Source organism: Panthera uncia, chromosome D1 (genome assembly GCF_023721935.1).
Source record: "Panthera uncia isolate 11264 chromosome D1, Puncia_PCG_1.0, whole genome shotgun sequence".
Taxonomy (NCBI): Eukaryota; Metazoa; Chordata; class Mammalia; order Carnivora; family Felidae; genus Panthera; species Panthera uncia.
In genome coordinates, this window is record NC_064808.1 from 26,606,086 (window position 1) to 26,678,174 (window position 72,089).

The following is a 72,089-nucleotide window of genomic DNA, read 5'->3' on the forward strand; positions in this document are numbered from 1 at the left end:
TTGTCACCAACACTTAGTGTTTGTGTTATAGATTTTGGTCATTTTAAATAGGCGTGTAGTGGTAACTCTTAGTTGCTTTTATTTGCAATTCTCGAATGACACACAATGCTGACATCCTTACTTGCCATCCACACATTTTCTTTGGTGAGGTGGCTGTTCAGTTCTTTTGTCCATTTTAAAAATCAGAGTTGTTAGTTTTCTTATTGTTGATTTCTAAGAGTTCTTTGTATAATTTGGACAACAGTCCTTTATCAGATGAGTATTTTGCAAATATTTTCTCCCAGTAACTAGCTTCTCTTCTTGTTCCCTTGATTAAAGTAATTTTAAGGAGGGGCGTCTGGGTAGTTCAGTCAGTTAAGCTTCTGACTTCAGGTCAGGTCATGATCTCGCGGTTCGTGAGTTCAAGTCCCACATCTGGCTCTGTGCTGCCAGCTCAGAGCCTGGAACCTGCTTCAGATTCTGTGTCTCCTTCTCTTTCTGCTCCTCCCCCACTCGAGCTCTGTCTCTCAAAAATAAACATTAAACAAAAAAATTTTTTAAATAAACAATAAGAAAATTTAAAAAATTATAATTTTAAGGAGTATAAGTATTGACATTTGTGTATAACTCAATTGGATCCAAAAAAATTTTGAGGTAGTCTAAATGTTTAGCATGAAGTAATGTTTAATAATAACCAGTGTTTATTTATGGGTATGATGCTTAGTATTACTTTTTAAAAATCTTTATTTTTAAATAATCTCTACACCCCCATGAGGCTTGTCCTCACGACCCTGAGGTCAAGAGTCAGATACTCTGCTGAGCCAGCCAGGTGCCTGGATACTCAGTATTACTTAATATGTTTCTCTTAAGCTGGAAGCAACGTTATTCCCATAATTTAATATAACATTACTACATTTTCTTATCATTTTTAGGTTATGTATAGATATAGGCCACAGAAATAAATTCAGTTTTAAGGAGTAATATATTTGCCTCAAACAACATATTAAATACTAAAACTGTGTTAAGGGGCACCTGGGTGGCTCAGTCGGTTGAGAGACTGACTTCAGCTCTGGTCATGACCTCACGGTGAGTTCAAGCCCCACGTTGGGCTCTGTGCTGACAGCTCAAAGCCTGGAGCCTGCTTCAGATTCTGTGTCTCCCTCTCTCTCTCTCTGCCCCTCCCCTGCTACTGTTCTGTCTCTCAAAAATAAATTAAAACGCTAAAAAAATTTTTTAAAAACAACTGCATCAAAGAAAATAGCACGTTCAGGGCACCTGGGTGGCTCAGTCGGTTAAGTGTCCAACCCTTGGTTTTGGCTGGGGTCATGATCTCATGGCTTTGTGGGTTTGAGCCCCATATTGGGCTCTGGGCTGGTGGCAACAAAGCCAGCTTGGGATTCTCTCTCTCTCCCTCTCTCTCTGCCCCTCCCTCACTTGCACTGTCCCTGTCTCTCTCAAAATAAATAAACTTAAAAAATAAAAAAGGAAAATAGCACTTTCACAAGTGTAACAAAATTGTTTAAATAGGCTAGCCCCACTTAAATAGAAGATATTCACAGCAACACCATGCTGTAAACACTGTTTTGAAATGCACTGTTCACATTAAATTCACAATATTTTTAGCATTACATAAGAAGAATGTTTAATTGAAACAAGTAACAGTTATTTAGTATAAAGTTTATTCACATGTATAAAAGTGTCTGGATTTAAGGAAATCCATTAAAACAAAAATATAATTAAGGCTGTAAGAAAAATGTGCATTCAAAACAATGGTTGAAAGTGGAATGTATCAGTATATGTCATATATGTTCCTAAATGTCACGTAGATAGGATCTACAAAAGACTAGTTTTTTTTCTTTTAATTGAATATCTTAATTTTAATTTTTTTTCAATATATGAAATTTATTGTCAAATTGGTTTCCATACAACACCCAGTGCTCATCCCAAAAGGTGCCCTCCTCAATACCCATCACCCACCCTCCCCTCCCTCCCATCCCCCATCAACCCTCAGTTTGTTCTCAGTTTTTAACAGTCTCTTATGCTTTGGCTCTCTCCCACTCTAACCTCTTTTTTTTTTTCATTCCCCTCCCCCATGGGTTTCTGTTAAGTTTCTCAGGATCCACATAAGAGTGAAACCATATGGTATCTGTCTTTCTCTGTATGGCTTATTTCACTTAGCATCACACTCTCCAGTTCCATCCACGTTGCTACAAAGGGCCATATTTCATTCTTTCTCCTTGCCACGTAGTACTCCATTGTGTATATAAACCATAATTTCTTTATCCATTCATCAGTTGATGGACATTTAGGCTCTTTCCATAATTTGGCTATTGTTGAGAGTGCTGCTATAAACATTGGGGTACAAGTGCCCCTATGCATCAGTACTCCTGTATCCCTTGGGTAAATTCCTAGCAGTGCTATTGCTGGCTCATAGGGTAGGTCTATTTTTAATTTTTTGAGGAACCTCCACACTGTTTTCCAGAGTACCTGCACCAATTTGCATTCCCACAAACAGTGCAAGAGGGTTCCCGTTTCTCCACATCCTCTCCAGCATCTATAGTCTCCTGATTTGTTCATTTTGGCCACTCTGGCGTGAGGTGATATCTGAGTGTGGTTTTGATTTGTATTTCCCTGATGAGGAGCGACGTTGAGCATCTTTTCATGCGCCTGTTGGCCATCCGGATGTCTTCTTTAGAGAAGTGTCTATTCATGTTTTCTGCCCATTTCTTCACTGGGTTATTTGTTTTTTGGGTGTGGAGTTTGGTGAGCTCTTTATAGATTTTGGATACTAGCCCTTTGTCCGATATGTCATCTGCAAATGTCTTTTCCCATTCCATTGGGTCCGTTTTAGTTTTGTTGGTTGTTTCCTTTGCTGTGCAGAAGCTTTTTATCTTCATGAGGTCCCAGTAGTTCATTTTTGCTTTTAATTCCCTTGCCTTTAAGGGATGTGTCAAGTAAGAAATTGCTGCGGCTGAGGTCAGAGAGGAAAAGACTCTAGTTTTTAAAAATTACAGACATTATAGACACTCCTCTAATAGTATAAATGCTATACACAATATTTCAAAGCAAAATAATAACTGATAAAAATAGAATTCACATTAAATTAGAACAAAAACAGTTCTAGAACAAAAAATTAAGCTTTTGAGCAGCACTACAAACCTTTTCTTATCAAAAAATTCTCTTGTACCTATATAGGAAAAGCACACACACACATAAATTATCTGAGAGGTAGAAAAATTGATTTGAATTTTACAGGCCAATGGGAAACCAAAGATACAGAAGACACTGTTGTTCTAGTTTTTATAGTTTCAAGAGTTTTTACCCCACTCTGTATTCATTCAGAGGGTACAATATTGTTTTTCAAAGTTTATTTATTTATTCTGAGGGAGAGAGAGAGAGAGAGAGAGAGAGAACAAGTACGAGAGGAGCAGAGGGAGACAGAGAGAGAGAATCCCAAGCACACTCCACAGGGTTAGCGCAGAGCCTGATGCTGGGCTCAGTCCCACAAACCGAGCTGAATCATGACCTGAGCTGAAATCAAGAGTCAGACACTTACTTGACTAGGCCACCCAGGTGCTCCTATTATTATTTTTAATGTTTATTTATATATTTCGAGAGAAAGTGAGAGAGAGACAGAGAGAGAGAGAGAGGCGTCTGTGTGCACATCTGCACAAGCAGGGGAGGGGTATAGAGAGAGGGAGAGAGAGAATCCCAAGCAGGCTCCATGATCAACACAGAGCCCATTGCAGGGCTTGATCCCATGACCATGAGACCACAGTCTGAGCTGAAATCAAGAGTTGGATGCCACCCACATGCCCCATCAGAGGGTACATTATTAAATGAAAAACTTTGACACAATTTGTGCTCTTTGATTTTTTTCATTTTGAAAAAACAATATTCTGTGTAGAATTAAATATCCTATTGAAGGTATAACCTTTTAATGCCTATTTGTCTTTTTTCTTGTCCAGTTCCCTTTTTACACCCATATTCCATCATTTCCTGATTGTAATGGAGGAGTTGTAATGATCTAGTTAAAAACAAACTGTATTTCAAAGTGTTGTTTTTTTTTTAAATTTATTTAAGTAATCTCTGCACCCCACATGGGGCTTGAACTCACTACCCCAAGATCAAGAGTCCCATGCTCTTCCACCTGAGTCAGCCAGGCGCCCCTAAATACAAACCTTATTTCAAAATAGATTTAATGGTTAACACTAATAAGTTTCTTGGGGAAGAAGCACAAATAAAACAGATCAAACAAAAAAAATCCACTACCCAAAGTACTACAAGAATTCAGACTGCTGAATGAGAGAAATATATGCCAATAATTTTATATTAAGATATTTTTCTATTATAAGCAGTTACCAGTTATGGAATTAATATACAATGTTATATTAGTGTCAGGTACAACATATGTTCAACAATTCTATACATTATTCAGTGCTAACCAAGGTAAAGGTAGTCCCCATCTGTCACCAATGTTTAAAATATTATTGACTATATTTCCTGTGCTGTACTTTTCATCCCTGTGACTTATTTATTTTATAACCAGAAGTTTATACCTTTTAATCCCTTTTATCTATTTCATCCCATCTCCCCACCCACCTTCCCTCTGGCAGCCATCAATCTGTTCTCTGCATTTAAGGGTCTGTTTGTTTGTTCATTTTGTTTGTTTGTTTCTTAGATTCTACCTATATGTGAAATCATCTGGTATTTGTCTTTCTCTGTGTGACTTATTTAGCAGAATACCCTCTAGGCCCATCCATGTTGTCATAAGTAGCAAGATCTCATTCTTTTTTTTATGGCTGAGTGATACCCCATTATATGTATGCCACATCTTCTTTATCCATCTGTTGATGGACACTTGTGTTGCTTCCATGTCTTGGTGATTGTAAACAATTCTGCAATAAAACATAGTGTTATCTTTCTGAATTAGTGTTTTCATTTCCTTTGGGTAAATACACAGTAGTAGAATTACTGGATCATAAGGTTTTTTATCTTTACTTTTTCGAGGAACCTCTGTACTCTTTTCTACAGTGTCTGTACTAATTTACATTCCCCACGAAAAGTCCATGAGGTTCCTTTTTTTCCACATCCTTGCCAACACTTATTTCTTGTCTTTTTTGATACTAGCCATTCTGACAAGTATAAGGTGATATCTCATTGTGGTTTTGATTTGCATTTCCCTGATGGCTAGAGATTTTGAGCATCTTTTCATGTGTCTGTTTTCCATCTGTATGTCTTCTTTGGAAAAATGTCTGTTCAGTTCTTCTTCCCACTTTTAAATTGGATTGTTTGTTCAGTGTTGAGTTGTATAAGCTCTTTATATATTTTTGATATTAATTCCTTGTTGGATGTATCATTTGCAAATATCTCCCATTCAGTGGGTTGTCTTTTTGTTTCGTTGATGGTTTCCTTTGCTGTGCAGAAGCATTTTATTTTGGTGTAGTCTCATACCACATTTTCCTTTGTATAAAGCATTATGAGCTCAACATTGGATGTTTTACAAATACCAGGGATTTCACAACCTTAGTGATGAATTCTAGATTAATTCAGTTAGAGCAACTGTTTTACCCTAAATGATGGCATATAACAAATCTAGGCTACTGCTGGGAGAGAGGGGTTGTCATAGTTTCTGAAGTTAGATTTGCAATTAGACTCTCGTGTGTCAGTGGTAGTAAACAAGTTCAAGGAATATTTCAAATTATGATTCAATAAGAGATACATCTTATCCTATATTTTTCTTTTCTTTTAAAAGTTTATTTATTTAAATAATCTGTATACCCAATGTGGGGCTTGAATTTATGACCCTGAGATTAAGAGAGGCATGCTCCTCTGACTGGGCCAGCCAGGTGCCTGTCTTATATTTCTATTCATCCTAAGAAATACATGTGTGTGAGAATATGTACACATATGTGTAATATATGTACTTATATATGTTTATGTATGAATATGTATGACATATATGACAAATGCTCATAAATTTCTCATACAGACTTAGTATTAAGTAATAAGATCCTTGTTTTTCATAATTTGAGACAATGCAATTCTAGACACATACATATACATATACCTATATACACTTACGTATATATGACAAATGGTCATCAATTTTTCATACAGAACTAGAATTAAGTAATAAGGTCCCTGTTCTTTGTAATTTGAGACAGCATAATTCTATAGGTATGAGATGGGCCTGGAAAAGTGTGCTTGCCCTTTCTAAACCTAGCTCTCACCAACATGTTAGATTTAGGGCAAGTTATCCTTCTACACCTCAGTCTGACTGCTACAAAATGAGCAAAGTAGAATTTGCCTCTGACATCTTATTTTATTTTTTTTTAAGTTCTTATTTTATTTATTTATTTATGTTTATTTTTGTGACAGAGACAGAGACAGAGTGTGAGTGGAGGAGGGGCAGAGAGAGAGGGAGACACAAAATCCTAAACAGGCTCCAGGCTCTAAACTGTCAGCACAGAGCCCGATGTGGGGCTCGAACTCACAAACCATGAGATCATGACCTGAGCTGAATTTGGATACTTAACTGACTGAGCCACCCAGGTGCCCCTGCCTCTGACATTTTAAAGAAAATTAAAATAAGGGCAAAGTGCAAAGTTACATCAGAAAAGTACCTATGGGAAGTCAAGGTATGATTAATAGTAATTTTCTTTTCTTTTCTTTTTTTTTTTAATTTTTTTTTCAACGTTTTTTATTTATTTTTGGGACAGAGAGAGACAGAGCATGAACGGGGGAGGGGCAGAGAGAGAGGGAGACACAGAATCGGAAACAGGCTCCAGGCTCCGAGCCATCAGCCCAGAGCCTGACGTGGGGCTCGAACTCACGGACCGCGAGATCGTGACCTGGCTGAAGTCGGACGCTTAACCGACTGCGCCACCCAGGCGCCCCTCTTTTTTTTAAAAATAATCTCTACACCAAATGTGGGGCTCAAACTCATGACCTCCAGATCAAGACTTGCATGTTCTACTGACTAAGCCAGCCAGGTGCCCCATAATGGTAAAATTTTTATAGGTAATGTAGGACGCTCTAAAGAGACTACTTTTGGGGTACCTGGCTGGCTCAGTCAGTGGAGCATGTGACTCTTGATCTCAAGGTGGTGAGTTCAAGCCTCACGTTGGGCATGGAACCTATGTAAAATAAAGATTAAAAAAAATTTTTAAGACTTCTTTTCCTGGGGTGCCTGGCTGGCTCAGTTTGTGGAGCATACAACTCTTGATCTTGGGGCTGTGAGTTTGAACCCCACAGTGGGTGTAGAGATTACTTAAAAATAAAATCTTTAAAAAAATAAAAATACTCTTAAAAATTGAGAATAAACTGAGGGCTGATGGGGAGTGGGAGGGAGGGAGGGTGGGTGATGGGCATTGAGAAGGGCACCTGTTGGGATGAACACTGGGTGTTGTATGGAAACCAACTGACAATAAATTTCATATTAAAAAAATAAAAATAAAAAAGTAAAAAGACTACTTTTTAAAATTATACCTAAATTTTGCTAGATGATTTCTTTGTGCCAAGCAACTAAAGAGACCCCATAATCTAGAAGGATAAAGTGGTTGCTGTCTGAAATGATTAAGGTCTTGCTTATATCCGCCTTAAGATCATGTTGTCTTAAAAGAGAGACATATACACTCACACACACATATTGTAATGATAATTTATACTTTGTAAACATTTAATTGGAAGGAATTACCAAATACATGTGGGTTTTAGTTTCACTTCTGTAAAAATTATAAAACAAAATACAATTTTACACATGGTCTTAAATAATTGGAAAATGCAATGCCTAGCAAAACAAAAAGAACAGAATTTTCTATTTTATTTGCCAGGAGTATGTTATTTCTTAAGTTCCTGCAAAGAGAAAACAAATTCACATTTACATCCACACCCACTTACATAAATGTGTGCAAACACACTCACTCCAGAGGTTTATAGCTTATATTCTACTACATTCTTAAGGAAGACTAGTCATATCTACAATTAGAAGAAGAGACAAAAAGTATAGGTTAAAACGATTACTTATGGTGTTTTGGGTCTGGACATTAAGAGGTACAAGGGGTTGTTGATAACTTTAGTCGGTATTATTATTATTATTTTTTAAAAGATTATTTTATTTTTTTAAATGTTTATTTTTGAGAGAGAGCAAAGCAGGGGAGGGGCAGAGAGAGAGGGGGACAGAGGATCCAAAGCAGGCTCCATGCTGATAGCAGTGAGCTCGATGTGGATCTCAAACCCACGAACTGTGAGATCACGACCTGAGCCGAAGTCAGACACTCAAACAACTGAGCCACCCAGGCGCCCCTTAGTCAGCATTATTTTAATAGCAGAAAAGTAAATTAAATTTTCTATGTTCTCAAACTATTATTTATAAACTTCAACACATTTTCAAGATAAATAATTATATATAGTGATACATAGATAATTTAGCAATGAAAATGGACATGTCAGTAGAATGGGCAACTTTATCAAGTTCTAGTCACTCCTAGATTTGAAGCCTATGTATTTATTTGACAGTATTACAGCCCTTGCAAATCCTTGCCATTGCAACCCTATACCCTCTGAAGAACTAACTCTCTAGCAACTGATTTTTCTTTAAATTACTCCCTACTCCCCATAGCAAAACATGACTGACAGCAATTGTTAACAACTAAAACCTACAAATTATGGTTCAATACTATGCAATTATTTAAAATGTAAAACCCAGTGATTAAGGCCACCAATTTATACTGAAGTATCAAATTTTGTAAAGTATTTCCAACCAAAAAGAAATCCTAATAAAGGGTGAGTCCAATATGCTGACTTTGGTAATCTACTGATCAGAAATCATTTTTTTTATATTCAATGCAAGAAATCTATAACCTTTATCTGTACAAAGGATATTTACTAGTTCTAGCTATGGCATCCATAACAGAGTTTTTGAACCATTAAAATAAACAAAAAAGTGCTCTCTTCTTTACTGCAAAGACATGGAATCAAAGTTTCTTATCAAGCTGATAATGATCAAGTTCAGGTCCAAGATGCCAACAGAACTTCTGTGGTGTGGTACACATGCTTATTCTTTCTTTGCTCCTTAGAGTTTGTCATAAAGGGCTGATATGACATGTCTCTTTGGTTCAGGGAAAACAAAGCATTCAAATAACAGGAATCTCCTTTTCCACCATGATGGGCTTAGTGAGATGGGAGCGACATAGACTTTTTAAATACTCGAAACCCTTTTGCTGGCCCGGGGTATGGTGGCGGTGGGGAAACATTGTGTTTTCTGGTCAGTGCCACTGCCTGTTCATAAGAAGGTAATCCTGTGTCCTCTACGGAAGGTGGTGATGGAGTCAAGGCAGCCTCCTCAGGTCTTCTGAAAATGATGGAGGGAGTGTGCCGGCCCCTTCTTACATAGGTGGCTGAAGAACTAAACGGAGAGACTGCGGTTAGATCTAGAAAGGCAGCATTTTAGGTTAAAATGGCAATATTATAAAACCCAACTGACTATGTTGATAAAAGTTGATCAAAAGCTTATCAAAAGTTGAACTTTTCATAAAAGTTGTTGTTATTACTATAACAACAGTTTTATTTTACACATAAACTCTGATGAAAGAGCAAGCGTTTTGGAGTCAGACACAGGTATGAAAATGGATCCTATCATTTCATAGCTACGTGACCAAAGGCAAGTAATCTAACTCAGTTTCCCCCTCAATAAAATGTGGATAATAATAGCTACCTCAACAGAGTTGTATTGTGTGGATTCAGAAAGATGTCATATTTAAAGTATCTAAGCAGTGTCTGGAACACTATAATAAGGGCTCAAAACATACTAATTCCCTTTTTCTCCCACTCCTGACAGAGAACTTTCTCAAAATATGTTGTGAAACCAAATCCTTTCTTGTTGAAAGGCAGCATTACTCCAAGCCAAGGGAAGTGATGTCACAGAGATAATCACAACAGGTGATGCCTGTCTCTCTCCTATTGCCCCTGCAGTCCTGCTGCCTGGTCCATTCCTCCTAAACAGCACTTCTGTCATGTCCCTCTTCCCTGCAAAAGTGTAACCTGAAGCCTACTTTCCACTGAGTCAAGTTCAACTCCATGCCTCCTTTTTAGAGCCTCCCTTATCCTGGCCTCACCTTATTTTTTACAGCTTTTTGCTCTTGCGAAAGTACTATGTGCAATGAATTCTCTGTCCTGCCTCTGTGCTTTCACTGGCATTGTTTGCTTTCTCAGATTATTGTCTTTTCCGCACTCCATTGACCTAAGACCAACAATTTTAAAAAATATGGCCTAGTTCAAGCCCCACCATTTTCACAAAACTTTGTCAGCTACACCAGCCAATGAAAATTAATATGCAACACAGGTCTGGTGTTATGAACCTTTGTTTTCCCTTCTCATTATTGAATTACCAATTATAATTTAAACATTAGTAAATTTATTGGTTTAGACTGTGAAGTGGGCTGTACATGAAGCACTTAATGTGTAAATCAAGTTCATAGAGCTATGGCTGATAAGATAGTTAGAATTCATAGGTTAATCCCCAACTTCTAGACAGTATTTACAATATTCTTCCTAACAAGAGTTAAGCAGATGCAAAATACTGGAAACTTTTCCAAACCAAGGCAGTCAATTTGCACCTTGGAACACCTTTTCCTTGGAGGTAATAATGAGATATGAAACTAGAGGGAAGGAGACAGGATGACTAGCCTTTCAGTTAGCTGGGGGTGACTGAGAGCATCCATCACAAGCTTACTTAGAGGGCTCCACACAATTCCTCCTCTGCCAGAAATCTGGAACATAGTCATGGTAGGCTAGTCACTTGCCACCTTCATTAGCTTATGACCAAAAGTTCTATTTGTTTGCTGACAGAGAATAGGAGAGACAAGTGTTTTATTTGAACAAATAAAATTTTCCATGTCTACTTTCAAATTTTAAGATATAGAGACAGAGGCACATGGGTGGCTCAGTTGGTTACATGTAAGGCTCTTGATTTCGACTCAGGTCATGATCTCACAGTTCATGGGTTTGAGCCCTACATTGGGCTCTGAAATGACAGCATGGAGCCTGCTTGGGATTCTCTCTTTCCCTCTGTCTCTGCCCCACTCCTGCTTGTGCATGAGTGTACGCGCTCATGCCCTCTCTCTCTCTTTCTCACAAAACAAACAAACTTTAAAGATATAAGAGACAATATAAAAATTATTAAATAATCTACACAGTGATTTCTTATATACATCTTAAATGATTCATATCAGAAAGTATGCACCAATAACATTTCAAATAAACTGACATCATCTTATGCCCATTTTTCTCCATAAAATACAGGAACTAAGAAATGAAAAGATCTTATTTCCCATTTCTTGGCATGTTTGGACAGAGGAATGAGACAACTTTTCTGACAATAATCTTATTTTTTACTTTTTTCTTTCTCAAATATTTCCTCACTCTTCCCCCACTTCCAGACTTGTGAAATACAGAAAGAGAACAAATAACTCTGCTAGAAGAATTTCTTGGGATAATAGATGAAAAGTACTTTAGTAAGTGTTTAAAAGTTAATCCCCAAATAAGAGAATATCTCATAAACCTAGTTTTTAATGTCCCCTAAAATTCAAAAGGTTGCTCTGGGGATCAAAGTGAGAAAACAGATGTAAAACTGATGTGTGAACTGTATAGCATTATACTACACTAACATTAATAACTAATCCTACTTTTATTTTTTTTATGATTTTTTAAAGTTTATTTATTTATTCTTAGTAATCTCTATACCCGACGTGGAGCCTGAACTCACAACCCCAAGATCAAGACTCCACACACTCTATGGACTGAGCTAGCCAGGCACCTCACTAATATTGCTTTCAAAATACGAGATGGGCACCTGGGTGACTCGGCTGAGCATCGGACTTTGGCTCAGGTCATGATCTTGCAGTTGTTTTTTTTTTTTCTTTCCAGGAAGCAACTTTATTTGTCTTGATCTTGCAGTTCTTGAGTTTGAGCCCTGTGTCGGGCTCTGTGCTGTCAGCATGGAACCCACTTCAGAGCCTCTGTCTCCCTCTCTGCCTCCCCCTCTCCCCTTGTGCTCTTTTTCTCTCTCTCAAAAATGGATAAACATTCAAAAATACAAAATAAAGAGCTATTACGGGTGCCTGGAGGGCTCAGTCAGTAGAGCATAGGACCTCTTGATCTCTAAGTCAAGATTTCAAGCCCCCATGGTGGGTATAGAGATTACTTCAATAAATAAATAAACTTTAAAAAATAAAATAAGAGATATTCAGGGTTTTTAAATTTTACAACAACATACACAGAAAACATACGCAATAATGGCACTACTTTGCTACCTTTGTATTCTGCTTCTAACCTAAAGCAGGGAAGAAGCTACAAGATTTCAGAGGGAAAAAAAAAAGCATAAGGTAAGAAAGAAGATGTAGTGGTGCAGAAAGTAGAAAGATGAAGAAAAACAAAAGAGAAGAAAACGCCATGCATGAGGACACTGAATAATGGCTAGGCTATCACAGACTTTGAGTGCAATTATTAAACGTGAGGGTATACACAAACTTTTTGGGAAAGACATTATGAATGGGGTGGAAAAGAAAGATAAAAGGCAAGAAGAGTCTCCATAGTCAATTTTGCCTGTATCTTCATTAGCCTGTGAGTTTACAGGACTCCCTCCCCTACTTGTGGAGAAAGCCACCCTGAATAAAATATTAGTCAAAAGTCCTAGAAAATGGAAAGACCTTGCTCATTTTCTATATTAAATAAGGTAAATTAATAAAAGTCAGCTTAAAAGATAGTGGCTTAAGAAGAATTAAGTAAGTTCTTCCTTACTTTCTCTCGTTTCTCAAAATTTTCCAGGATTTACAGAGCTCTCTGACAAACTCCTTTGTCCATGCGCACAGGTCATGTTAATGCCTCAGGGAGTTGTTCAGGAATTCCAGCTTGGGGATGGAATTACAATATATGTTGCCCCTGTCCTCCACCCTCTTTCTGCACCTTTGTTGTGGGCATCCTTGAAGGCTCTGTCCTTCTCCATCTGTCTTTTCATCACACTTAGAATATTTGCCTACTCTCGTGGCTTCAGTTTTTTTTTAAGTAATATTTATGTCCAACGTGGGGCTCAAAGTCATGATCCTGAGATCAACAGTCACATGCTTTACCAACCTGAGTCAGCCAGGCACCCCATGGCTTTAGTTTTTATTCTCCAGTAGATGAATCCTAATTCCACATTTGTTGTCCTAAACTCTTAACTTACAATGAAGAAAAAATTTTTATTGTGGCAAAATATATATAACATAAAATTTGCCATTTTTAACCATTTTTAAGTGTTGCAACTTAGTGGCATTAATTATATTCACAATGTTATTCAACCATCACCACCATTTGCATAACTCTTTCATCACCTGGTCATGGTCATGAGCTTTTCATAGATTTTGAAAGTGTGAATAGGGATATGTAAGCATCAATTTCAAATAGCCTGTTTAGCACTTAGTACTTTTTTTTTAAATGAGGTTATTGTTACACTTACTCATCTACACTTACTGAGAAGGTAATAGAGATAATATAGAGGAGAATAACTTTTCATTTTTATGAGGATGCTGAGATTCTATTATCTAGACAATTATGGCTTTTATGAAGCCTTATGAAGCTTTATTAATGTGCTATTATCTTCAAGTGGTAACCATTTTATTTCATTCATTTGTATTTAAAATATCAATAAAATGTTTGAATTTAAAACTAGTTACACTGATTTCATTGGGTAGCCACATGGCTAGATCTGCTCATACTGGGACTCGGAGTAAATGATGGGACTTCTTGCTTCTGGAAACAATGTGAGGACACTGGTATCTGCCTCCTGCTTGAGAAGGAAATATTAAACACTCAAGTTGACACTTGTGAATTCTCTTATATTCTTTTGAAGGACCTTGGAAATAGCGTCAATAGATTGTTTATGTAAGTGTTAAATTAGGTAACCAAACCACTGTCACAGACTAGAGGAGACCAGAGGGACATGTCAACTAAATGCAGTGTGGTATCTTGACTGTGTCCTAGAGCAGAAAGAGGACATGAATGGCAAAATTGGTGAAATCTGAATAAGGTCTAAAGTTTAGTTAACAGTAACATACCGGTGTTGGTTTGTTTGTTTTACAAATGTTCTCTGGGAGTGTGAGATGTGAGATGTTAACAATGAGAGAAACTGGATGAAGGATGGGAAAACTCTGCATTATCTTGGCAACTTTCCTGTATATCTAAAGTTATTCCAAAATAAAAAATTTACTTAAAAAAAATAGGCAGCCACTTTTATCCATTTAAAAATAACGACATAGAGGAGTGCCTGGGTGGCTCACTTGGTTAAGCATCTGATTCTTGGTTTCAGCTCAGGTCATGATCTTGTGGTTCGTGGGATCAAGCCCTGCATCGGGCTTTGCTCTGGCAGTGCAGAGTCTGCTTGGGATTCTCTCTCCCCGCCTTTCTCGGTCCCTACCATGCTTACACTCTCTCTTTCTCAAAATAAATAAACATTACAAAAATGTTTTTAATAAAATAACAATATAGAATGTATAATAGTGAATTAAATATTTTTACATGGTACTTACCCTGGATATTGTTGCCTGTTACACTTGGTGATACAAAGATAGTAACCAAGTAATCCAAAAATAACCAAAAATACTCCAGCAGCAATTAATCCAGTCAGAAGGCCCATGACATCAATTTTTTCTCTGTTGCCATCTTAAGAGAAGTCATTTAGTTAATATTTATTTAATATTTTAAAATCATTAAAAATATATACTAACTGGAAAGCACTACCTATGATTTCAATAAATTTAACACTGGATCTAAACATTCTATTAAGCATCTAATAATATTGATTTTTCTAAAAAGTCTTTGTGTTAGCGACATGACCTGAAAAATTTGTAAATGGCACTTCCTAAAAGTCCTAGTTATAGTTTCATTTATTTTATTTAATTTTTTTTTAAGTTTATTTCTTTATTTCCAGAGACAGAGAGAGAATCCCAAGCAGGCTCCACACTCAGCGTGGAGCCCAACATGGGGCTCAATCCCTTGACCCTAGGATCACAACCTGAGCCGAAATCAAGAGTTGGATGCTCAACCAACTGAGCCACCCAGGTGCCCCTCATTTACTTTAAATAGATCATATTAAATGAATAGTATTTAAGACTAAACATATTCTAGGGTGCCTGGCTGGCCAAGTTGGAAGAACAGGTGGCTCCTGATCTCAGGGTCATGAGTTCAAGCCCCATGTTGCGTGTAGAGATTACTAAATAAGTAAATAAACTTAAAAAAATACAAAACAAAACATTCTTTGTCTAACTAGGCACATTTCAGTATTAAATACACAGATAAATGTACTAAGAAACACTAGCATAGCAATGTAATAAAGTCTCCTCAGAGCTGGGGCTCTACCTGAGGGGAATGAAAGAGTTGGCAAAGAAGACTTGACTAAAAAGCAGCTACAAATGATAAATATAGAGAAAATAAAGGATCTCCCCTCTGTAGAAGTTACTGAATTCTAACACTCTTAATTCACCTAGTAGCAGAAGTATTCCACTCACTTGCAATGGTAAAAGAGAGAAAAACATTAAAATAGCTTACTACTTGGAACTAATGGAGTCCTACTTTTATTCTGTGCAAGTCTCGACTTAGCTGAGTTGTTTAAAACACCTTTAAGCCTATTATCTCATTTCCCTAGTATCTCACCAAACTTGATTTTCAGTGTGTAAAGATGAACATGGCTTCCTCTGTCTTAGATAGCCCAGTGTATAATTGAGAAATCTTCCCTGGGTTTACAAGGTATGTATGTTGAGCAACAACCAAACTCAAACAATGAAACTAAAATGTATTATAATAGAGAGAAGGTGGGAAAAACATTAAATTTGGTCAATTCTTGCCTTACTTGATTTTGTGGTTGGTCCTTTGATGGAATATTCTTGCCAAAATGCCACCTAAGAGAAAAGCAAACATGCCAAGTTTATTTCATTGTTTTATTATCATTTCATTTGGTCCCAATGACCCACACAGGGGTGGTAAATTCTTGGCATGTGCCACAGGTAAGATACCAGTTTATTCAAGCTAGAGGGTGTGACTCATTCTAACTAAAGCACTACCACCCACCACTGTTTCTCCCAACTTTGAAATTGGTCAGGGGATTACTGGCCGTGCCAGCTCCCCACTGCTGTACCCTGCCGTTCTCCCTTCACCTGCTCAGTCCCCACTCAGGCATCAGGTGAAACTATCAGTGAGTCGGTGACAGCACCAAAGGTGGGAGCTGAAACCGTGGACCCATTACCAAGTTTGAAAAGGAGTCTGAACTTTTCTGTGCTAGGTGGGCCCTAAGTTTGCTAGATTTTATTGAAAGGTATTGATTGAGAAAGACATCCTTGAGATTCTGTAAGTTCAGTGTTTCCTGAGAGAATGAAGCAGATTTTAAGGAACCATGATAAAATCATTCAATGGGTTTGTGACAAACAGAATAAAATTTCAACAGGCACAACTACAAAGTACAGACTTTGTTTTCCTTCTCCAAAAGATGTGGCAGATATCAGTGGGGAATGAGAGGCTGGGAGCAATTTTAGAAGAAAAAGGAACTAAGTTCCATTAATACCTGCATTTGAAGGATACCTGGAGCTCTTATTGACCAAAGAGTAAAACAGGACTCTTGAGGAAGGGAAAAAGGAGCTGTTATTTAATTTACAAAAGTAAAGAATTTGGATCACTTAACATTCTTTAAGAATGTGCCAGGTTATACAGGGATAGTGCTGTCCATTTTTTTTTTTGTACTGTTCCAAGATTAATAGATAGGATTTAATTCTATTTTAAAGGAGAACGTCTAGGGGGCATGTGGGTGGCTCAGTCAGTTGAGTGTCTGACTCTTGATTTTGGCTCAGTTCATGATCTCACGGTTTATGAGATCGAACCCTGAGTCGGGATCTGCAATGACAGTGTAGAGCCTGCTTGGGATTCTCCCTCTTTGTCCCTCCCCACCCCCTTCAAAATAAATTTTAAAAAGGGAGAACTTCTGAAAGTTTTTTCCCTTGAATTACACAGATATACCAAACAATAAACTCCTGAATGCAGAGACTATATATTTTGTATCTTCAGTCTTTGGCAGAGCAGTTGACATAATAGATTGTTAATACATAACAGTAATCAGAAAAGATAAGGTCACTGATAGGAAAATTTCTGAGTCTAGAATGATTGAAGCTAACTAAGAGTCCGAGAACTAACTCAAATAATATCTTAAAATTTAATTCACTCTGCCTTATAATTGTTTTTGAATATAATAAACATTAAACACACAAAATCACAGCATAATTGACAACTTGCTAATTACTACAAGCCCATTTAATCAAATATAAAAACCAAGTTTAAATAGCTTAATTATCATTTTAAAGAAGTAAAGAGGGATAACAGGTATACAATCTTGATTTTATTTTAACCATAAAATCTCTGATGACTGAGAGTGACACTTTAAGTATCATTTAATAATAATAATTTCCAGTCAATTAACATTATCAACCAAATTACCGTTTTGTCTTCATCCACAAAAATTTCTCTGGCTTCCTCATAATTACAAAGTTCTTCTATGCACTCTCTTTCTAGGTCACCGGGCGTGAAGAGCTCCAAATCAAATCTATTGTATAGGAGGTGTCTACGTATGAAAAGGTTTGCTTCTTCTTTTGATGTGAAGACTAATAAAGAAATAGAAAGATTTCAAAGGTTGATAAAAATAGGGCAGAAGATTTCTGTTTTAACTGTGGAAAAGTGAATAATTCTCTTGATGTAAGATTATACCAAATTTTCTTGTATGGTTTTAAGTCCTGACAAAAAGAAATCTCATCAGTAAAAATAATTTCTGTTAAATATGAAATACATATACTAGCATAAGTATAATTTTGATTTATGCCCAAATTATTAGCATAAATGAAAATTATTTAAATATCACTTTTCCCTCCAGATAATAACATTTCCAAGAAATGACAGGTCAGACTATTCTACTTCTAAAGGGTTGGCTCTCTATTATCTTGACTGAGAAAAATTAGTTTGGTGTCATGGACAGAGTATTGGACTAAGAGAAGACAGAGATTCTCGGTTTTGATTTGGCTTAGCTATTGGCTGTGTATCCTGGGATAGTCACTTACATCTCTGGTTTGCTATTTCTTCATTTGTAAAATTGGAAAATGAACTAAATTATTACTAAGATCTTTTTATGTTTTAAAATTATAAATTCATACATTTATATTAATTTTTTAATTAAAATTTTTTAAAATGTTTATTTATTTTTGAGAGAGAGAGAGAGAGAGAGAGAGTGTGTGTGTGAGCAGGGAAGGGGAAGAGACAGAGAGGGAGACACAGAGTCCAAAGCAGGCTCCAGGCTCTGAGCTGTTGGCACAGAGCCTGATTTGGGGTTTAAACCCATGAACTGTGAGATTATAATCTGAGCCAAAGTTGGATGTTCAAGTGATTGAGCCGCCCAGGCGCCCCTAATTAAAAAAAAAAATTTAATGTTTATTTACTTTTGAGAGAGATGGAGCACGAGCAGGGGAGGGGAAGAGAGAGAGAGGGAGACACAGAATCTGAAGCAAGCTTCAGGCTCTGAGCTGTCAGCACAGAGCCCAACGTAGGACTCAAACTCACAAAGTGTGAGATCATGACTTGAGCCAAAGTCGGATGCCCAACCAACTGAGCTATCCAGGCATCCCAATATATTAAAAATTTTAGAGCAAGTTTATACTAAAAACTTATAAAATTTTAAACTTCTAAGTTAATAAAATTATAGGTTAATTATAAGATTAATTAAAAGACATTCAGCCCCAGGATGCCTGGGTGGCTCAGGTTATGATCTCACGGTTTGTGAGTTCAAGCCTCATGTTGGGCTGGCTGCTGTCAGCTCAAGCCTGGAGACTGTTTTGGGTTCTGTGTCTCCCTCTCTCTCCTCTCTCTGCCCCTCCCTCGCTTGTGCTCTGTCTCTCTCTGTTTCTCTCTTAAAATAAATAAACGTTAAAAAAAAAAAAGACATTCAGCCCCTCCTAAAGAATTAGTTCCTTCTACCTACCCTCCAAATATGTGTCTCCAATACTTTATAAGACTCCCTCTATCTTTTCTGGGAAGGTAAATGGTAAACACGATAGAGTTTAGCATAGGTTGACACAAAACCAAAATGTCCCACCATGGCAGTATTTTAAAAACCCACAAACTTTAAACTCATTCTGGTATCACACAAAGAATGATTAAAAAATCTTGCTCCTGGGGCACCTGGGTGGCTCAGTCGGTTAAGCGACTGACTCTTGATTTCCACTCAGGCCATGATCTCACGATTCCTGAGATCAAGTCCACATGGGGCTCTGCACTGACAGTGAGGAGCCTATTTGGGACTCTGCCCCTTCCCTTCTGTGTTCATGCATACTATAAATAATAAACATTAAAAAAAAAAAAAAAGAAATCTTGTTCCAGGTCACATTACCAAGACTGGAATTCAGAAACTGAAAACTACAACAAATGCTTAAAAGAATTTGGTATTTCTCACTGCTAACCATTACTATAAAGGAAGAATATATTAAAGTGGGCAACTGAAATACTGAGTACTAATGAGAGAGCATGGCTTGAAAGATTAATATTGATTTGTGAATGATCTCAGGTTAGCCATTTATTCTTAGCCCCTTGAGAACAGTCACACCTTGTCCAAGATATTTTTTTTCCACTAATCAATCACCTTTCCAAATAGGTCTGAATATTATAGAGCTATTTTGTTCAATACAATAGCCATTAGGCACACATATGGCTATTGAGAACTGAACTATGGCCAATTTGAATTGAGATGTGCTATAAATGTAAAATATACACTGGATTCGAAAGACTTAATTAAAAAAGTGAAATATATCAATGTCTTATATTGCTTATATTTGGAAATGACATTTAGGATATAATGGCTTAAATTAAATATATGAAAAACATATAATTTTATCAATTATTTTTACATTTTTAATATGGTTATTAGAAAATTTTAAATTTTGGGGGCACCTGGGTGGCTCAGTAGGTTAAGTGTCCCGACTTTGGCTCAGGTCATGATCTTGCAGCCCCCTGCATCAGGCTATTTGCTGATAGCTCAGAGCCTGGAGCCTGCTTCAGAGTCTTTGTGTGTGTCTCTCTCTGCCACTTCTTGCCTTATGCTCTGTCTCTCTCTCAAAAATGAAAAAACATTAAAAAAAAGAAGAGAAAAAAAGAAAATTTTAAATTATTTATGTGGTTTACATTATGTTTCTATTTGCCTGCACTATTCCAGCATATACATATCTATGTTATAAATAACATGTATGGGCTATTTGGACTGGGGTGGTGGGGAAGCTAGAATGGAATCACTGTTGATAACTGTTTTCAGAAATATTCTAGGGACGCATGGGTGGCTCAGTCAGATGAGTGTTGGACTCCCTTTTTTTAAAAATTTTTTTAATGTTTATTCATTTTTGAGAGACAGAGAGAGACAGAGCATGAGCAGGGAAGGGGCCACAGAGAGGGAGACACAGAATCTGAAATAGGATCCAGGCTCTGAGATGTCAGCACAGAGCCCAATGCAGGGCTCAAACTCACAAACTGCAAGATCCTGACCTGAGCCAAAGTTGGACGCTCAACCGACTGAGCCACTCAGGCGCCCCTAGATGAGTGTTGGACTCTTGATTTTGGCTAAGATCCTCGTCCCAGGGTCATGGGATCGAGCCCCAAGTTGGGCTCTGTGCTGAGTGTGGAACCTGCTTGGGATTTTCTCTCCCTCTGCCCCTCTCCCCTGCTCGTGTTCTCTCTCTAAAAGGAAAAGAAAAGAAAAAAATATTCTAAAAGGCAACCAGTATGATGAAATCTTTCTATTCTTTATTCTCCTTTGTCTTCTTATAGATTTTATGCTACTACCAAATAGAGACAAAATGAAAAAATTTCCAAGTCACCATCATCTCTCATTGGGATTCTTACATTGGCCCTCGAAGGGGTTGCCTTGCTTCCCTACAGTCTGTTTTTAACATTGTGTTGTAGCCTCACTGGCTTCCATTGCGCCTTTGTACTTGCTATTTCTCCTGAACAGAACTTTCTTCTTTCAGTTTGTTCTTCCATCTCCTTCAGGATTTTGTTCAATGTTAGCTTAACTCCCATCCCCACCCACCCACCTCTGGCACTCCCCTGTCCCTTACTATACTTTGTTTTTCTCCATAGCACTTATCACCATCAGGTGTTTTATATGTGTTACCCACTTACTTGTTACCACTGTTTCCCTCATTAGAAGAAAAAATTTCATTCAAGTAGGCATGCAGTTCCTGACACAGACAAGGCACTCAAAAAACTTTACTAAATGAATGAATGAACTCAACTTTTCTATATTGGGAAGAAACTCTTCGACCTAAATTCTACTAGTTAAAACAATTCATAGGTATAATCTGGTATTACTCAGTTTATTGTAGGTTTAAAATACTAAACCAGTGATGAAGTAACTCATGGCCTGCCTAACTTAGCTATACTTACTATATGAAATCTAATTTTAGAATGGAGAATTAGAAATCTGCTTTTGTATTGCTATTTCTCAGATGTGGCTAGATCTTTACATTTTATTGGCTAAGAAAGCAACACAAATTTCTCACTGTTGGTCTTTCCTTCAAGCAGGTTATTTGAATTATAAAAATACTCTGCTCTCCATGGGTGACTGGGTGGCTCAGTTGGTTGAGTGTCTGACTTTGGCTCAGGTCATGATTCCACGGCTTGTGGGTTTGAGCCCCACATCTGGTTCTGTGCTGACAGCTTGGAGCCTGGAGCCTCCTTCAAATTCTGTCTCTGGCTCTCTTTGCATCCCCCCCCCCCCAAATATAAAATAACATTAAAAATTTTTTTTAAAAATACTCTGTGCCCTCCAGATGGGATTCAATAGAACTACTTTCAACTTGAAAGGAAAGTAAGAAAGAGAGAATCATAAACATTTTTATTGTTCTTGGGATGATATTTATGCCAGTAAAATCTTCACCCCCAAATTAAACATGGCCTCCAGGGGCTGCTGTTTGCCACTTCCCTGAGTGTGAAAGTTCTGATTCCATCAGTGGTTGACCTCAGACTTTCAGTGCTTCATTAAACTTGTTCCTGCCACCCTTTTGATCTTAGGAGAAATACTGTCCTTTGTTGTTTGGGTCCTATGTAACTGTCAATTTGTTTGTTATCCAAAGAAGCAAACCTCCTGGTCCTGGGGCATTCGGGACTTCCTGTGAGAGTTCCTATTTTCCCTCCGCCCATTGCTGGAGGATATGCGGTCCTTAGTACTTTTGTATTTGCCTCCTCAGGTTCTCTTCCCATGTTTATTTCTCCCAGTTAAGGCTGTCCTAAGAGGCTGTCTCTGCTTTCTGATGTTTCAAACCCACCAACCCAGGGATTTTTTTGCTCCCTCTCTCCTTCTCCCTCTTTCATGCCATGTTTTCTAAATAAACTCCTTTTAAGTCATTTCAACTCCACCCTTGGGCTTTATCAGAGTTTAGCTGAAGGTCCTTTATTTTCCTGTTTACTTTTCATATCACCACTTATTATTGGCTTCTGTGCCATACAACTCTCCAGAGACAGAGTTACTGCTACTCTTTCCTCTCTCTGGAGCTCTCTGTCCCTACCTCTGTCACAGAGCTTATGGAGATTATCTCTTTACATCCTACCCCCTTTGCCAGATGAAGAGGTCTTCCAGGGCAGGGACTAGTCTTTCACTGCTGTATCTCCAGCACCTAGCATTGGGCCTGGCACATAGTATGTGATAATAAAGTGATTACTAACTGAACAAATTAGCTCTTTAAATATATAAGATTCCTTGGGGCACCTGGGTGGCTCAATCGGTTAAGCATCTGACTCTTGATTTCAGCTCAGGTGTGGTTCTTGAGGTTTACGGGATTGAGCCCCACAATGGGCTCCACACTCCACACTGACACCTCCGAGCCTGCTTGGGATTCTCTCTCTCCCTCTCTTTCTGCCCTTCCCCCACATGCTCTCTCTAAATAAATAAATAAATAAATAAATAAACTTAAGAAATACAGGATTCCTTGTTTACATTTCCCACAGATATTTCCAGTCTTCTGCACTCAAGTATGATCTCTAAATTCCTTCCATAGTCTGTGATGTCCTTGAGAATGTCTTTTATGTCTGTATTATGTGAATGAATGAATATACTCATAAGCATACTGGGGATCAGCGCCTGGTCCCACTGAGTGTAGACCTTCAATCTTACATATGTGGTGTAACTTGGGAGGCACTGAGAAGGATCTCCTTCTAAAATCTGTCCCTATACTCACTAGCTAGCTTATCCATTGCCTAGAATTCTGCTATTAGGATTTGACTCTTTTGGGTTAAGATACCTATCCTTTTGGGTTAAGATGTCCTATCTTAAAATACACACACACACACACACACATGCACACACACACACACACACACACACCCTCCTGGAAGGTTTAATACACTCAGCTTTATTAATCATTAATAAGTTATCCAGGAGTATTAGTGTAACAGATCCTTCCCAAATGAAAATGAGCTGAGACTAGATCTGATGAGAAGGAACAAGGGACAGGAATGTGTAGAGAAAGAAGTAGATCCAAAATATTGGCACTGGGTAGGGAAGCATAATGGCTAGGCAGAGAGAAGGATGCTGAAACCGAAGCCAATTTTTTTTTTCTTTTCTGGCTTTTCTTTTCTTTTTTTAAAGTTTATTTATTTTGAGAGAGACAGAGACAGTGCAAGTGGGGGTGGGGCAGAAAGAGAGGGAGAGAGAGAGAATCCCAAGTAGGCTCCTCACTGTTGCACAGAGTCCAATGTGGGGCTTGGACTCACCTAAACCAAGAGAGCGGAAACCAAGAGTCCAAGGCTTAACCAACTGAGCCACCCAGGCACCCCTCTTGTCTGCTTTTTCTAAGATAGACTTTTAAAATGTGATCAGGAACTAGTCTGTTTATGACCTGGAACCCGCAAGGTATGAAATTCTAGGTTAGCAAGCCCCAAGCCTAATCTTCCCACAACCATCTGACTTCATCCAGATAATCAGACAATATGATGTCAAAAAGCACCTCAGGGATCATTCTACTCCCCACTCCCATCATTTTACAGAGGAAGAAATTCAAGTGGAGAAGGGTTAAGTAACTTGCCCAGGGTCTCATCACAAGTCCAGACTAGATCCTGGACTCCCTGTCCATCTTTCCAGGAAGAACAAGTAATTATGCTCATTATAATTACCACATAGCCTCATCTAGGAAAACGGCACTCACTGATTTTCAGAAGGTGAAACAGGCTTTCCATTCAGTGAACCACAAACAAGGTCTTAAATATATATTTATCAAAAGTAACCTACAGAAATAAATTTGTATAAATTGTACCCAACATAACCACAACATTGCCAAATAAACCACAAATTAAACTAAGGGATATTTTGGTGCTTTTTATGATTGATGGGGGCATGTAATTTCAAAGACTACACTTTCTCGCTGGAGATCTGTAATACGTGGCTCGGGTTTCCGGGGGGGGGGGGTTCCTCGGAACGGAGGCCATGCTTACCTTCTTCTCCAGCATGCCCAGACTCCTTTGGACTTCTTGTGCAATGAGGAAACGCGAAGGTAACTATGCGCAGTTGGCTGAGAAAAACCAGAAGTGTAAACATAGTCTGGTAACTGCCAAACAAACTGAAACAAAATAACAACAGCAAAAAGTCAAAAAAGCCCCTGGCTCAGCGCTTTGAGTTTTCGTGGGAACTGAGTCACCCACCTGCTGCGCTCCCAGCAACCGCCCGACTGCGCCCCGCTCTCGGGTTTCGGTCACCCGGGCCCGACCAGCGCCCGGAAAGCGGCTCCGAGAGCGCCTAGTGACAAATGCTGCGCCCCCGGGGCTCTGCCGACTGCTGAGCGGACACCTGTCGCCGCGGGCAGCCCTCTACCTTCAGTTCCAATCGGACCCGGTCCGCCGAGGGGGCCCCGCTCTGAGAAACCCATTCCCGGCCCTAGCCAAGCCGTCGGGCCCCGCACCTGAGGCTCTGGGCGCATGTTCCTGCAGTTCCCGGGCCGAAGCCCCGTCGGCGGGTGGTCCCTGAGGCCGCCAGACCCTCCGTCCCGGCGTCCCCGACCCCCAAATCTCGGCGACAATCCCGGCCTCTCTCTCCGCAAGGCCGGAGTGGCCTCCGCGTTCGGGCCGTGGAAGCGCCTGGGGTCTGCGGAGGGGCGCCCGGGGACGCGCGGCGTTAAGTTTCTGCCTTGATCCCGAGAGGCCGCGGAGCAGAGCAGTGGGAGAGGGAGGGCGGAGGCGGCTACCTGGGGAGCACCCACCGCGCTCCTCCTCCCCGGGGGCCGGCCTACCTGCGGCGGGCGGGCGATCCGCGGGTGCTTCCCGAGCCGCCGCAGCTTCAGCCGGGAGCCTCGGGCGAGCCCGGCCGCCTGCAGCCAGTTCTGGCCCCGCCTTGGCGCGCGGGTGGCAGGTTTTGGACTGGTTTCTAGACCCGGCGTTGCTTGCGAGTTCAGGGGGCATTTTCAAAAGTGCTCGGTGGTAAGCAGAGCGCCCCCCGGCGCATCCCGCGGGCTTGTCGCTTTGGATTTCCCTGGGCTAGAGGTCTGTCTTGTGGTTACTTTAGGTCAGCGGTTCTCAGAGGGTGGTCCGGGAACGAAAACAAAATATTCACCAGAGAAAATACACTTCACTAGTAATAGGAAATGGGAAGTGACTTTAAAACTAATCGATTGCATTGGTTTTCAAATCGTGGTCCGCCAGGTCTTGGGATGTTTCTAAGATCCTTTCAAGGGGTCTCCTAGGTCAAAACTATTTCCATTAGGGTAAAAAGACATGATTTGCCTTTTTCACTTCTGTTGTCTCACGACTGTACAACGGAAATTTCCAGAGGCCATTTGACGTGAATGGTGTCATCACTCTAATAGAATGCCTGTATGGATATTATTGTGTTTTCTATGGTAGTAGGTTTAAGTATCCACATGTACGTTTCTATAGAGATTAATAAAGTTAATTTGTTCTCAGTACTGTAATTTAGCTGTCTTTGATCGTACCTGCCAGGATAACTGTAACCTCATTATTTAAAAAAAAAAAAAAACATCTTGAAATCTTGAACTTTTCTTTGAGTTTACGAGGAAACAACAAAAAAGTACACTTTGTTGTCTTGGTTTGGAATAATATTTTGAAAATATCTCAGTTTTAATATGTAATATGATATAATCCGATATAATTCACATAAGTAAAGGCTCTATAGGGCCCTTGATAGAGTGTAAAGCGTCCAGAGACCCAATCGTTTGAGAATTGGTGCCTCAAGTAATGAAGACAGCAGGCTGTAAGAGGACCTATTCAGGTAACATTCACATCCTTCATTGTCCAAATAACATGCTTCACAATTCTTTGAAACATTACTTAAGATTCTGAGGGGTCCCTGGGTGGCTCAGTCGGTTAAGCCTCCAACTTTGGCTCAGGTCATGATCTTACAGTTCCTGACTTCCAGCTCTACCCACATTGGTCTCAGTGCTGACAGCTCAGAGCCAGAGCCTGCTTCCGATTCTGTGTCTCTCTCTGTCCCTTCCCCGCTTGCACTCTGTCTCTCTCTCTTAAAAATAAACATTAAAAAAAAAAAAAAGATTCTGTGCTTTGACCAAAGTGGCTTGGCACTTGCTGGAAATCAGAGGAAACATTTTTTTCCCCTTTCTAGTTTTTTATTAATTCAGTATCCACCCAATTCTTTTTTTCGGCCCACAAAGGCTATTGCCTACTGTATTCTAATTATTTAGAATTAACTGAATTCTTCCTAAATTTTCTGCAGAAATTTTGTCTTCATTGATTCCTTCAGGACAGTGCTCTTTCTTTCCCCTTTTCCATATTTTTTTCCTCCTCAGTTTCCATTTGTCCACCTTGTTCTCTAACTTGTTTCTAGGATAGATCCTTCTTCTCTCCTTCAATCCTTTTATCGTTTTTAAGCAACTGAGATCAGACAAAGAAGAGACTAGAAATGATTTCTTGTGGTTGACATCTTAGAACAGGAAACAAGAATGTGAGCCTGTAAAGTTCTCATAAGGGCAGGAACTGATTTATTTATCTTTACATCCTCCATGGTACCCAGCAGAGCACCTTTTATGTTGTTCATGCTCAATTCATTATTTTTTTGGACGGAAGCAATTTATTTTCATGTAGGAAAACTGCTTCACACTATATGGGGAGAGGCAAATGGTCAATGCCTCATGCTGTGGAATAAGCAGATGTGAACTTTGGTGACATTCCTTGGTAGAATGCATCCACTCACATATCTGGATATTTGGACCAAAACAAATGAGGCTTTGTGCTCTCATCAAATATCAAAGTTTATAGTCTGAGAGGGGAGTCAGATACAGAAATGAAAGTGTTTCTCAGTGGTGAATTACATCCCTGCATGTTTCCCTGTAATATTGGATCCTAAGGAATTTTATAGCATTTGGCAGTATGCACACAAACTTCAACCACTATAGAATTACAAGATATTTTGGGATTAGATAACAAAGAAAAAAAGAGAATAACCAGTAACAACTGCCAATTGTCCACACTGCCAATTTCTTCTGTTATTTACTTGCTGTGCTCATTTTCTTCTTTGTGGCATTTGCTTTTTAAAGTCACAATATTCCTATGCTTTTCTTCCAAGGAATTTTAAGTGCTTTATTCTGGCCATCTGTGGAATCGGGTCAGATATTATAAGAGAGATACTGAAGCATGAAGCATGAAGAAGTAAAGGGTCTTGAATAGTCATTGGCCAAGTAGTAGCCTGGCTCTTGATTCTTCCCAGTGGTGTTGTTGTTTTTATTCATTTATTCTTGAGAGAGAGGGAGAGAGAGAATCCCAAGCAGAGCCTGATTGGAGCTGGAACCCACGAACTGTGAGATTGCAACCTGAGTCAAAATCAAGAGTTGGATGCTCAACAAATTGAGCCACCCAGGTGCCCCTTCCCTGTGCTTTTCTGAATTATTAAGAAGCAATGGAGGGCAGTAGGTAAAGTGTTATTTGATTTCAAAAGAAATAAGAAAAAAAGTCAGAGCAATGAGATGAATGGACTTGGATTAATGTGATAATGCATCTCTGAGTTTAAGCGTATACCCACCCATTTACCTGTGTGAACTCAAGAATGAAATGAAAACTCATTTTACTGTGTGGGCATGAGGATTGACTCAGGGACTGTGACAGGAAGTGTTAAGGTTGCGGCCACGAAGCTTTGCAATGTAAGGTCACATCCACGTTCTTATAGACACACTGATGACTGTGTCATTATCCTATTCAGAACAGGAGATACAACTTTACTGAACTTATGTTTCTGTGACATTTTAGCCTTGACATTTCAACAGCAATTGTTTGCTGTTTTAATTTATCCCAGTAAAAATCAGTAGGTGGAAAATGAAAGACTCCTACTGTTCAAGGTTGGTTATATATTCGAGTGCAGGTATGTTCAAATTCAGCAAATAGGCAAAGGGACTAAAGATTTAATTTTAAACATTTATGTGAAGCCCTCTAAAGGAACTTTTGACTACAACTCATTTTTAATTCTATCATTCAAGAACAATGATTAATAACAAAATTAAATAAAATCAAGAACAGTGTGAAAGGTAATCCGATTTCATGGTCATCAGGTTCTGTGTCATGCTGTGAGTAGTACTAAGAGCTATATGCCATGCTGTAAAAAAAAAAAAAAAAAGGTAATCCTTATAGACCTTACAGGCACATAGGAACTTGAATCAACATGCTTCCAAACTACCCTCAGGGGCCTGTGACAGGGACTTATGTCACAGTTGATCACAAAACTCTCACTCTTTGTTCAAACTTCAGCATTTTTACAATTATAATTCTTTCAGACTTAGTTTATCATCATAACCTTACTTTCTGATTGACACAATTTTTTTCTGCTTCTTTTTTTGTAAACCCATGTTCATATAATCATGATGTTCTAAGTAAAAACAGATTGTTTCATATACAAGGTCATGTGACATCGATTGCAAAACCATGCTTTCCATGCACATGTGTGAAAAGGGAGTTCAAACAAATCATGCATTTTAGTCATACAATTGACAACGTTTAAGTGTCTTTCATTTATTCTGCCTCAAAGAACGATGACTAACTCTGTATTGATGTTACTGGGACTGATTAAAGACACGTTATACAGAGGAACTCTTAGGAAATCTAAAACCCAGGATCCTGTTTATCCCTCTTTGGTGACGGACTCTCCTTTTTTATTTTCTGTACCACCCTGGCTTGAAGCTTTCAAATGGAAGTTCTCAATAACTGAGTTTTGACATATAAAATGTGGCTTTTAAAGTAGTATTTCTTTTACTGATGTACAGTAATGGCATTAGCAAAACTTTTGGCTCTCCCTTGTCTACTCTGAACACTGCCACTCTGACAGTCCTTGAGAGCAAGGAACAAAATTCAATAATCTTTGTACCTCACCTAACACATAGCAGGCTTTCCTAACTGCTCAGTGAATGAAAGAATGAATAAAATTGCTTCTTTCTCACTAGATCACTTTGAACAAATTACTTCTCTGAACTCTCTCTGCCTCTTGTGAGACATCGAGGATTTGGCCTAAATGAACTCTAAGATTTCTTTCTATGCTAAAATTCTATGGTTCTTTGAACACCTTTGATAATAGAAGGGTAAAGAAGGTTATATTTAAGTGACTTTCTAATTATTCTTTCCTGTTCTAGGTAGTGTTGGATTACTTGCTTTTATATAATTTATATGACTTAAAAGGACAGTAATCATATGAAACTATAAATTTTAAAATTGGCTGTATACACAAATTACACATTTTATCCTTTGTTCACTTATAATTATATAAAATGGGAAATTAATATAATTTTCTATGTGGCAAAAGGGATACTAAAATATTTTTAGATTTTACTTTTATTAGCTTCTCTTGCTCTGATAACTTGATTTATACTTTTCAGTTTTGTGTTATCAGGTAACATTGCTGCTGAATCTTTTTTCTATTATCAGGACTTTTTTATTTTTTCCAACTTTATTTTCTTTTTCTCAGATTTGTACTGAGTTTATATATATTTTTTATATTTCTACTATGGTTTCCTCTGTTATAGCTCCCCTACTGCCTCAATTTTTTTTTTCATTTTTTTCCCCTCAGAATTTAGAATTTATAAACATGGGGCACTTTGGTCTATCTTTCCTCTTTAAGGACAACCAAATTTTCCTTTTGAGGCACATATTGTGCCTTTCATGAAATTATCTATTGTGTTGGACACTCAATAAATACATACTGAATGAATTAAATTAATTATTAAGAATGTATTCATTTTTCAAACAAGCAATCCCTCCACCCAAGCTTGTAGATAAAGAGAACAGGTTGGTGGTTGCCAGAGGCATAGAGTGAGGGGTGGGTGAAATGAGTAAAGGTGGTCAAAAGGTATAGGCATCATCATTACATCATGGGGATGTACTGTACAGCCCAGTGACTATAGTTAATACTGTACTGCATATTTGACAGTGGTTAAGAGAGTAGGTCTTAGAAGTCCTCATCAGAAGAAAAAGAACTTTTTGTAGCTACGTGTCATGATGGATGTTAATTAGACTTATTGTGGTGGTTATTTTGCAATGTATACAAATACTGAATCATTATGTTGTATATCTGAAACAAATATAATGTTGTATATAAATTATACCTAGATAAAAAATTAAAAAGGAATTCTTTTTTTGGTCGTACATTTTTACCATTCTCTTCTATTTTGTTTCTGTGTTCCCTTTTCCCATTCCCCAATAATATCTTTTTCCTGCCATTCTCTCATATTTCTTCTAAGTTGTTACTTTGGAAAATTGTGTTTTTCTCATGATTTTCAACTCTCTTATTTTTTTCCCCTCTTTGAAGAATTTCTATAACTTTCTTAGGTTGAACCACATGAAACTGCCACTGTTATGGATAAGAAAATGCTTAATATCAGCAGTTTCATGTGGTTCAACCCAATCTTTTCCCTCAGTGCCTAGCGCAGTGCCTGGCAGATTACTATTTTCTGAATGAAGAAATAAGTAAAGCCTCCTTTTCATCAGTTTCACTGAAAGCCTAGATGACTTTAAGCAGAGAGCTCTTTACCAGTTGTGGATTCAGAGGTATTAATCATCTTACCAGATTTGCTCATTGCTTGATTTTATTAGTTCTTTTCTTTTTTCCTTTCTTTTTTTTTAATATTTATTTATTTGGGGGACAGCGCAAACAGGAGAGGTGCAGAGAGAGGAGAACAGAGGATCCAAAGCAGGCTCTGCACTGACAGGCTGACAGCAGCAAGCCCGATATGGGACTCAAATTCATGAACCACCCACAAGATCATGACCTTTGTGAAGTCAGATGCTCAATCAACCGACTGAGCCACTCAGGTGCCCCTATTTGTTCTTCTCATCAATGTGCTAAAGATAGACATGAAGATATGCTAGTAGGCAATCATGTGGTTACCTACATCAGTATTATTATACACAAATTTGCAAGAATGTTAGTAAGCATAAATTTATGGGGTGTGCACCTCTATGAGCATTTGTGAATACATATGTGATTAACATCTCAAAAAGCTGAAATATGTTAAAAGTAGCAGAAATAGAAAGGAAGGTTAGGTTTCTTAAAATACAGTATTATTTCAGTCTCATTAGCAGTAACATGAAATGTCTCTCATTCCCACAATGTTCACCTCTGAAAATCCACCATCTTCAATGTAAATTCAACTCTGAGAATTATGCACACTGAAATAACAGCAGAGTCCTCCAGAGGAGGCTTATTAATTAAAAACCATTTTAGGTTTCCTGAGTTCCTGGATGATTAGAATTGCTGACACTGTCCATGAAGATGTTTAGTTCAAGGTGCCTTTAATACTTTACTATGTTAATTTATAAGCCCATCTTTTCTAACAACCAAGATCTTTTTTTCACTGCATTGACAAACAGGTATGGAAATTTTAAGAAATTTAGTAAGTGAATCAGGGGGAGCATTGAAACTAGGGTTTCTGAAAAAAAAAAAGAAAAGAAAAAAAAGAAACTAGGATTTCTGGTTTCTACCCAATAGAATTTCCACTTCACCCCACTGGTATTAGAATTTCACTTAATCATCTAGCATTTATGATTCATGCCCTATGAATCATGAAGAGTTTCTTTTGTTCTCTTTTAGTCACAAAAAGGTGAAGTTCATGATCTGACTCTGACATATGGCGTCAACCTGTCATGCAAGGAAAAAGATACTTTTTCTTTCTTTTTTAAAAAATAAATTCCCAATTATTTAACAGCAAAGCAATATATACCCTTTGTAAAACATCCAAATAATATAGAAGTTAATTAGTAAAAAGATACCTTTTCCAAAAGAAAATTGTTGTTTCTACACAGACTAATCCTTTTCAAATGAACTCTGAAGAACTGATTAAATGCTTATGTCATAGAAAATTTTGTTGAATTAAAAATGTGTTTTTAAGAGTTAGTTGCCTGTCTCACATATTACTCCCTAGTAAACTCCAGATGGCTTTAAGAATAAAATGAAAAAAATTATCCCATAAAAGAATTAGAAGAACTTATAGGTGGATAGTATGTTCTCCTAGAGTTGAGAAGGACTCTTTAATAATAAAAGCAAAGCAAAAGTAATAAAGAAAAAAATAACATATTTGATTTCGTAAAAATAAAATATTTTTACACATTATAAGACACGATTAAAGTCAAAAAGAAAATGACAAACTGGGGGAAATATTTGAAACATATATGACAGGGAAGGAGTTAAAATCTTTACTTTTTAAAGTATTGTAACAAATCAACAAGGAAAAAGATTATTTAAAAAACATACAACACGTGAACCGACAACATCCCAGAGAAGAAATATGAATAGCCAGTAAGTAAACCTTAGAAAACATTCAGTTTCACTAATAGTCAAAGGGATGAGAAGTAAAATGAGACTAATTGTTTTTGCTAATTACATCAGTCCTGAGAAGGGTGTGGTAAGAAGGGCATTTTCTGCTCACTAGTGGAATAACCATATTAGAAAGCAATTTAGCAATTCATTTCGATAAGTGTAGAGATTCTGTTCTTAAACATTACAAGAGATTATTGACTCATCTATTTTCATTGACCTCACTATTGCACTTTTGCATTGCTGATTTGTAAAGATGGTATCTCATGAATCATTCTCTAATTGCAGATCTAATGTCTTCTTAGTGATCTCTATATTTGTCATTTTCTAGATCTATCATTAAGTTGTAGTTTATTCAGAAAAGTTTTTTAAAAGTTAAGCTGACTTCAACAAAGTAAACTGGTTAAGAAATGCTTTTATTATGGTCTATTACAAATGCAACACTTACACTTATTGTAGACAAAGGTAGGGGATAAGGACAAGGGGAAAAAGTGGCTAATTATATCTCCAAGTATAGCACTTGGAATAAATCATTCCAGGTCTTTTTCTAGCCACAAATTTATGTCTGTATTATACATGTTGTCAAATTACCCTCTAGAAAGTGTTATAAATGTATATGCTCATTTACATATACATAGTAATCATTTACATAGTAATAGTTCCCTATTACTATTTTTTGTTAGATGGTATTTTAGCCAAGTGTAATCCCAAGATTGTTGGAACTGTTTTGTTTTAATTGAATCTAGTCTATTGGAATTTCTACAGAGTAGTAAAGTAGCATTTGTCTATGGTTTGTTATGCATGCAAATTGCAATCACTATAATTTAAAGAAGTTACTCAAATCGGTTCACCTTTGCACTTAAAGGCCATATTAAATATCTTTCACTTTAAAAGAAAATAATTTTTTTCAGGGTATCTCCTTAGGAACTCTAGGGGATACAAAGATGAGTAGTGATATAAATACCATTTTTTAATGACATAAAACTCACATAACATAAAATTTTAAAATTTATATGAAATGAATCATTTAAAAATTTTTTAAGTGTTTATTTTTGAGAGAGAGAGAGAGAGAGACAGAGTGTGTGGGGGGTGGGGAGGGGCAGAGAGAGAGGGAGACACAGTATCCGAAGCAGGCTCCAGGCTCTGAGCTGTCAGCACAGAGCCCGATATGGGGCTCAAACTCATGAACTGCAATATCATGCTCTGAGCCAAAGTCGATTTCTTAACCAACCAAGCCACCCAGGTGCTCCTAACATGAATCATTTTAACCATTTTAAAATGTACAATTCAATGAGTTTTAGTATATTTACAATGTTGTGCAAACAACCATCACCACTATCTAATTCTAGAACATTTTCATCATTCAAAAAGCAACCCTATACCTACTAGCAGTTACAACCTATTTCCCCTTCCCATCACCCCTGGTAACCACTAATCTACTTCTGTCTTCATAGATTTGCCTCTTCTGGACATTTCATATGGAACCATGCAATACATGGTCTTTTGTGAACAACTTCTTTCACTTAGCATTACATTTTCATGTATCAGCACTTCACTCCTTTTTATTGTGCTTATATACACCTAATTGTTTATTCATCTGTCGATGGACATTTGCGTGGCTTCCATTTTAAAATTTTTTTTTAACGTTTATTCATTTTTGAGACAAAGAGAGACAGAGCATGAATGGGGGAAGGTCAGAGAGAGAGGGAGACACAGAATCTGAAACAGGCTCCAGGCTCTGAGCTCTCAGCACAGAGCCTGACATGGGGCTCAAACTCATGGACTGCGAGATCATGACCTGAGCCAAATTTGGATGCCCAACCGACTGAGCCACCCAGGCGCCCCATGGGTTGCTTCCATTTTTAACTACTATGAATAATGCTGCTATGAACATTCCCGAACATATGTTTCCAATTCTCTTGAGTTTACATCTAGGACTAGAATTGCTAAATCATATGGTAACTCTATGTATAAATTTTTGACAAGTATGTAACATTTCTGAAAGCTTAATGTGGTGTGGCACTTAGCTAAGCACTTGACTTACATTGTCTTGTTGAATTCTCACAACTTTCTTCAGTAGGCTCAAATATATATATTTTTAATGTTTATTTATTTTGAGAGAGAGAGAGAGAGAGAGAGCAAGGAGGGGAGGGGCAGGGAGAGAGAGGGAGACAGAGAATCCTGGGCAGACTCTTCACTGTCAGCACAGAGCCCAGCACAGGGCTCAGATTCATGAACCGTGAGATCATGCCCTGAGCTGAAGTCAAGAGTTGGATGCGTAACTGACTGAACCACTCAGGCGCCTCACGGTACGTCCAAATGTTATGTCCATTTTACAGATGAGGGCACTGCAACTCCAACATGTTAAACAACTTGCTCAAGTGCTCAAGTTAGTTGGGACAGATCCAGGATTTGAACTAAGGCAGTCTAGCTCCAGAATCTGAACTCTTTACTTATTGTCTTAAGGCACATATGGTTCAAAAGGGTAGAAGACGGCACACAAGTAACAAAACAAGGTGAAATGAAGTAAGACATATAAGAGCCATATAATGTGCTTAGAGAATTGGAGGTGGAGAGTGAAATCAAGAAAGGCTTTCTAGGAGAGGGAACATTTGAAGAGAACTTCACTGGGGTGAAGGCCAACTATGTAAAAGGATCATTACTGGGATGGCAGGTAAGTTTCACCTGCTATTTGAAGAGAACTTCACTGGGGTGAAGGCCAACTAGGTAAAAGGACCATTACTGGGATGGCAGGTAAGTTTCACCTCACATGCCAATTCCAATTCACTGGTGGTGGCTGTCTATAGCACTGTATTGAGACATTGTGTCCTAGCTCAGTGGGAAAGAGTATGATGATTAATTAGCAGTATCTGCTAAGGGCAGGGGAGGAGAGATTTGAAGCACTTATGATATGAGTTTTCATCACTGGACTATTATGACAAGGAGATGAGAAATTATAGGTCATGTTCTGGAAAACAATGACTACTGTATGATTTTAACTGGATCATGGGGTATGTGCAGGAAAGTGGAGGAAAAAATAAGATTTGAAATATGTGATGAAGTCTTATTGCAGAGTGTCTTAAATGACAGACTGAAGAGTTTGTACTTAATTCAGTGGAGCCATTGAAGAGTTTTGAACAGGGGAATAGTGTCATAGACACCCTACTATAAAAAGATTAATCTGGCAGTGGTGTACAGAATGAATTGACATGGAAAAAAATTAAACAAGGAGACTACTCAGGGTGATGTTAAAAAATTTAATGGGTGATGATAATGCCATGTTAAAACAAGAAGCTACCACTTTTTCTGATTAATTTAATAAAGATTAAAATGTAGGTGAGGGGAACTTTCTTACACCATACACAAAAATACACTCAAAATGGATGAAAGACCTAAAAGGAAGACAGGGAGCCATCAAAATCCTAGAGAAAAAACAGGCAACAACCTCTTTGATGTTGGCCACAGCAGCTTCTTACTTGACATATCTCCAGAGGCAAGGGAAATAAAAGCAAAAATCAAGATAAAAAACCCATCAACATAAAAAGATAAAAAACTTTTGCACAGTGAAGGAAACAATCAGCAAAGCTAAAATGCAACTGACGGAAGGGGAAAGATATTTGCAAATGACATATCAGATAAAGGGTCAGTATCTAAAATCTATAAAGAACTTATCAAACTCATACACCCAAAAACAAATCATCCAGTGAAGAAATGGGCAAAAGACATGAATAGATACTTTTCCAAAGAAGACATCAGATGGCTAATAGACATATGAAAAAATGCTCAACATCACTCATCATCAGGGAAATACAAATCAAAACCACAATGAGATACCACCTCACATGGATCAGAATGGCTAAAATTAACAACTCAGGCAACAATAGATGTTGTCCAGGATGCAGAGAAAGAGGAACACTTTTGCACTTTTGCAAACTGGTACAGCCACTCTGGAAAACAGTATGGAGGTTCCTCAAAAAATTAAAAATAGAACTACCCTATGACCCAGCAATTGCACTACTAGGTATTAATTCAAAGGATATAGGAGTCCTGATTTGAAGGGGCACATGCACCCCAATGTTTATAGTAGCACTATCGACAGTAGCCACAGTATGGAAAGAGCCCAAATGTCCATTGACTGATGAATGGATAAAGAAGATGTGGTATATATATATATATATACATATGTATATATATGTATATGTATATGTATATATATACAGATGTATATATATATGTATATGTATATATATGTATATATATATACAATGGAATATTACTCGGTGATTAAAAAGAATGAAATCTTGTCGTTTGCAACAACGTGGATGGAACTAGAGTGTATTATGCTAAGTGAAATAAGTCAGAGAAAGACAAATACATGGTTTCACTCATATGTGGAATTTAAGAAACAAAACAAATGAACATAGGGGAAGGGAAGCAAAAATAAGATAAAAACAGAGAGGGAGACAAACCATAAGAGTTTCTTAAATACAGAAAACAAACTGAGGGTTGCTGATGGGGTGTTGGGGGGGGATGGGTTAAATGGGCAATGGGCATTAAGGAGGACACTTGCTGGGATGAGCACTGGGTGTTACATATAAGTGATGAATCACTAAATTCTATTCCTGAAATCATTATTACACTATGTGTTTACTAGGATTTAAATTTTAAAAAATTTTTAAAAAATTAAAAAAAAGAATATCGAAAAAAAAAAAAAAGAAAATGTAGGTGAGGGGAAATGAACACGCCAGTATTATGTTGGTGATACATTAGTTCAACTTCTCCTGAGGGCAATTTGGCAACATGTATAAAAATCTTCAAAAAAATGGTCAAGTGTGCCTGGGTGGTTCAGTCAGTTGAGCATCTGACTCTTAGTTTCTACTCAGGTCATAATATCATGGTTCATGGTTTCAAGCCTTGCATCTGGCTCCATGCTCATGGTGCAGGGCCTGCTTGGGATTCTCTCTCCCTCTCTCTCTGCCCTTCTCCTGCTAGCATGCTCTCTATCTCTCAAAATAAATACACTTAATTGGGCCACCTGAGTGAGTCAGTTGGTTAAGTGTCCAACTCTTGGTTTTGGCTCAGATCATGATCTCACAGTTCGTGGGTTGGAGCCCTGTGTCAAGTTCAACACTGATAGTGTGAAGCCTGCTTGAGAGTCTCTCTTTCTCCCTCTCTTTCTACCCCTCTCCTGCTTGTGCACACTCTCTCTCAAAATAAATAGATAAACTTAAAAAAATAAAATAATAAAATAAACTTAAAAAAAATTTTAATGGTCTTTTTTTTTTTTTTTTTTTTAAATCCAGTATCTAGAAATTTATGCCAAAAAAGTAATCCTGGAGCACCTGGGTGGCTCAGTGAGATGAGTGTCAGACTCTTGATTTCAGCTCAGGGCATGATCCCAGGGTTGTGGGATTGAGCCCCACATTGGGCTCTGTGCTGAGCATGGATCCCACTTAAGATTCTCTCTCTCTCTCTTTCTATCCCCCACTGCCCCTCTCCCCCACTTGCTCTCTCAATCTCTCTTTCTCTTTCAAATTAAAAAAAAATATATACTCCGGAGCAAAGATATAGTTCTAAAGGTGCTCATTGCATTGCCATTTAATTTAATTTATTTTTTAAAGTTTTATTTATTTAAGTAATCTCTACACTCACTGTGGAGCTTGAACTCATGACCTTGAGATCAAGAGTCACATGCTCTACCAATTGAGCCAGTCAGGTAATCCTGCATTGCCATTAAAAAAAACAAAAAACAAAAAACAATACATATGTAGCCCAGATATTGGCTGTACAGTATTTCCTCTTGAAACCATCCCACCTGAGTCAGGACTTGGCATTTAATTCACTGTAGAGAACTCACTGCATTTAGTTAGCAATGTTGAATTTATTAAAGATTATGTAGGTGAGATGGAAGAGAGTCTTTTTTTGTTGTTTGTTTAATTTAAAAACATTCAGCAAACTTGATGAATTCCCCTTAGACATTTCTGCTTTCACCAAAGTGCTGAGCAGGGATTCTCATCTCTCCAACCCTTGTTCACACAGAACTTAGCCTTGCTCTCCGTCTTCTCCCCGTTTTACTGTTCAGACTTACTTCTTCTGCTATGACTTTGAGTCTCAAAATCTATTCTGAGTAAGGCTCTTTTTTTAAAAAGCTGGTTTCTATCAGACAAAAATTGTTGTAAATATTCGTGGTGGAAATTACTCATGAGTTATACAAAACATTGAGAACACATATGTTAAAAAAAAAGAAGAAAGGGGATTTGTTAACACATCGTGGCCCAACTTGTTACTAATACTTATTGAGCACACTTTAAAAATATTTCCTCCTGGGGCGCCTGGGTGGCTCAGTCAGTTGAGCGACCGACTTCAGCTCAGGTCATGATCTCATGGTTTGTGAGTTTGAGTCCCACGTCGGGCTCTGTGCTGACAGCTCAGAGCCTGGAGCCTGCTTTGGATTCCGTGTCTCCCTCTCTCTCTGCCCCTCCCCCACTCATGCTCGGTCTCTCTCTGTCTCAGAAATAAATAAACATTAAAAAAAAAATTTCCTCCCTAGGTGATTGTGTTCATTTCCACGGTTTTAAATATTGCTTATATATTGCTTATATGCTGACAACTCCCAGATTTATACCTCTAGCACAAATCTTCCCTTTGTGCTCCAGGTACATATTATCTCACTCCACAATAATATCTGTACTTGATATCTCCTCTTGATGTCTTATGGACAGCTCAAGTTTACCATGTTGAACTTGGTCTTCCCCACCCTGGTCTTCCCAAACTTGGAAAACAGCAGTACCATCTAAAAGTATTAAAGTCAGACAGTAGGCATCCTTGATTCTTTTCTTCTTGGCTACCCCATATCTAATTCATTAGCAAGTTCTTTTAGAACTGCTTTCAAGAGGTGCCTAGGTGGCTTAGTTAGTGGAGTATCTGACTCTTGATTTTGGCTCAGGTCATGGTTTCAAGGTCATGGGATAGAGCCCAAGTAGGGCTGCATGCTGGGTGTGGAGCCTGCTTAAGATTCTGTCTCTCTCTCCCTCTCCCCACCTACCCCCTCAGGCTCTCTCTCTCTCTCTCTCTCTCTCTTTCTCTTAAAAAAAAAAAAAGTTTAATAACTGCCTCCAAAAAATATCCATCAACCCCTTTCCATATACATTGCTACCCCCCACTCCAGAAGGAGTTTCCATACACAGAGCACTTGATGTGTAAAGCCACAGAGACCTAAAAGGGCTGGATTTTCCAAGGAAACTACAGATGTATCAGGGTGGTAGATCCATGGGTTTTTAAGAAGATGAGGTGGTGGGGAGGCGAGACAGAATGAGACAGAGCAAAGGCAACAAGTTTTGTTGGGAGCCTAAGCAGGGACCTGGGGGGAACGCATAGACCATCTCTTTTTAGAAATACTAGTAAAGAAAAAAATCATACTAACGCAAGGCAACAGCATAAGTCAGTCTTTTAATAAACAAGGAGATGTTACAGAACTTTTTCCACCCCATCTGGAAGAATAGGTCTTGTTAAAATTACAATAACAAAGGTATTACTATTAAAAGCCGTTATTAGAAAAAGGCGAAAATAATAGAAACACAAATGTTCACTTTTACTTATGGGTGAATTTATTTAATCTCAAAGTTAAAACTAGCTTCATGTTGGCTGATTATAACTTTGGAGGAAAGCCCAACATATACTTACTTTCTTTTCTCTTTTTTCAAGTTAAAAATTTGAAATTAAGATATAATTTATAAACTACAAAATTTAACCTTTTAACATGTACAGTTCAATGTTTTTAGTTTTTCCACAAGGTTGTGAAACCATCACAACTATTTCATTCTGAAACATTTTTGCCACCCCCCCGAACAAACCCCATACCATAACAGCTGCTCCCCAATTTCCCTCTCTCCAGCCCCTGGAAATTACTAAGCTACTTTCTGTCTCTATGAATTTGCGTGTTTGGGATATTCCATATAAATGAAATCATACAATATGTAGCCCTCTGTGTCTGGCTTCTTTCACTTAGAATAATGTTGTCAAGTTTTGTCCATGTTGTAACACATATGGGTACATACTTCTCTATCTTGTCAGCCTGGAGCCTGCTTGGGTTTCTGTTTCTTCCTGTCTCTGTCCCTCTTCCACTCTCCCTTTCTTTCAAAATAAATAAATAAACTTTAAAACAGAAACCAAGGTTTTTTGTGGAGTGTGTTTCCACTTTCTTAGGGCATCTAGACATGGACTTGCTGGGTCATATGGTAACTCTGTGTTTAGCCCCCCCCACCCCCAGCTTTCTTTTTTTAAATGAATTATGTTTAACGTATAACATTATGTAAATGTAAGATATAACATTTTGATTTAATACATTTATATATTGTGATATGATTACCATTGTAGCAAGAGTTAATACCTCTACTACATCACATAATTATCACTTCTTTTTTGAGGTGAGAATAACCAAGATCTAGTGTCTTAACAAGTTTGATCATTGTAATACAATATTATTGTGTTTAACTTTTTGTGTTTTCTGAAGTGGCTACACAATTTTTCATCCCCACTAACAATAGATACCAATTTTTCCACATTTTTGCTGACACTTGTTATTGTCTCTTTATTTTTATTTTTATTTTTATTATAGCCACTACAGTGGCTTGCTTTCCTTTCTGTTCTCACTTGCTGGCTAAAACTTGATATTTCATTTATTCTTTATTTTAAGTCATCTGAGGATGATTGAAAACGGCAGCCCACACAATGTTTTAAAAATCAGAAAACTTTCTAGCAAGACTAGAATATTTGGAAGTTTTGGTAATATTGGGCAATAATTGGCCATAGCTGTGTAGGGGCCCTGCAATCTTCACCATTTTCTATTGTCTTACACTTTGGTCTGCTTTTCACATTGATTTTTTTTTTTTAAACTGGCTCCACAGATAATTGGATTTGCAGCTCCTAGTTAAAGCCATTTGGCATAATTTTTTTAAAAATTTAATTACGCTCCACATCCAACATGGTGCTTGAATTCATGACCCTGAGATCAAGAGTTGTGCACTCTACCGACTGAACCAGCAGCCAGGAGTCCCTGGCATAACTTAATTCTGAATGTTGACTTTCAGAGCAAGTATAATGTATTCCATATGAAAGTAGATTTAGAAATAAACCTAACCAGTGGGTTGCTTGGGTGGCTCAGTAGGTTAAATGTCTGACTCTTGATCTCAGCTGAGGTCTTGGTGTCAGGGTTGTGAGTTCAAGCCTCAGTGAGTTTGAACTCCATGCTGAGCATGGAGACTACTTAAAAAGAAAGGAAGAAAGAAAGAAAGAAAGAAAGAAAGAAAGAAAGAAATCTAACCAAAAAGGTACATAAACTTTATGGGGAAATTTATAAAATGCTACTGAGAGAATTCAAAGAAGGTTTAAATAAATGAGCAGAAATAACATATTCAAGGATAGAAAGATTGAATTCTCCCTAATATAATCAAATTCAGTACAATACAATAAGGATTCCAGCAGGATTATTTGTGGAAACTTGACAAAATAATTCTAAAATTGATTTGGAAAGGCAGAAGCCTAAGAATAACCAAGACATTCCTGAAGGAGAATATGTTAGAGGAGAATTTCCCTATCAGATTATCACATGACTTGTAAAGCTATAGTATTAAGATAGTGTGATATTAAACTAATAGATCAATGGAACAGAATCTAGAGGCCGGCAACAGAAAATGGGAAAGTTATGACTTAATATATTGGATATCATCCCAAATCATAAGGATAAAAAGGACCCTTCAATAAATGGTCCTGGCCCAATTTCTCATCCATATGAGGAAAAAATGCAGTTCTCATATAATACATGAAAATAAGTTTTAGGCTGTTTAAAGATTTACATATAAAAATCAATGTTTAAAACACTGAGGAATAGATATAGAAGAATATCAAGGAGTAATCATTATCACATCAAGGAAGGGAAGGATTTCTTTTTTCAATTTATTTTTCTTTTTTTTTTAACATTTATTTTTTTTTTTAATTTTTTTTTTAACGTTTATTTATTTTTGAGACAGAGAGAGACAGAGCATGAACGGGGGAGGGGCAGAGAGAGAGGGAGACACAGAATCGGAAGCAGGCTCCAGGCTCTGAGCCATCAGCCCAGAGCCCGACGTGGGGCTCGAACTCACGGACCGTGAGATCGTGACCTGAGCTGAAGTCGGACGCTTAACCGACTGAGCCACCCAGGCGCCCCAACATTTATTTATTATTGAGAGACAGAGAGACACAGAGCTTGAGCAGGGGAGGGGTAGAAAGAGGGAGAGACACAATATCTGAAGCAGGCGCCAGGCTCTGAGCTGTCAGCGCAGAGCCCAACGCGGAGCTCCAACCCACCAACTGTGACATCATGACCTGAGCCAAAGTCGGTTGCCTAACCAACTGAGCCACCCAGGCGCCCCAGAAGGGAAGGATTTCTTAAGCAAGACACAAAAAGCACACCCTCAGAAAATATTAATAAATAAAATAAAATAATGTTTTCAGAAAATATTGATAAATGAAATAAAATAATGTTTTTAGCAAAAGACATGATGAAAAAAATTGAAAAGATAACTCACAGGAAGAAATATTTTCAAAATAGATAACTGACAAACAAATGGTATTTTAAGAATTGTTTCAAATCAATAAGACAAAGACAAACAACCTAATAAAAACATGCAGAGGATGTCAGAATGGCCAATGAGTATATGACAACATGCTCAATATCATTATTAGCCAGATAAAAGTAAAATAAAACTACTAAACTACTATCTGATTGGAAGACATGAAAAAAATCTTATACTTCCAAGTGTAAGCAAGGGTATAGATCAATGGGAACTCATAATCACTGCTAGGTAGAGTAAAATTGGTAAAAATAACTCCAGAAAATCGGGCATTATTTCAAATTTGAAGATGATCATAAACTCACCACTTAGTGATTCTACTACTGGAGTATTTTTGCCCCCATGCCACAGGATAGAGGTACAAAAATATTCTTGGCAGTTTTGTTTTTAATAGCAAAAAAATTGAGTTGGCTATCAATAGAAGAATGGATAAATACATTTTGGTATATTCATTTAATGGCATCCAACATAGCACTGAAAACAAATACAGTTGACCCTTGATCAATGCAAACATTGGGGTGACACTCCCCTCCCCCCTGCAGTCAAAAATCTGCATATAATTTTTGACTCTCTAAAAACTTAACTACTAATAGCGTACTGTTGAAGAAGCTTTACCAACACATAAAGAATTAATATGTATTTTGTATGTTATATGTTTTACATATATAAAGTAAGCCAGAGAAAAGAAAAATGTTATTTAGGAAATCATAAGAGAAAATACATTTACAGTACTGTATTGTATTTATCTTAAAAATCTGCATATAAGTGGACCCACACAGTTTAAACCCATGTTGTTCAAGGGTCAACTGCACGTTAAGGTAACATAAAACAATTTTTAACCAATGAAATGTTGAATGAAAAAAGAGAGTTATAGGAATATATTTATGTTTATGTAAATTACATAAAATTTAAAATCATGCACAAACCAGACAATGTAATGATTAGGGGTACATTATGTAGTAAAATTATAAAGAAAACCAGAGAAATGATAGAAAAGGAAGAAATGACAGAAGAGTGGTTAGTTACCTCTGTGCATGGGAGACAAGATGAAATTAAGGAGGAATAAAGAGGAGGTGATATACTAGTGGTATGTTTTACTTCCTAAAATAAGTGACAGGGGCACCCAGGTGTGTGTGTGGGTGCGTGTGTGTGTGTGTGTGTGTGTGTGCATGCATGTGTGTTCATACACACTGTTTATGTATGAAATAGTGAAATACAATCTTAGAGGAGTTTTCATAAAGAAGGATGGTGGGGAAAGGAAACAGTTGATTGGGAACTTATTTTTGTAGGAGTATAAAATGGGGAAGGTGGGATCCAAGAAAGATCTCCAAAAGTGGAATTCAGAATTTTGCCCAAGGTTGGCCTTTTCCAAGATAGGGGTTCTATTTCTTTCCACCTAAACCTCACAAAAAGAAAATTGGGAAAAGGTACATATTTTCTTTTGTTATTTTGCACAGGAGATTACTACCCCTTGGGGCATAGGAACTAAAAACATTACATACACTAACAATGTGAAAAGTAGATTAAAGAATTTTTCTTTCTCCTCTTTTAAATGGCTTGATGAATTTGAAAGAGCACTGGATTAAGAGTCAGAGACCCAAGTTTCTAGTTTTCCTCTGTCCTTAATTGATTGTGTGACCTTGGGTAACTAATTTAGTCTCACTGGATCTTAGTTTCCTTAACAAGATGATTTCTAAGTCTCAGCTTTAAGTTTAGTCATTCTAGGAGTTAGAGAGCCTCTCAACCAAAAAGAAAGTGGGCATGTACATTCATCATTTTAATAAAGATATATTCTATTAATTTGGGAAAGCTGAAGAGAGTATTAATTTTCCTCCCACAGTCTTAATGAAGAAATAAAGAAACTAATTTTCCATTACCATTCAAGGGGCAATCCACTCCTTCACAGATTGTGAAATTAATGTAACAGATCCAACCAACTGAACAGTCTATGCATCTTTCTTCCCCTCTCCAATTCCAAGCCCTAGAACTGTATTTTATATAAAGTTTAAAAAGTTAACTAAAAATTAGTGCAGTTTTAAGTTTATGTATATAGCAATGTAGTTAGAGCAAAATACTTGTAGACAGCTTCTAGTATCTTTGACTTCTTATCATTTATTGAGTGTTATCTATGTCTGAAGTACAGCAGATATTATGATCTCTACTAATTATAGTTTTCTTAATTAAAATCACTTGTATCTATAATGCATTCTTTTCCTAAGGTGTTCAGTGTAGTTAGCAGATATTAAATCATTTATCTTTACAACATACTAATAAAGCTAATAGGAACAAATATTACTGTCATAATTTAGAGGAGAATATTAAAAGTCAAAGAGTAGGTCATGATCAAATAGCCATTTTTTTTCGTCATGAATGTTAAGGTTAGATCTCAACTGATATATAATATTTCACATATTATATATGTATATAATATTCTGTCCTTCCTATATATTCCTCCCCCATCCACTTCCTATTAAGGTGCAATTTGCTATTTTGTGTAAACCTAGTGGGATACAGACACCTGCCTTCCACCATCAAAACCAAAGAGGGAAGATCTTCCCTTTCCCCAGCTTGGTGCAGCCAGGGTAAGGGCACTTTATCTAGGATCCAGAATTTGGCAATCAGCTCAGGGGGTTGAAAAAAACATTTTTTTTTGGATGTTTATTTACTCTTGAGAGAGACAGAGTGTGAGTGGGGGAGGAGCAGAGAGCGAGAGAGGGAGACACAGAATCTGAAACAGGCTCCAGGCTCTGAGCTGTCAGTACAGAGCCCAACAAGGGGCTCGAACCCATGAACCAGGAGATCATGACCTGATACGAAGTTGGACGCTTAACCAGCTGAGCCATCCAGGCGCCCCTATATAGGGTTTTGAATCCTAAGGGAGATATGAGACACAGAGATGCAGAAACAATCTAGGAATTACTTATGATAGCAAAGACAGGAAGAGTCTATAATGGTGTTAAGTGTCTGATGTCAGTTGTGTCCTGTAGTGTGACTCTTCTCAGTGTCCTAAGTAATCTGCTTCTCTGGTTTTGTCTGGGTTGTGGCTCCTGCTGTTCAGGCTTCCTTAGCTTCTGTCCCTTTTGTGAATCTCCTTCAGGCTTCTCATAGATTTTGTGAGGTGCCCAACCCCCTTGCAACAAATTCTTTTATGCTTATGTTAGCCAGAGTTGATTCCAATCCCTTTCACACAAGAATATAGATTTCCTTAATCTAACTTCCTTTTTATTTATTTATTTATTTATTTATTTATTTATTTATTTAGAGAGCAAGCAGGGGAGAGAGGCAGAGAGAGAGAGAGAGAGAGAGAGAGAGAATGAGAGAGAATCCCAAACAGGCTCCCCTCTCTCTCAGCACAGAGCTTAACCAGGGTTGGATCCCACTACCCTGGGATTAGGACCTGAGCCGAAATCAAGAGTCTGATGCCCAATTGACTGAGCTACTCTGGCGCCCCCCTTAATCTTACTTCTATTGAAGATGCTGTACTTTTAAAAAAATGTTTATTTATTTATTTTGAGAAAATGGGGGAGGAGGGACAAAGAGAGAGGAGAGAGAGAATCCCAAGTAGACTCTACAATGAGGGTGGAGCCCAACTCTGGGCTTGATCTCACAACCACAACATCACCACCTGAACTAAAGTCAAGAGTCTGATGCTTAACTGACTGAGCCACCCAGGCACCCTGAAGACACCATATTTTAATCACTGAGTTGTCCTATATACTTAAGATTTTTAAGTTTTGTATTCAATTAAAATTTTTCTTTGCCATATTAGTCAAAGCCTAGCTGTAAGATCATAAGAAGCCTGTGTGTATGGCCTTTAGGATAATGCCACATATTTTCTACTGGACCTAATCAATAACATTAAAATGGAATTATAGATTGAAAATTTTTCTATTATATCAAGCAAAGAAACGCAAGATACAAAGTAGTATATATGAAATGATCTTAATTTCATAAACATATATCTGAGTAGAAAAAAAGTACTAAAGGGTAGATAATGAAAATATTGATGGGGTAACATCTGGGCAGTGGGATTATAGGTTAGACTTCTTCTTTGTCCCTTATTTTGACAATTAAAAAATTAACATGCATTCTTATCATAATTATGAAAAACTCATAATAACTCAAAATTCTTTCTTTCTTTCTTTCTTTCTTTTTTTTTACACACGAAGGTTCTTAGTTTATTAATCCTCTCGTGAAAAATCTACACAATCACCAGATAGTCACTGCAGAATCTTTACTCCTTCTATTGTCCAATCTCCAGCTCACTTTTTGCTAGCACCAACATTGGCTCAAAATTCTCTTATGGAAATTTACAAAAATGGGAAAAGTAGTTCTTATCCTACAAACATAGAAAGAAAAGTAGTCACTCTTCAGCTTCAACAATTTATCAGCACATGGCCATATCTAGTTTCACCTGTCCTACTCCCCACTAATGCTATATTATCAACTCAGAAAGTTTTTTCTTCATTTAATTGATTATTCCTTCTCTCCCATATGTTACCTTTCCTTTTAGGAATTCTTATTTAATAACTCTTTCTTCCATGTATGTATTCTTTGTTCTCATATTTTTCTTTTCTCTTTCTTTTCTCTTTTTATTTTAGTTAAATTTCTAAGTTTTCTTCCTACTTTACTAATTCTGCTTCCAACTTTTGTTATGTACTGCTTTCAAGTGCAACTTTAAATTTGGTGAGCATGTTTTAAATCCAATATTTTCTGTTCTCAAATTGTTTCATTTTTATCAATGCTTATTTTGATCTCATAAATACAATTTATTCTTAGACCTTATTGGGAATAAGAATCAGAAAATTTTCTAAACCTTTCTCTTGTTTTTGTAGAAAGTTTATCTTAAGTTTTTTAAATGTTTATTTTTGAGAGAGAGAGAAACAGCACACGTGGCGGAGGGGCAGAGAGAGAAAGAGAGAGAGAGAGAGAGAGAGAGAGAGAGAATCCAAAGCAGGCTCCAGGCTTTGACCTATCAGCACAGAGCCCTACACAGGGCTTGAACCCACAAACTATGAGATCATGATCTGAGCTGAAATCAAGAGTCCAGTGCTTAACTGACTGAGTCATCCAAGCACCCCTAAGTAGTAAATTTATTTTAGAAAGAACCATTTCTCTGATTATTCTAGGTCAAGGGTGGGCAAATTACAGTTCTCAGGGACTTGGTTTTGTAAATAAAATATTATTGCAATATAGCCACACCCCTTCATTTACATAGCATCTATGGCTGCATTTGCAGTATATAGGCTACAGTAGTTGCTTTCCTGCTACAGTGCAACATTGTCTTATTGTCACAGACTGTATGGCTTGGGAAACCAGAGATATTTACTATCTGGCCCTTTATAGAAAAAGATGACCCTTTTTCTAGGTGGTTTCTTCCTTTTGAATTTTAGAATGTTTTCATAGGTCCAGAGATTTTACTTTATTGCACATCAATAAGTACTGTGAACAAAGGGTTAGTACCAGAATCACATGGGGGGTCCTTTTCAAATTTTGCTGGCCTTCAGTCCCACATTAGACCTACTGAACCAGAATTCTGTGTGGTGCCACCCTTCTTTCTCACACTGCCTTGGCTCTACTGTTCATACTGTTCTGAAGATGCCCTGACCATTCTGCCTGTCTGTCCAGTTCTGTGATTTGCACCTGGGGAGAGAGGGAGGGGGGCAGACTCCTGCCTGGAAAAAGTCTATTGGAAGACTAGTTTTTCTCTATGCTTCTTCCTATTTCTCCTCTGTGTTAACACAAACCGATAAATTTTAGGCTGTTATGGCTTGACATAAATAGCTATAATCAGTAACTGAAATAAACTTGAATTTTTAACCTTCTTTAACTGGTTTTCTGTTCACAGCATAAATTATATACATATTCGGAAGCTCACACAGGGCAATGTGATTTAAACATTATTATCTTGTGTTAGATTGGCTTTCTATTTCATAACAAGGTAAGAAGACTCTCTAAAAGGAGTCTGAGACCCTGAGTAGGCCACAGAATGAACCACAGATTTGGAATTAGTATTAGCCTATTTGACTGTGGGAAGAGTATTTGAATTTTCTGGCCTTACTATCAGAATTGTAATTGAAATTGAGAATTTTCTTTCCGTCTGGACCAAGATTCTTTAATGTTGTTCTTGAGCACGGTCTTAGAGGCTATAATAGTGGTCATCTCCAGTGACTCTCCACACAGCAGCCTGTGGTGGCTCAGGGAGCTACTCACGAGCAGGGGAAAAAGGCAGAAATTAACTGAAAAATAGTGCCAGGTTTTTCCCTAAGGCTGATCCAGGTCTCTCTTGCTAGGTCTTGTGAAATTGTTTCTTTTTTTTCTTAAATGTTTATTTATTTATTTTTGAGAGAGAGAGAGAACAGCAGGGGAGGGTCAGAGAGAGAGAGACAGACAGAGAGACAGAGAATAGGAAGCAGGCTCCAAGCTCCAAGCTGTCAGCACAGAGCCTGACGCTGGGCTTGAACTCATGAACTGTGAGATAATGATCTGAGCCTAAGTCAGTTGCCTAACCAACTGAGCCACCCAGGCACCCCTTGTGAAATTGTTTCTAACTGACTTAATAAGGACGTTTCAAGCCAGATTTGGCCAGAATATGAATTTGTATGTTATATAAATTTGATCTAAAGAATCTTCTCCAGAAAATTACTTCAAGCTGGTCTTGTGTTTTATATTGTTATTTAACTTAGATCCGTGTTTTAGATACAGTTTCATACATTTGCTTTGACTTACTGAACTCTATGAATAAAGGGGCCCAACAAGCATTTTAGTATATTTTACAGCAGTATATGTTTTAAGAGCTCTTTCATCCTTTTCCTACTTGTGTGGAATTCCTATTAATGTCATAAAGTTTTACTGTGATTGAAATGAAGTAAGTCTGTGTCCTTGAAAAGTTTGTAAGCAGTCTTTAGGTATATAAATGGTATTACCTATTTATGAACATCCTATAAAAGTTTAAGTAGCATTAACACGAACAGAATAAAACTGAAGAGAATGGGAGGGAAAATTGAATTATCTGGGTAACTGCCTCATTTTTTTGTTTCAAGGTTGGGACAGAGTATTAGAAGCTTGCTACTCAGGCTGGGTAATGGAAATGCCTTCTTTTGGAAAAAAGTTTCTTTAAGTTTGAGGTGGTGTAGCCAGGTTTGCAAGAATAGAACCATTTCCTGATGAAAAACGTGTTTTGTTTTGTTTTGTTTTTCCTGTTCTGTTAAGACTATTTGTTTCTGCACCTACTCCTTTATCTCACAGTTGGAGTCAGGGAAAACCAGGTAAATGTCTTATCTACATTCTACAACTAATTCTGGAGGAAGAAGAGGGTGGGCAGAGGTAAACATTCCAAAGCATTATTTAGCAAAAGTGGGGGTCTCTTTTATCTCAATGTAAATAGTTAGTGGGAAATATCGCTACTTCAGACATTAAAGGTATTCAATACAAATAGGGCTTAGGTAAACTTTTGCTTTGAAATTATGGACTAAATCTTTAACCACAGTATGAAAGAAAAAAGAGGAAAGAAGTGTGGAAGGCTCAGGGAAACCCATTCACACCATTCCTGGGAAAATATTTGGCTTATTGAAGAGACGAATAGTTTTTGTACTTGAAGTCCTAGGCAAAAAGTAACTCCATTCTGCATCAGTTGACTATCAATGTGAACATGAAGCTAATTCAAATTCCCTGATCCTCTGTGGTGTTTTAAGCTGTTCTGGTTACGGAATTTATGACCATGAAGAGAAGAGACACCAGAAATGATATCAATTTGACAAGAATACCACATCTAGTGAATTACCCATATAATGATCACATAATGGACTTTTAGGTCATACTTGAATTAAAGAGAGTCAGTCATAACTAGAAGCTAATCTGCATATATAAAGATAAATCTATCGCATTATGTCACATGATAATATCTAGGAGAATCAATTAATGGATAGATACTATTTGAGTCATGGCAACACAGGATAGCTGCAACTTAATGGCAACATACAAAGTTCAATGTCTAGTTAAGCTAAAGGTATACTAATTCAGTTTTATTGGTTCTCTCATGAAATTGATTTGACTAAAGAATTGACTTGAAGCACCTGGGTGGCTCAGTTGGTTAAGCATGTGACTTCGGCCAAGGTCATGATCTCACTGGCCGTGAGTTTGAGCCCTGCATCAGGCTCTCTGTTGTCAGCATGAAGCCTGCTTTGGGTCCTCTGTCCCCCTCTTTCTTTCTTTTTTTTTTTTTAAATTTTAATGTTTATTTATTTTTGAGACAGAGAGAGACAGAGCACGAGCAGGGGAGGGGCAGAGAGAGGGAGACACAGAATCTGAAGCAGGCTCCAGGCTCTGAGCTGTCAGCACAGAGCCCGACTCGGGGCTCGAACTCACGAACTGTGAGATCATGACCTGAGCCGAAGTCGGACGCTTAACTGACTGAACCACCCAGGCACTCCATGTCCCCCTCTTTCTCTGCCCCTCCCTTGCTTGTGCTCTCTCTCTCAAAAATAAATAAATATTAAAAAATAATTGAATCAAATGAATGAAATTAATAAGTGATTATTAATATTCAATAAGAGGTTCATGTGGTTTAATGTATGTCTGTTGATGAAGACAGACTACAATCAGAAGTTGTTATGGTAAATAAGGTTTCAGAAAAAAGGGATGGTCTGAAGGTGTGATAGACAGGCATAAGAGTAGTTAGTAAATCAGTAATTATTAGAGAGTGGTTCACAAACTTCAGCATACTAATCACTAGGAATTTCTTTTTAGAACAATTTTATAAAGTAGAGTGAGTTTTTGGGGCACTGGGTGGCTCAGTTGGTTAAGCGTCTGACTCTTGGTTTTGGCTCAGGTCATGATCTCATGGTTTGTGAGTTTGAGCCCTGCATCAGGCTCTGTGCTGACAGCTCAGAGCCTGTTTGGGATTTTCTCTCCCTCCCTTTCTCTCTGCCCACCCCCCCAAATAAATAAACAGTAAAAAAAAAAAAAGAAAAGAAAAGAAAAGAAAGTAGAATGAGTTTTTGTTAGCAGAATTCTGTATATACGTAAGCCTATTAACTACTTATTGATGCTTGTCACTTACTTTTATATTTTGGTATAAAACTCTCCTTGATCTTTTACCATTTCTTTATAGTAATGATGATATCATGTCACACTAACCAATATTATCACAGTTATACCAGTAATATAATGAGTGCTATTAATGAAGAGTGAGAGACATCAAGATGATGATAAATATTTTGAGTCATTAAACAAGATTAAATTATGGTTGATATGTTCTGATATTAAGCACATTTTACTGTGCTTGAAAACTGGTTGTACATTTATGATATTAGTGATTCTTTATAAATAGAATATTGAAATAAGCAGATATTCCATATAGCAATCATACTAGAGAAAGAGAGAATAATAAATGTTAGTCGAGTAGGCAATCATCCACAAACTATGATATTTAGGAGGCCTGCCTAATAGAAAATATCTTCCTATTGTGGTGTTACTGTGGCTCAAATGTGGTCATCAAAGATATTGGTTAACATATGATTAAAGATACTGAGTATTTGCTATGATCCAGTTCTTTTTTTTCTTTTCAGGAATACAATTTAGTGATTCATCACTTACATATAACATCCAGTGCTCATCCCAACAAGTGCCCTCCTTAATACCCATCACCCATTTACCCCATCCCCCCACCCAACACCCTGCCAGGAGCCCTCATTTCGTTCTCTGTACTCAAGAGTCTCTTTTGGTTTGTTTCCCTCTCAGTTCTTATCTTATTTTTGCTTTCCTTCCTTGTGTTCATCTGTTTTGTTTCTTAAATTCCACATGTGAGTGAAGTCATATATTTGTCTTTCTATGACTTATTTCGTTTAGCATAGTATACTCTAGTTTTATCCACGTTGTTGCAAATGGCAAGATTTCATTCTTTTTGATGTTATGATCTAGTTCCTTATGGTTATTATCTCAATTGACTCTTAAAATTATCCAAAAAGGTAGGTAATGTTATTGTCTATGCTTTAAAGATGACCAAATTAAGGCCCTCTTCTCTATATTCTGGGTGATATAATCTACTCTCAAGGATTAAACACGTTCTTTATGCTGTTGATTCCCAAATTTACATCTCCAGCTAAGATCCTTATCTGAGCTTCTGACTCATATTTCTAGTTGCCCTCTTGATCTTTTGCATGGATATCTGACAAATATCTTAAACTGAATTTTTGCAAAAAACAGAATCACTGTTTTTTTGTAACAGATGCTCTTGGTTGCTTATTCAAGTCTATTTCTTCCTTCTTTCTTATTGTCAGAGTCTTGAGTTTATTGGCTCTTCTATACCACTCCTCACCATGTGGCTCAGGAGAAGATGACCCTGTCCCTAGCTCTAGGAGTAGATCTTAATTAATCAAAGCCAGTTGTGATGATCTCATTTCTCACATCAGTGACTGGTTTAAGATAGGCATGTGAGTTTGAGCGATGAGAGATGTATGCTGGCAGGATTTTTCTCCCTTCCAAGTAGTTACAAGACAATACGTCCCTTTTCTTCCTCTTTACATTGTTGTTCCTGGATATGATGCTCAGAACTGAAAGCTATCTTGCTACCAATGTGGGAATGGAGCCAACATTAGAGGAAGGCAAAACAAAGAGAACCACTGAAAAGTAGAGCAGAAGACTTAACAAACCAAATCTGGAGTCCTTCTCTTAACTTCCTATTATCTAAGATTGACCTCCTGATATCTGTTGATTAACTCAATTGGGGTAGAAGGTTTTTTTGTTTGTTTTTGTTTTTGTTTTTTGCCCAAGTTATCCTGATAACAATTTTCATCCCTAAAGTATTGACCCTCCTTTCTTCTCCGTTTTACTAAATGGCCACATGACCTACCTAGTTGCTTAAGTAGAAATTCCAGGATTCATTATTTTACTTCTCTTCATCTGCTTCATCCAAAATCCATCACTAACTACTGCAAATTGGAGGAGAGGAGTAAGAGAGAGGGAAAGAGTAGAATACTGTTACTATGACATTTCTACTCTAATTAACTGGGAAAATGGTGCTGTAACATAACTAATGGTGTATGACATAAATAAAGGATCAGGAAGAGGATCTGGTTGAGGGGACAGAGAAGGTAAATGTCATAAACTTGCTGAGTTTGTCTTGTTGCTTTTCATTAAGATTTGAATTAGAAGTTAAAAGAAAAACCTAGTATATTAGGAAAAAAGAGTAAAAGTCTTGGGAAGAATATGTTTAATGCAAATTGTCTAATATGAATAACTTTGATTTTTTTCTCTGATGTAGTATATATATAAAATAAAGTCAAATAAAATCAACAAATCATAAGCTTGCAATCAATTTCTTCCACTGTATATGTAATACATGTAATACATCTTGTAGTTGATTAATTCATCATCCTGATATTGACACCTAAAATTTAACAACTAATTGACATGTTGCATTCTTATATATATTGTCAAAGTAAAAAGCCAGGGTGAAAACCCATATATCCAGCAAATTTTAGAGAGATTTCTATCACAATTTGTAGCACTACCAACTAAGACATGAAATTCTTTGAGGTATGTGATCTTTTACTTTAAATTATAGTGTAAATCCACAATCATTTATTATATGTATATCATGGGCCAAGCCCTGTGCTGAGGTTGCAGATACAAAGATGAATAAGATACAGTCACTTCCCACAAGCATGGAAACAAATAACTATAATGAAATGTGATAAGTACTGTAGCTGTAACAAGTTATAAGCACTTGTTTTCATTCTAGCATTTACTACCATAGGCTGTGGAAACCTGTTCATCTTCTCTGTGCATATAACATTATTCTTTGATGCAGATATTATCTCCTGTTATTCTCCCAGGGAGTCATTATGCTTATTCATGACAAATTCTAAGTAGCTCCAGGCCTATTAATATAAGATATGAAAACTCTGATTATAGAGAACCTAGTTTGGGAGACATGTAAATATGTTCACTCCCTTTACTACATCAAGTAAAAATGACATACATTCACTCTCTGACAATTATGGTTAGGGTTGGATTAGAGGCCTTAATCTAAGTCAAGTGTAAAAATTATTCTATGTTATAATAAAGATTCACATTCTATTCATAAAAAAGAACAGACTTCGTAGTGAGGAAAGCTTTTACTTTGCATATATGTAAAGTTATATTGGACTGACTGAGAGCACTGGGGACTGAGAGCTACAAAGGAGACTGCAGAAGAAAGAGAAAGATCTTACTACCAGCTGAACTTGGACTTAGATGCCTGATAGCCATTCATCTACTAATTCAATCAGTCAGTAAACATTTGCTGAGTTCTTAGAAACAATAGTCATGGGGCGCCTGGGTGGCTCAGTCGGTTGAGCGGCCGACTTCGGCTCGGGTCATGATCTCACGGTCCGTGAGTTCGAGCCCCGCGTCGGGCTCTGTGCTGACAGCTCAGAGCCTGGAGCCTGTTTCGGATTCTGTATCTCCCTCTCTCTGACCCTCCCCCGTTCATGCTCTGTCTCTCTCTGTCTCAAAAATAAATAAACGTTAAAAAAAAATTAAAAAAAAAAAGAAACAATAGTCATGATAGCAATAGTAATGATAATAAAAATAATGTAAAGAAATAATGACAATAATAGTCATCACACATTGAATGCTTACTACTTGCCAGGCATGGTATGATGAACTTTATGCACCTTATCTATCATCTTTACACCTTAGAGGTAGGTACTATTCTTAGCTCCATTTTACTGATGTGGATTTTGAGGCATGGAGAGATTGAATGCCTTGCCCAAGGTCATGAGTATTAAATGGCAGAGTCAGGATTTGTATCAAGCCATTTGCTCTGAACCACTATGTATGTACCATTCACTGTGGTAGCTTTTAAAAGACTGAAAAGTAAATATAACCAGAGTTCTTGTCTTCGAGGAGTTCACAGTCCGTTAAGAGAAAGAAAGTGCAAATAATTGCAGTGCAGTGTGATAAATATTACAAAAAATATATGTGGAATGCAGTGATTGTACCAAGGGGGAATGATTAATTCTGCTTAGATGGGAGTGGAGCGTTGATAAAATTTCAAAGAGCTGAGACTTAAAGAATAATGAGGTGTTTTTACGCAGGCAGAGTGATAGAAAACAGTAGGGGGAGCAACATGTGCAAACACTAAGGGAACTTCAGGTTGGGGTGAGATAGTGGGGAGGGAGAGCCAGGAGGAGAACTACAAGGATATGCCAGGCAAATGGCAGAAGTATGTGGAATTCTAAACATTTTAAATATGTTTGTTAATTTAATTTAATTTTTATTTTTAATATTTATTTTTGAAACAGAGAGAGAGAGACCACGTGTGCATGAGCGCAGGCGAGCAAAGTGGGGGACGGGAGGGATGGGGGAGGGGCAGGGAGAGAGGGGCAGAGGGGCGGGGGGGGGGGGGGGACAGAGGATCTGAAGTAGGCTCTGCCCTGACAACAGTGTGCCCATTGTGGGGCTTGAATCCATGAACCTTGAGATCAACTGACTGAGCTGTAGATGGATGCTCAACTGACTGACCCACCCAGGGGGGTGGGTGTTTGTTAACTTTTATATAGGACATGTCTCTATCTCTCTCTTTTTTTAAAAGCTTATTTATTTTTGAAGGGGTGAGAGAGCAGGAGCAGGGGAGAGGCAGAGAGAGAGGGAGACACAGAATCTGAAGCAGGCTCCAGTCTCAGAGCTGTTAGCACAGAGACAGATGTGGGGCTCGAACTCATGTGCCATGAGATCATGACCTGAGCCAAAGTCGGAGGCTTAGCTGACTGAGCCACCCAGGTGCCCCTATGTAGGGCATGTCTCTATTAGCAACTTATTCAGAGACAAAAATCCTATTCATTAATAGAATTTGCTATAAAATGTAACAACTTTTTTAAAAACTTTAAAAATTAGGGGCGCCTGGGTGGCGCAGTCGGTTAAGCGTCCGACTTCAGCCAGGTCACGATCTCACGGTCCGTGAGTTCGAGCCCCGCGTCGGGCTCTGGGCTGATGGCTCGGAGCCTGGAGCCTGTTTCCGATTCTGTGTCTCCCTCTCTCTCTGCCCCTCCCCCGTTCATGCTCTGTCTCTCTCTGTCCCAAAAATAAATAAACGTTGAAAAACTTTAAAAATTAAAGGACTTTCCCCACCATTATTTTCCCTCTGAGGATATCACTTTTAGACCATTGTATACATGGACATTTTTAAAAAACATAATTTCCATTTTATTATACTGTATTAAAATACCTTTGAGGTATTTTTACATAGATATCTGGACCAGGTAGTTTCTATCTGGTTACTAGAAACAAAATTCTGGTATTCAGGGAAGTAAAAACAAAGTAGGCAACATATATTATAGAATGATATCTTAAGGCTTCCGTTTTTGAGGTAAGTGAGAGAAAATCTCTACTTGGGGAATGGTGTTTAGCTTAAAATGAGTTCTCACTTGGTTTTTCTGAGTTTCATAGGCCTTCCACAAAGAATCCTGGGCTGGGGTCAGATGTGTAGAGTAAAACCTCCTTTAGGGTTTTTCCCTTTTAGTCTCTAGGCTCTTCCTTTTACCCCTTCCCCACATAATTGACTAAAACCATGAATTAGATCACTGGCACACACAGAGGGGTAGCATTTTTCTACTATGAGTCTTTAAGTAATCATATGATAACTATGCAATTAGCAAATTATGTTAATCATATGATAAATACAAATTCTATATAATAACAATGTTATGGTTACAATAAAAAAGGGATTTGTTCCCTCACAATAGTTTCCTTATTTTTTGTGTAATCTTCACAATAGTTTCTTTATTATTTTTTGTGTAATCTTCAAAATACCATTTTAGTGAACTACAATTTATTCAATCATTCTTTTATTTTGATATTTAAGTTATTTCCAATTTCATTCTATCATAGATAATGTGATAAATACCTTTGCATGGATATTTTTTCCATATGTTATTTTCTTAGTAATTTTCTCAAATTCCCAGGCGTGAGAGAGAAAATAATATTTTCATAGCTTTTCTTGTGTATTACCATATGGCTTTCCAAAAAGATTGTATCATTTATAAAGGCACCAAAAGTATGAGTGACAAATTTAATCACATATTTCACCAGCAATCAGTATTATGAATTAGCAACAGCAAAAATTGCTAATATAATTAGAGTAAAATAGTATCTCACCACAAAGATAGTCATTTTATATGGCTTCTATTACAGTGTCTAAAAGAAAATTTCAACTATGGCTTAATGCAAATCTACATAGTTATAACTTGAAAGAATAAGGCTTTCGAATTTATCAAGTTTTGTTAAATACTTTAATAATTAAAAAAAAATAATTCCATGAACTTAAATGATCAGTTACATTGTGCTAGAGTTTTCTCTGATCCCTTTCAGGTTCACAGATATATTTATAGGTTTATTCAGTGTACCCATTGCTGGATTCTGTCTTTCTCACTTGAGATTGCTCACGTTTTTGTGCATTGAAACAGCACACATATTTTTTATAGGTTGTGAAGGGTTTGAATGTATTGATATACTATGTATTTTTTAAAATATCCAATTCTTCTGAACATGGAGCCTCTTAAGAATGTCTCTCTTTCTCGACTCTTAAAAACAGAACAAACTGAGGGTTGATGGGGGGTGGGTGGGAGGGGAGGGTGGGTGATGGGTATTGAAGAGGGCATCTTTTGGGATGAGCACTGGGTGTTATATGGAAACCAATTTGACAATAAATTTCATATATTAAAAAAAAAGAATCTCTCTCTTTCTCAAAAAGTAAAAAATAAAATAAAATATCCAACTCTTTCAGAATTATTTCAAAATTTTCATTACTATTAACACTTGTGCTATAAACACCTTTGTAAAAATTGTTATTCTTCTTTCTCCTGTCTCTATTTGATTATTCATCTTGGAATGTTATCTCAAAAGTGGAATTACTGGGTCAAAAGGTATGCCTAGTATTATTATTGTTCTTGTTAACATAATGATGACGTTATTTTTAAGTGATTAACTAAACTCTTATTTTAAAATAGGCACTTCAGTTGAAGTCAGGGTGTTTCCCATTGAAGTAGATATATCTGTAGAGGATATTTTAAATATATACACATTTTTAATTTTAGAGAGAGAGCTTGAGTAGGCTCTATGCTCAGTGTGGAGCCCAACATGGGGCTTGATCCCACAACCCTGGGATCAAGAGTCAAACGCCCAAGAGCCAAAGTCAAGAGTCAGATGCCCACCAACTGAGCTATCCAGGAGCCCCTATAATGAATATTTTAGAAGAAGAGATATAACGAAAAATTCCTGAAAATTATTTTAAATCTCTCTTCTAGAAACAAGTTAAATTTTGTACTTATCAGTCATTGAAAAATTTGCATAGAATTAGAAGGGGATCAGAGGTCATTAAGTTCAACTCCTTAACCTCTCTGCACCTTATTGCCTAATGTGCAAAAAGAATAATCATATATAATATGATAATTTAATAATAGGATTGTTGTGGATACTAAAAAGAGATAATATATGTAAAACATTTAGCTCATTTTCACACATAATCAAATTATCAGTAAATATCAGTCATTGTTACAGTATAGCTGTTATACTATAATATGCATACAGTGTATCAAATGGTTATATTTATTGGTATTTATATGCCAGGAATTGTGCTAGAATTTTGTATGCAGAACTGAACAAAAGTAGTTTCTGTTTTCATGGAGCTTATGTTTTAGGATATAGACAATAAACAAATAAACTATGTTAGATGGTGATTGTGTTAGAGAAAATAAAGTAAGGTGGGGGGGATCAAGTATGTTGTATGGATGTTACTTCTTTAAATAGAGTATTTGGGGGCGCCTGGGTGGCTCAGTCGGTTAAGCGTCCGACTTCAGCTCAGGTCACGATCTCATGGTCTGTGAGTCCGTGAGTTCGAGCCCCGCATGGGGCTCTGGGCTGATGGCTCAGAGCCTGGAGCCTGCTTCCGGTTCTGTGTCTCCCTCTCTCTCTGCCCCTCCCCCGTTCATGCTCTGTCTCTCTCTGTCTCAAAAATAAATAAACGTTTAAAAAAAAAAAAAAAAAGAAAAAAAAATAGAGTATTTGGGGAAGTTCTCCCTAATATGGTGACATATGAGCAAAGTTTGGAAGAAAGGGAGGCAGGAAAATATGTTCCAGGCAGATTTATATTTGGAAATATGGTTAACATTTTGAGGATGGGGATCATTTCTTTCAGATTTTGGTAGCGCAGCAAAAACTACGTAGGAGGGCTGAGACATTTTGCGTTCTGTACTAAGTGTGATCATCTGTTTAATTTTTTTGATCACAATATGGGTAGAGCTCTAGTTTTTCTCTTTATTTCACTTAAAAAATAATCAACATTTAATTTTTGCACGAGAACACTTTCACATGATTCAACATAAAAAAGTATAAAAAAGTATTCAGAGAGGTCTCCCTCTTTTTTCTGGCCCTATCCACACAGTTCTCATTGCTCCCAACAGGTGACACATTAGATTTTTCTTTATCTTTCCAAAGATTTTTAAAAATAAGTTTAGATAAGCTAATAAATATTTTAATTAAAGTAAACAAAGAAAAACCACAAACAATCAGAGAAACTTTCCAGGAGCTTGCTTTTTTTTTTTTTTTTAAATCAATCACGTTTTGCCCAGGTGCAGAAGATGCCCCACCCACTCTCAGCTAGGCAGCTTGTCAAAGCCTGGAAACCGGAAACAGCCAAAGGCGGGAAAGGTGAACCGGAAGCCGGGGAATTAGAGGTGGTCAGCTGAGGTAATTCAGAGCGGTCTCCAGTTTGCAGGTGAGTTCTTTCGAAGCAGTCCTAATTTTTTCAAACAGGGCCCATTTAAGGGTTTGACCTGCATTTCTGGCTACGTGACTTACCCCTTTTTCCCTCTGGTTGCCCTGGAAGTCTCCTTACTTGCGTTGGTGGTGTCTAGAATCTTCCACCCACCCGACCGGGGAGAGGTCTTTGCCTTTGGACCTCGCAGTCTTTGTCTTGGGCTTCTTACGGCTTTTCCTGAAGCGGAATACCGGTTAGTAATGTGAGTCTTGTCTGTTAAAGAAATGCGCGGGAGCCGCCTCTACGTGCGCTTTCGGTTTTGTTTGTTTTGTTTTTAAACTTAAGGTTTGCATTATGATTGAAGGTAATGTTGGCCATTCTTGTGAAAATTTTCAAACAAATGTGGTGCGTAAATTTTGCATCATTTCGAACTGTTACCAGTGCATCTCGACTTTCTTTGGCGGATGTCACTTTGTAGAATGTTTGAAGCTTAGTGCAAAAATTCTGCGGTAGTAAGCAGTTGTGGAAGTGTGTAAATCCCCAAGGAAAATTTCTCCAGTTTTCGTTATTCCTATAGTAATGTTATTCTTAACGAGGTGCCTTGCACAATCAAACAAATGGAATTTCCCTGGGAATAAAATGTCCTGCCAATCCCCATATGGGAAAGTATAGATTTACATTATTTATGTTACTGTTTTATCTTCCACTTACCTTTGCTTTTGGAAATAATCAGTGGCTACTCTCAAGGCATTTGTGGGAACCTTTATTATCAGTACACTCATTTAGAGCGAAGATGTGAAGGTTCCATTAAGAATCTTCCACTTAGACTGTGAGATCCTTTTACTTTTGGTTATTTGCTATTTTGCCTTAGTTGTGAATACCTATGGCTGTCTTTGTTGTGTACCTTGAAGGAAAAACTCTTCTGAAGTTTTCCAGCTTGAAAATCAGCAAACATCATGTGGGTGGAATTTATTCTACAGTCCTTAACAAGTTTCTTCTCAAGCCATTTTTTTTTAGCCAGTTTTTGTGTTTATAACCCTTTCTGGTTTCAGAGTTGACTTGAAGTGGTTCTTAAATTTTTAGGAATTAGATTACCCACTCGATTTATTAAGTGTGCTAATGTAACTGGAGAGAGTATTTTAATTTTTATACTGCTTCATACCATAGTATCAGGAAGGAACCTAGTATCAGTTTTTATATCATGGTCCCACTGGGTGGCAGCATAGCGTTTTTAGTTTCTTTGACTATGGATTTCATAATTACTGGTGTGGTTATAGTGTTTTTCTGACAGTGATAGACATCTTTCATATGCTGAAAGTTTATTACATGCCAGGCACTGGACTAGATGCCTTATGAGCATTATTTTATTTAAAACTAAAACAAACAAACAAAAAAACTCCCCACACTCTGACCTAAATATTTTCATTAGTCTCCTTGCACCATAGGAGGAAGCTGTGGGAAAGAGATTAAATAATAATCCAAATCTGATAACTACATAGCCAATAACTAGTAGAGCCAGAATTGACAAACAGGTGCTTAAGTACTACTCTTCATGTAGATCAAATTAGGGTTGTTACGTTTGACTAAAATAGTGAAGAACTTGCAGTTAAGATGAGAAAACTGGATATTATGAAAGAGGTAAGAACTCAACATCAGTTTTATATGATGTGCCTCAAGACAGTTGGGGGTACATGGTTTCCAAAAAGAAGTATTTCCTAAATTGTGTTCCAAGGAATGCTAGTCCTGTGAGATGCTTCAGTAAAATGTTTAAATAAATTAAAAAGGTTTTTTTTTTTTTTTTAACGTTTATTTATTATTGAGAGACAGAGAGAGACAGAGCATGAGCATTGGAGGGGCTGAAAGAGGAGACACAGAATCTGAAGCAGGCTTCAGGCTCTGAGCTGTTAGCACAGAGCCTGATGCAAGGGCTCGAACTCACAAAGCACAGAGATTTCTTAAAGGTTCTCAAAAGTCCTGCAGTAAAAGAACCTGCTTAACTCAACATTTTTGGAACTTATAACATTCTTAAACTTTCTGATTACAGCCCACATTAAGAAATACATTTTACATACAGGCCAGTATAAATGTATATAAATGTATAAATGAAATACTGAAAACAAAAGAGGCAATATTTAACCTTTAGTGTGAGCAATTTACTTTTTTTTCTATTTTATTTTTTTGCTAGTCTATTAAAATTTTTTTTAATGTTTATTTTTGAGAGAGAGCACAAGTGGGGGTGGGGGTAAGGAGACAGAGACAGAGGGAGACAGAATCTGAAGCAGGCTCCAGGCTCTGAGCTGTCAGCACAGAACCCAGTGTGGGGCTCAGACCCACCAACTGTAAGATCATGACCTGAGCTGAGGTCAGATGCTTAACCGACAGCCACCCAGCCACCATGTGCTCCTAGTTTATTTTTAAATGATAAATATCTTTGCTGAAGATAATGTTCTATCAGTCCTGGTAATAGTTGAATGAACACATTTCTTATTGGGAAATTATCCTTTATAATCAACTCAGGCTACCAGCAAAGTAAGAACATAGAACAATTTCTTGTTAGAATTGTTAGAATTTCCCAAAATACATTCTTTGGGACACGTGTTCTCCAGAATGTTAGTTTGCATTTTGAATTATCAAAAAAAAAAAAAAAGTGTTCCATAGTTAAGATAAACTTGGGAAATTGGGGTTAAACTTAAACAGGTTCTAAGTATGCTAACGGTACTGTTAATCTCTAAGATGGGGAGTTAGTATGCAGCTTTATCCAGGTTTATTTGACAGTGGAACCTATTTTTACAGATGTATTTTGTGGACCTTGTAGATCCACAATGATCATGTAGATAATATATTTTGGGTGAGAATTGTTACTATAAATTATTCATGTAATTTTCATAACTTATTCTATTTGCCAGTATTGACGTGACAGAAGTGTGTTTAGCTTTCTTAGTTTTCTTATGACTCATGGAAACTTTCTGTTAATAAGAAAAGCCTTTGTGAAATTGCCTGGCACTGATTAATATAAACTAAAACTTTTATTTTCAATTTAAATTCAATGAGCAATAAATTTCCAGCCATGTTAGAATCAATCTTATTAGGATATTTTGGAACTTTACTTTTATGTTTTCGTACTTGGAAAATTTTGGAGTTTAGTAAAATTAAAGGTTTTAAGTGGTTAAGAAATATTTAAAGAATTTTCCTACATCTTATTTATAACGTGGCCAAAATTAGTATTTATGTATTTGATACAAAGATCTCTGTTGTGTTGCTTTAGATTAGTTGAATTTATAGTACTTTTAATAGTTTATTTCATGGTTGGTTTCATATAATGATCCTTATGGAGAGAATTTTCATTTCTCATTTCCTTCATATGTTACAGAGCATTTTTAGAATTTAACTATTTTTAATTTTCTAAAATTTATATATGAAATCCCGAATTTTTCTTTAAACAAGGAGAAATTTGGCAAAGATTTTACTGTGAATAGAAAATGTTACTCATAATAGTGTAAAATATTTTCTTTCCAGAAACTCAAAGTGTTTTAATAATTATACGTGATTTATAGTAATTTAAGAAATTATCTATCAAGTGTTCCCAGATGCATTTCCCTCTGGAGCTTAATATACCTTCTAAAATTTCAAATACTTAATGAAAAAATACATTTATGGCAGCATTATAAATTGACATGATAAAGTGCAAATATATGTGGAACAGACAATATAAGAATGGGACAATAAATATAATAATCAGATGCTATGGGCAACAAGTACACTTCAAGAAAGGAGAAATGGTGTAAACTGGATTCATAAGAAAAGTTTCACAAAGGAGATGAAATTTGATTTGATTTTTATTTTTTATTTAGTTTAAATTATTTTATTTCATTTGTTATTAATTTTTGTTTTAGAGAGAGAGAGTGAGTGAGTGCATGTGAGCATGAGTGGGAGAGAGGGGCAGAGAGAGAGAATCTTAAGCAGGCTCCATGCTCAGCTCAGAGCCTGACGTAGGGCTCCATCCCATGATCCATCATGACTTGAGCTTAAATCAAGGGTCAACCAGCTGACCCACCCAGGCGCCCCTGGTCTGATTTTTAAATTGCATTTAAACAGAAAAGATAGAGGAAGTCATTCTCTATGAGAGAGCAGGCTGTGAAGGTATTAATTAGTTCAAGCTTCTTAACATGGTATGAAAGACCTGAGACCTGTGTGCTTCTCATTTCTTATCTCATCTTCTCCTAGCCTTACCTGTTAAACTCTAATCTTAAACCATTTTTAGTTCCTCATTTAAAATGATGTTGTGTCCATCTGTGACTTTGCTTATGTGGTTTTTTCCTCTCTAAAAACACTCTTAACCTCATTTTTTGCTTTGCTAACTTCATAACTTTTAGGATTTTTTAAACTTCAACCTAGAAGTCACCACCCCCAGGAAATCTCAGACCTTCTCAAGCCTTCCTTTGTTTTTCCCTTCCTACCTTAGAAGGTTTCTGCTACCATAGTGCTTTCTAAGGATCTTTACTATTGCACATGACTATATTATAATTATTTTCTTATATCTGTATCTCTCTGCTAGAGTTCCTTGAGGACAAGGGCTCTGTATGGTTTTGTTTGTTTTGTTTTTAATAATTACACTTTGAATATAGAACAGGCTCAATAAATGTTTCTTGAATTAATGAATTTTTTCCCTTTGTTTACATTGATGTTTTCAGACTTCAAGATTCTCCTTAGGTTCTGGTATTTTGACATTCATTTAATAAGACCAGGTTTACACCTGATTTTATTATGTTCTGTTTCTTTCTGGAACCTCAGTAATCTTTGTATCCTGGTCCTTTCAGTTTATTCTTCACTTGCTTTCTAAGAAAGAAAGGAATGTTGTACCTCCCCTGACCAACCAAGGCTAATCATTTATCAGTATATTTACTCTCAACTCAACTCTTAAATGTCACTTCTTCAATTATCCCCTCTCTTTTCTTATTTAATTACTTGATCTTTACTGAATTCTTTCTGTAAAATGTAAAATGTTCCAATTTCTGTCCTGTCCCCTACCTTTCCTTGATTACTTTTGACCTTAAACTGTCTTGTATCTCACTTCACACCTCATTTTGTGAAAACTGCTTATCAGTGACTTCCTACTTTCCAAATCAGTTTGTGTCAGTAAGAACTACCCTCCTATCCTTCAGCCAGATATGATCTTCCTTTGCTCAGGGTCTATTTCAATATCCTCTTCTGAGAACTATTTCTTGAATTCCTCAATAGCCCCAAAATCTCTTCTTTATGGGGTAATTAAATCATAGTTATTACTGCTAGAAGTATTGCTAAACACTATCTACTCCAATTTGCTGTTGCACTTATAACTATTTTGGTAATGATACATGCTGTATTTACAAATTAACAAATAAAAAATTAAACTTAGTTTAGCATCTTTATTTTATAGATGAAATAATTGAGGCTTGACTACTATGTACTTTGAATTCTTTGAACGTTTTAGAGCACCCCTTTTTTATCTGTCATGTCTAACATCATGTCTTATATTATCATGTTTGGGGTTACACTTATTTGAATAAATGTTTTATCTACTTTTCTAGACTTTGAAGGTAAAGACCATTAACTCAATTTGTGTTACTTGCAGTTTCTTAAACAGATGTGGTAAATTATATAAGTCTATGATTCTTCACTGTGTCTGTATAACATGTCTAATTTAAAAAATCCATGCATGGACACTTTTCCATTTTCCTTCATTACACAATTATTTTTCTGTAGGTCTTTTCTAGGTTTGTGACATATTTCTTATCACAGTTACAGGAAACACTGATCGTACATGCTATCTTATTTGACTCATGGTTTCCAAATAGTATCCTCTCCACCTTTTCCAAAGGATAGGAGTTGTCTATTCAATTCATTGCAACATGCAGTGCAGTAAATATCAAGTGCCTGATTTTTGTAAATAATTGTATTAGGCAAGGTGAGGATACAGAAACGAGAGAGACTTTTCCACTAGTCAAGGAACTTACAGTATAATGACTAACGTAACCATTGCTAATACAAGGTAGAATATGAGTGTAAATGTACTCAGTTTCAATTTGGCACTGTCCTATACATAAAACACCTTTTGGTCCTTCACTTTTAGAGGGGATATGCTCTAGAAAATGTGATATTTATAATACCATTCTGTAATAAAGGGTCTTGATGCAGTTAAGTTTCGCAATGAGTGTTGTAGCAATCCAAGATCAGATAATTAGTGTTTATATATTTTTAGATCATGTTCTGACATTTTTTCTCAATCTTTTCCAATCTGTGTACACACCAGCTTGTGTATAATTAATGAATACAGTTTTTCACACAAACATTCACTTTTTTGTGACAAATGTGATCCATATTTTACATTTAAATATTAATAATTACTTATGAAGGGGATAGGCTTATGAGACTGATTTAGCATTCAGTTCAAGTCATAGGAATGTTCCTAAGAATAAAAGGCAATATAATGAAACCAATTTAAGTGCCATTTAAGGAAAAAAGGAAACTTGGAAGTTCTAGCTCTTTAACAAGGAATTTTTTGGGGAAAATTTTTCCCATTTTAGTTACTGAAAAATCAAATTGTGTTTTATATTTGTAAAGCTGTTGTTGATGATTTTGCTTATACTCTTTGAATGTTTTAGCTAATGTCAAAGCCTACCAATTGTTATTATGTGAAATGATAGTGTGAAATTGATGCTGTTATAGTATAACAATAAGGACGTGACTCATGTATTTTATGTACACATGCATTCAACTGTAGTGACAAATGGCTTCATGCTGTGTGATTAAATGCATATTAGCGTTTGCCCTAGGCATTTGATTATTACCATCTTTACTTCATTACATTACCACACTGTATGGCCATATAATTTATAAGATAATACACACATCACTTTGTTGCTGATAGGAATTATTCTGTTTTATGGATGGTGTCCTTTAATTTTGCCTTTCATGGATTATAAAATTGGTTAATATCTGCTGAAGTGAATCACTGGAGAAGCAAATAAAGATGTTGGCCTCAGGTCACAGTGTCATTTGTGATACTGGCAAAATCTTAGAGGCTCATTTATCCCTGTACATGATTGATAACAGCATGGGTTAAATGGAGAAAGCTTTGCTTCTATTAAAGGATCATCATGAATGAAGACCTCCCACTTAAAAGTCAGGCATGATGAGAAGACAAGAGACTATCTACAGGTCAAATTAAATAACTTAAATAATTTAAGTAGAATGACAGTGTAATTTGTCCATTTTGTGTTATTACCCTGACCCCTATCAGGATTATAGGCTAACTTCCTTTCCTCTGTGAGTATTTAAGATGTAATTTTTAATAAATACTTTCACAGATATAAAAGCCTTTAGAGCTCCTAAATTGTGGTAAAATATAGATTTTTATTATGTGGTTTTAAAAAAGCTCTTTTTTTTAAAAAAATAGCAAAATATAAAATCAGTAATATGGTGAATGCTGAGGTAATGCTTCAAACATTTTATAATATTGGCTTTATTTTTAAGATTTCTAAATAGTGAAATATTGTAAGTAACATTGTAAATATATGTATTATATTATAATCATATTTATTATGAATATAAATATTATAAATAATAAATTTATTATAAATTACTATAAATAAACTATAAGAATTTGTTAGTAATAGTTTGAAGGTAATGTTAAAGATACAGTTAGCATTTTTTTAATGACCTCTTTCCTATTTGAGTTTATCCAAATTGTGTTTCAAAATAGGGAAAGGCATATGCATTTTTGGAGATTGCTGTAATAAAAGATTTTGAAGTGTGAGAGTATTTTGATCTGCAGAGGGAAATGTGAATGAAACGTGAAATTAAATATTTCATGTTTCCTTTAAATAACCAAAAAGGCATGTTTTGTCCATAGTAGCATCCTCATTTCTTGTTCATTGGCTTTTGAACCCTTACTATATGCCAGGAATTAAATATATTACCTCATTTAATCCTTGCACCCTGTGAAGTATTATTACTGTTATATAGATGAGGAAACTGAAACCTAGAGAGGTCACACAGCTAGTAAGAGAAGGCAGAATTTGAATCCACATCTTTGTGGATCCTTATAGGAATTGACAAAAATGCATGTCTTTTTCAAAAGCACATAGTAATGGAACGCCTGCATTTCTCAATTTATCAACTGTAATACTATTGTAAGAACTATTTTTGGACTCTGACCCACAATAAGAAATACATTTCACATCGTGATCCAGTACACATGCATGTATTTACATTTACATATAATTAAGATGAAAGTTTTATGAAATTTACCACACGCAAAGATTGTGGATGTAGTCTAGTCTAATCTGTCCTGTTCTTTTCTCTTTTTCCTGATAATGAATGCTGCTTGCAGCTAACCTGATTTCATCTCTCTCCAAAGGTTTACAACTGAAGTAATTCTGTAACAACTTAAAACAATGCAATTTTTTCTTCCATTACATATACTCTTTATAGAAAGCAGAATGAAGGAGAAGAATATCACTGTGCTTTGATCACTGAAAGTTAATTACAGTTATCATTTTATGTATTTCCTTTCAGTATTTTTCTGATGGCATTTATATGGGTATAGTTTTAACCATGATGCTTATGTAATTTTGAATCCCAATTTTTATTTATTATTAATTTATTATTTATTTTATTTCATTTTTTAATGTTTATTCATTATTGAGAGACAGAGAGAGACAGAGCATGAGCATGGGAGGGGCAGAAAGAGGGGGAGACACAGAATCCGAAGCAGGCTCAGGCTCTGAGCTGTCATCACAGAGCCCGTCGCGGGGCTGGAACTCACAAACTGCAAGATCATGACCTGAGCCGAAGTCGGAAGCTTAATCGACTGAGCCACCCAGGTGTCCCTGAATCCCAATTTTTAAAATTTAGTATGTATTTTCATTAGTTATGTGTGACCCAATGTAAGTAATTAAAATTTTTTTTTTTTTTTTTTTTTTTTTTTGGGGACAGAGAGAGACAGAGCATGAACTGGGGAGGGGCAGAGAGAGAGGGGGACACAGAATCGGAAACAGGCTCCAGGCTCCGAGCCATCAGCCCAGAGCCTGACGCGGGGCTCGAACTCACGGACCGCGAGATCGTGACCTGGCTGAAGTCGGACGCTTAACCGACTGCGCCACCCAGGCGCCCCAGTAATTAAAAATTTTTACAAGATTTGTTCAGAAAAGTAGAATTTACCCTGCCATTTTCTCCTCTTCAGAGCAGCTACTGTAAACTATTTTATTTTATTCTTGGTTTTCCAGTTTTAGACATTATCTAATGACTATCCATAATCAGAGGTGAGGATTTAACTTGCTTTTATCTTGTATTCTAACTCCTCTCCCTTCACGTATTATCTGTCTTCCCCATGTAGTTATATCATAATCTTGACTATTCAATATTTATAGTTGTATTATTAAGACTGCATGAATGCTGTTCATAACTAAACCATTGTAGTACGCTATGATTTTTTTTTCCTTTCCTGTACAGCACCACCCCTAACCATTGTTTTGCTTCCTCCATTGCTTACTTTTTGATGTGTTCATTACTAATTCAACCCCAGACTTTTCTCATTTATGTAAAACTCTTATTAAGATTTAAAAACAGTTGGTAATCTGTTCATTTCATTCTACTGAGGAGCTTTTTACCAAACTCTGCTAGACAACACCAATCTGGACTGGTTGCTGTGCAAGTGTCATCTTGGTATCTCACTTTACCATCCCAGACATTTGTTTCTTCTCTCTCTCACTTGGAATCCCCCGTTTCCTAGATTCCGTGTCTTCCTCTTCCTTGGAGAAATCCTTAAATAGCTTCTTGAGAAAGGATGTATGGAAGGTAAATTGTTTTGGACATTGCTTGTCTGAAAATATCTTTTACCTCCACACTTAGCATGGCAATAAAATTCCAGTTTGGTAATAACTTTCCTTTATGTTTGAAGACTTAACTTCTTTATTGTAGATTTTATTGTAGATATTGAAGACTAAATTTTCATTGTGTGGAAAAAATTTTTATTTTTTTTCTGGAAGGTTATAGGACCTTTCCCTTTTCTCCAGTGTTCCATTATTTCACCACAATATGTCTTGTGCCAGCACTTAATGAGCTCTTTGCAAACTTGTATTTTTTTGGTTCTGAGAAAATCAATCTTGACAACTTTTCATGATTTATTCTCTAATTTCTGTATTTCTCTGTTCTCTAATTTCTGTTAGACCTTCTGAATTAATCCCCTAATACTTTTTTCTTCAGTTCTGTATTTGACTTTTGCTCTTCTTTTTGTAAGATTTCTTCAATTTTGTCTTTATATCTACTATTTCAGTGAATCTTCCTTTTATTGTAGCATCTTCCTTTTTTCATAAGTGCAATATATGATCTTTTAGTGAGAATATTAAAGATGTTTCTTTAAAAATTTTTTTAGTGTTTATATTTGAGAGAGAGAGAGACAGAGCATGAGTGGGGGAGGGGCAGGGAGGGAGAGGGAGACACAGAATTTGAAGCAGGCCCCAGGCTCTGAGCTGTCAGCACAGAACCTGATGTGGGGCTTGAACCCAAGAGCTGTAAGATCGTGACCTAAGCCGAAGTCCGACGCTTAACAGACTGAGCCACCCAGGCGCCCCGTTTCTTTTGTTTTTCTTAAGTTTATTTGGGAGGGGGCAAAAGGGGAGGGAGAAGGAGAGAATGCTAAGTAGGCTCCTGTATCTGCCTGACAGAAAACAATATTTTTTGTTTTTGTTACATTCTCAGTCTCTTGGCCCAAGGTTTATTCTTAAATTGCCAACTGTTACTTTAGTGGGGGCTAAACTAAATACCTCTGTTGGACCTCCTGTCTTTTAACTGGAAGACTGAGTTCTGTTGTTGTTGATTGTTCACTTTTTATAAAACATTATAACATAAACATTTTATT

General features: G+C 37.0%; 1 protein-coding gene across 1 annotated transcript; it reads right to left on the minus strand.

The window, feature by feature from the left end:
• Positions 1–7,636: 7,636 nt before the first annotated feature.
• On the minus strand, positions 7,637–25,191 carry PRRG4 (proline rich and Gla domain 4). Its single transcript, XM_049648649.1, has 6 exons — positions 24,981–25,191; positions 24,517–24,641; positions 17,497–17,660; positions 15,866–15,914; positions 14,547–14,679; positions 7,637–9,388 (listed from the first exon to the last, which is right to left on the minus strand). Exons 2-6 carry the CDS (start codon positions 24,617–24,619, stop codon positions 9,154–9,156), a joined length of 684 nt encoding a protein of 227 aa, XP_049504606.1. The 5' UTR covers positions 24,620–24,641; positions 24,981–25,191; the 3' UTR covers positions 7,637–9,153.
• Between the last annotated feature and the right edge of the window lie 46,898 nt (positions 25,192–72,089).

Excerpts from the sequence above, each read along its gene's own strand:
- PRRG4 (XM_049648649.1), bottom strand. The coding sequence starts at position 24,619 with ATGTTTACACTTCTGGTTTTTCTCAGCCAACTGCGCATAGTTACCTTC. Across the intron at positions 17,661-24,516 it reads TGGGCATGCTGGAGAAGAAG|TCTTCACATCAAAAGAAGAA; the intron begins GTAAGCATGGCC and ends TTTCTTTATTAG. Across the intron at positions 15,915-17,496 it reads TTGTGGATGAAGACAAAACG|GTGGCATTTTGGCAAGAATA; the intron begins GTAATTTGGTTG and ends CTTTTCTCTTAG.